Here is a 72,089-nt window from a genome sequence, read left to right as displayed (position 1 = left end):
TTTACACATTTTTTTTCTCATAAAGTTTGCTTACATTTAAAAATATTCTCCTCTGAAACTCTGGTGTCCAATGGTAATTAACTTAAAAGAATGTTCCTTTATTAATATTGTTTATGAATTGTATCCGAATTTTTTATCCATCAATAATCATGGCCTCTTTGGCAAAAATATAACATAGCGGTCACATAAAGTTTTTGGCTTATACATGTATCTCAGAAACTAAATAATTTAGAGCAAACCTGACTTGGGTTCATATATTCAGATAATCATTTCAGATCGATTGTTTAATCGGTAGTAAATAAAAACTAGAGGCTCATAAGAGCCTGTGTCTCTCACCTTGGTCTATGTGCATACAAAACAAAGGACACAGATGAATTAATGACAAAATTATGTTTTGGTGATTGGTGATGTGTTTGTAGATCTTACTTTACTGAACATTATTGCTTCTTACAATTATCTCAATTTATAAAGTACTTGACCCATTAGTTACAGAGGAAAATATTTTGTTACAATTTACAAAAAATCACAAAATTTATGAAAATTATTAAAAATGTACTGTAAAGGGCAATTACTTCTAAAGGGGTCAACTGACCATTTTGGTCTTTTTGACTTATTTGTGGATTTTACTTTGCTGAACACTATTGCTGTCTACAGTTTATCTATATCTATGATAATATTTAAAATGATGACCAAAAAACAGCAAAATTTCCTTAAATATTACCAATTCAGGAGCAGCAACCCAACAACTGGTTGTCTAATGCATTTAAAAATTTCAGGATAAATAGACTTGCAAATTAATTTAACCTCATGTCCTTTAATGCTTTGGTTTCAGAATTGTAAGCCAAAATCTACATTTTACCAATGTGTTCTATGTAAAGCAATGGCGGCTATTATGTTGGTTGGCTGGGTCACCGCAAACATTTTTTAAACTAGATACCTCAATAATGATTGTGGCCAAGTATAGTTAAATTTTGCCCTGTAGTTTAAGAGGAAAATTTTGTAAAAAGACTCTATAAGGGGTCAACTGACCATTTTAGTCATGTTGACTTATTAGAAGATCTTACTTTGCTGAACATTATTGCTTTTTACAGTTTATCTCTATATATAATAATATTTAAGATAATAGACAAAAAACGGTAAAATTTCCTTAAAATTGGCATTTCAGGGGCAAAAACCTTACAACTGGTTGTCCGATTCGTCTGAAAATTTCAGGGCAGATAAATCTTAACCTGATAAACAACTTTAGAACATGTCAGGTTTGCCCTAAATGCGTTGGTTTTAGAGTTATAAGCCAAAAACTACATGTTACCCCAATGTTCTATTTTTAGCCATAGCGGCATTCTTGGTTGATTGGCCGGGTCACTCCACACATTTTAAAACTGCAATGATGATTGTGGCCAAGGTTTAGTTAAATATGGCGCAGAAGTTGTTTTGTAAACGTTGACGACGATGACGACGGACGCCAAGTGATGAGAAAAGCTCACTTGGCCCATTGGGTCAGGTGAGCTTAAATATGTTCATGATAATATTCGATTCTTCATATTTATTTGTTTGTCCACAAGTTGGATGAGTTCAAAAAGTAAGCACACTATGTTAATTATTAAAGTATTTAATGAATCAAATAAATGCGTTAAATGATAAGCTGCTTATTTAAGAGATTGATATTAAAAATGAAGAGAATTCATGTTTAACTTACCCTAATTCAATACAATACTCATTAGTTATGTTTACACCAAATATTTCTATTTCGTTAAAATCACGCACGTAATGCTGAACCTTTGAATATGGCTCATACTAATTCTATTTACATCTAAATTTTATATGTATAGCAAAGTTACGCTTCAGCAGTTTAGAATCAATCTCTTTTTGTGTCATGACATATCGGGAAGATTTTAAACAAAACATTAAAAGAAGATGCATATCAAAATCTGTGTATGTACAAAAATGTATTATTGTTAGCATCTTAGATAACTCATTAAGATTGAAGAATTTTATAAACAAAACGTGACGAATGTGCTGAACGACTCAACATTTGTCTTATCCAGTTCAACCTGAACCTATTGCAATTCAAAGCAGATTCCATTTATTCATACTTATCAATAGAAAATAGCAAACGGCTTCTGTTTTGGTATTACACACCCGAATGTATATTTTAAAACAAATTATTGCAAGGGACTAAATAACAAATGACATGTAATTATTTATCAATAATTCAAATTAGTGTAATATTATAGCATTATCATATTTTTTTTTAAATGCAGTATATCATTTGTATTTTTGGATATGGTATTATTATTATCTTATGGAAAAGGTGTTTTGTGAATTAGATCATTTTTAACACAATTTTTATTTTGATACGGCAGATGTACTGGCATGACAACTGTTCAATCATTTATGACATCTATCGAGTACGTTTTAAACATTAGTCTTAAAACAGAACTGAAATGCACTTTGTTCTAATTCTAATGAATATACAATACTCACGTATTACATGGATTTGCAATAAAAAAAAAAAGAAATCCTAGTGATGGACACTATTGCCACGTATAAAGTCCTTGAAAATCTAAATTGAAGTAGAGCAAGTTTGTGTTTCTCAGAAGCTTGAACAAGCTCAGTCACGTAAATTTAACTTACTATTAACTTTAAACGGGTGTTTTCTCGTTTCAAGTTATCCTTATCGTGTGAAACCTTTTTTCTAAAGAAAGTTATGAAACCAACTCTTTCTTATAACAAAGAACCAGGAAGATCGGCATCCAATTCACGGATGTTTTTTTTGTAAATCTAGCATTCTTTTTAAATTAAAATGTGTTATCAGTGATCCATTACATTGTCCATATTATGAATTTGAAAGAGTATATTATTACTAAACAAATTATTCCGCTTTGTATTCACGCGAGATATTTCACGACTCAGGAACCTTTTGGAAATTTTATTACAAAGTAATTACGTTTTGTAATTCTGTTTGAATGGTATTCAAAATGTAAATTTAAATTTCTAAAAAAAAACTATTTTATAAAACTAATGCTTACTTGTTCGAATGTAAAAGGACGAACATTGTTATTTTTCATTCAACCTAAATATTAACCATTAGGCAAATGCATGCTCATGATAAATGTGTGGTTATTTTTAGTAAAGAAATAAGAACTTGTTTTATTAGGTTACTGCCGTTATTGAATAAATGATGGTACGCAATTTCCATAATAAGTTAGCAAAATAGATTGGTGTGCTTAAACTTCATCTCCTAGATTATATCTGACTTATCAAACCTAATATACCGACTGACTTTAAAAACGCAACCCTCATTTCGTAGATATTTTTTACCAAATCATGTTTGATCCTCATACAAGTACTATTTACGCTTATCTATCTTCTTTCTCTTTCAAAAAATCAACATCTGAATAACCTGTGGTTATTGAACACATCGCATGATAGAGATCACACGAATTTCTGAAAGCGAAATTTCGAACAAAAAAAACCAGACAATTCTACGTCAGAAACTCGTCTCACTATTCTTCCAAAAATGATACGAGTTGATGGGATTTGTTTAAATCCACCAATAACCAAATCAACATATTGTTACAATGCAACTTCAATAAAATTTGACTACGGAACGTCATTTTTAATACAGGTCTACGGTCGCAACGTCAACTTCAAATTAACTTGCTGAATGCCATTTTGCGCAAATGTATGCCATAAATTTTTCCTATTAACTGAACTGAAAAAAATGAATGCAGAAAAAAACAAACATTTAAAGCTTTAAATTTTCAAGCACATAATTGCCAAAACCCATTGAAATGGATGGAACATCGACAAAATCAGAAGGTGCAAAACATAACCCAAAACGTGCCGAACAGAATTTAAAGATCTTTCTGACAATCATTTCTGGTGTTTTTTTACAGGCAGTCATTGCTTTTGACGGCGACACGTTCATTTGTAAGGGGAAAACTATGTTTACAGTGCATATCACAATATTTAAATAATGAAAATTATGTGATCAATTGAACCTTCGAAGTTCGAATATCTTTTCAAATCAAAGAAATGAAAGAACTTTTTCTTCATAAGTTTGTTTTCAACAAATTGCATATTTGAAAATGGGAGTTTAGAAGAATAATCTAGTGTTGCGTTTCTAAAGTCGGTCAGTATATATTATATATAACAATATAAAACAAGGTTTACACCGTTCTCATGAAAATTTTAGAATATGAATGAACATACCTTTATCGGATCGACAAACATTATAACTTTGATTGATAATTAATTTTGGATTGTACAGCGATTATTTTAATCTGATAAATTTTCCGATACTAGTATTAGTATTGATTTTATGACGGATTTATCCTGATTTTTTTATGTGATAAAGTACATTATACGTGCAAGAGTAATATCATTCTGAAAATGCATGACGATGTGCATCCCCCTTTTTAGCTCACCTGGCCCAAAGGGCCACGTGAGCTTTTCTTATCACTTGGCGTCCGGCGTCGTCCGTCGTCGTCGTCGTCCGTCGTCGTCGTCGTCGTCGTCGTCCGTCGTCGTTAACTTTTACAAAAATCTTCTCCTCTGAAACTACTGGGCCAAATTAAACCAAACTTGGCCACAATCATCATTGGGGTATCTTGTTTAAAAGAGGTGTGGCGTGACCCGCCAAACCAACCAAGATGGCCGCCATGGCTAAAAATAGAACATAGGGGTAAAATGCAGTTTTTGGCTTATAACTCAAAAAGCAAAGCATTTAGAGCAAATCTGACATGGGGTAAAATTGTTTATCAGGTCAAGATCTATCTGCCCTGATATTTTCAGATGAATCGGCTAAACCGTTGTTGGGTTGCTGCCCCTGAATTGGTAATTTTAGGGAAATTTTGCTGTTTTTGGTTATTATCTTGAATATTATTATAGATAGAGATAATTGAAACAGCAATAATGTTCAGCAAAGTAAGATTTACAAATAAGTCAACATGACCAAAATGGTCAGTTGACCCCTTTAGGAGTTATTGCCCTTTAAAGTCAATTGTTAACCATTTTTCGTAAATTTTCTATATCTTTTACAAAAATCTTCTCCTTGGCCAAATTAAACCATACTTGGCCACAATCATCATTGGGGTATCTAGTTTAAAAAATGTGTGGGGTGACCCGGTCAACCAATCAAGATGGCCGCCATGGCTAAAAATAGAACATAGGGGGAAAACGCAGTTTTTGGCCTATAACTCAAAAACCAAAGCATTTAGAGCAAATCTGACATGGGGTAAATTTGTTTATCAGATCAAAATCTCTCTGCCCTGAAATTTTCAGATGAATCGGACAACCCGTTGTAGGGTTGCCGCCCCTGAATTGGTTATTTTAAGGAAATTTTGCTGTTTTTGGTTATTATCTTGAATATTATAACAGATAGAGAAAAACTGTAAACAGCAATAATGTTCAGCAAAGTAAGATCTACAGATGAATCAACATGACCGAAATGGTCAATTGACCGGACCCCTAAGAAGTTATTGTCCTTTTAAGTCAATTTTTAACAATTTTCATAAAATTTGTAAGTTTTTACTAACATTGTCCACTGAAACTACTGGGCCAAGTTCATTATAGATAGAGATAATTGTAAGCAGCAAGAATGTTAAGTAAAGGAAGATGTACAAACACATCACCATCACCAAAACACAATTTTGTCATGAATGCATCTGCTTCTTTTGTTTAATATTCACATAGACCAAGGTGAGCGACACAGGCTCTTTAGAGCCTCTAGTTTTATAAAACAACGCAAACAACAAAACAAAAAGAGTAGACTTTTGACTTTTACCGTTTCAAAGCGTATATATATCAAACAAACACGATTTACAGAAATTTTGATACAAATGAAGATATTTGTGTATATTTCAATAACATTTGACATTACTATGCACGTCCGATGATTTGAAGTAGTGGTTACGAAAAACTAACACAAACAAGTACATGGTTTACTTTTAAAATATTCGATAAATTCTCCAGTTGGTTTACAAGCCTACCAGGTGTCCACCTAGCATCATTTGTCTTGTTTGCAATGAAGAAATATGGCAGCATAGAAGACACGGATTGGAGGTATAAAGTCCAATCTCCATCACGTTCTGCTTTTGACATTCATAAGCATAACATTAACGGCTCGTAAAAACATTTCCCAAAATTTTAAAGTTGGAGGTGCTTTATAAGAAAACTCTCTGAACTCCGAAATCAACGCGGATAACTGTTCCCGGAAAAGAATTAAAAATTCAGAGAGATCTAATACCTTTGTATTAAGGTCACTAAATGCATTATGACAAGAAAGCATTGTTTGCCAGAACTTGTCGTCTATGTTAGCAATTTTTCGTTGGTTTGAACACCATTGAAAAAAATTCTTGAAACATAGTGCCATCACAGTTTTATATGCTAATGTGTAAGCTCTAACACCGCGATTAAACTGCTTGCCTCGGAGAATCTGATCTACAGTACATTTTGCATATGCACCCGAATCAACCAATAAATCCCGAAGCCCAGCTGATGCCCATATTTTGCCTATTGCTGAAATGTAACATGAAACCATGTGAAATCCACCTAATCTAACAACGTGTGGTGAAAAATCTGAGGCATATACCACTTTACTTGTTGAGCTATGGCATAAAGCTGTTGGTCGAAGGTTTGTACTGGTTATTCTGACCTGCGGCCTTTGACATTTCTAGACATTTCACCATTGTCGTATACACTGTCGCCATGTCAGCAGGTTTTGCGTCTATGTTTGGAGGATATGCAACGACGACATGCATGTTTTTTCGCGGAAATCATTTTGTGGAAACCTGTCCAAAAAGGTATTATTTGGTTTTTTTATCATTTTGGAACCAAGGTAGTTTAACAATGTCGCGTGTAAGTGATCGAAGCAATAACCAAGCCATATCAGACACGTCAGATTTATTGGTTGAACATGATTCGATTTGGCCGTATGGCTCGGTACATCTAGGTGGGCCGAATCTTTCTTTGGGCTTAAAGAAAGGCAAACATTACATAAGACTAGAAGTGTTTTCATCCAGAGCGAGGGATCTTTCTAGGCCACGTTTTATTTTGGCGTTAGCTAAGTCTGTCTAAAAAGTCGGATTATTCACAACCTGAAAAACTGCTGAAGCCATAGAATGGAATGTGTTTTTACCATCAATAGTTTCTTCATTGATATCAACGTTGTCAGACCCTTCTTGAATGAAGTCTCCACCTGAAATTTTTGGACATATGCCATTGGGGTGTATGTTTCATTTTGGGAACTTACAATTTCATGATGTGCTGAACTAGTCAGAAATTGTCTTACCTCAGTGTAAGACGCACAAAAGCCATGTGAATGTAAAGTTTCAATAAGATTTTTAGAACCACATTCATGATGCAACTGAAGAGCCAATGATAAACTAAAAGGGGGTGAACTGGTTTTTTTATGCAGAGATATCACACACTCGACTAAAGCAATACATTTCCGTACTGTATCACCTGAGAGTGAATTGAAATCATTCTCCGTATGAAAATAGTTATCATCTATTAATCTGGCAAGAAAGTTTATCAAAGAGGTAGGTATGAATTGTAAAGCTGTAGGGATAGAAACTTCCGAAGGCGATGGATATAATTCAGCTGAAATTTTGAAGGATTGTAAACTGTTTCTCAAAATTTTTGCCGCATCATGTAGGGTCTGGTCTTTGAAAAGACGCTTAGTTAAGGAGTTTAATGCACCCAAAGAACACACACCTGGATTTTTTTTGAAATGAAAGAATACATGTTAAACTTGTAATTTAAACATGCCGTAAGAAAATCGTATGGTCGAATATCCGTAAAAAAGTCTTTTTAGAGCGTTATGTAGTGTATTAAAAAAAATTCACTGATACACTAAAATGTAAATTATTATTACAAATCACAATATTACGGCTATTTTTTAATTTTATAATGTAATAATATATAACTGACGATAAAACTAGTCAATAATTGTTTTAAAATTATGTACAATCAACATTTTAAAAATCGTTTTACTTCAGTAGTTGTGGTTAACACGGTTTTTACCGGTTTCCGTTAATACCAGGATAATTATAAAACACTTCATTTGTGTTTATTTGGCATAAATATACACTTCGATATTTACTTTATACAAAACAACTTTCGTTTGGAACATTTCTTATTCGATTTACAAGAAATTTTTAATTTAAATATAACACATCAATATGTTACACAATTTATCTAATTCCGGAATTACCGTCCGGGACGTTTATTTTTGTTTAATCCTCACTCCATTCAGTTCTATCACTGTACAAGCCAAATGTCGATTACATTTCACATTGAAATTGTTTAATTAATATCAGTTTTAGGGTTTATATTTGTCTTTACACTAGTTTTATATTTGCTTTGTTGTTGATTTCATTGTTTTTTTGTTATTTTGAATACCCAGAGTGGTCATATATTGGGTTTTTTTGTTATCATTGTTTACATTGTTAAGTAATCGCTTAAAAGATATTCCGGATCTGTTGTGAAAATTTTCCGGATAATGTCACAGTTCGGTAGTCATTTAAAACTTACCCCAACAAGTGCCAAGAGAGGGAAGTCTTCCTTAGATTGGCTGGAATGCATTATTTGTCAGATTAAATGCCCGGAAAACTTATATATTTTCACTGACAAAGGCAAAGTTAGTTTCATTGAAGCTTCTAAACTACGGAAAGATAAGATCTATTTGAAGATTGTAGAAGAGTTGTTTCTATTGATCAATTTTTTTCGGAAAATGTTGATGTTAAATACCATAGATCTTGTTGTAAATCTTAAACCAGTAAGCAGAATCTATCTTCTAATAAACAAAAATTTATGGAAACGGAGGAGAATATAGGTGGTGCTAGCATTTGTTCACCTGCTGCAAGCACATCTAGAATCACAACTCGATCAGAGTGGTATTCCTGTATTTTTTGTAAGAACAAAACTTACAAAAAAGATGCTAAACTTGAAAAAAGTGGAATCAGAAGACAAAATTAAGAATATACTTGAGGCAGCTTAAAAATATTCGGATCATGAAATTGACTCATCGGTTTTACATGAAAATTTTACTGAAAATGCCCTTTATCATTCGGCCTGTATAACTAAATATCTACTAAAAAGCAAAAGCAGAATCTTCTGACCAAGATGCTGCATTTTTGAAGCTGGTATCAGAAATTTATTCAGACCTGATGGTAAAGCATAAGACTTTTATGATACCACTTTGCTTGAGAAATTTCGTGTCTTGCTACCACAGGACTATGCCGACAAATACACAATATATGCATTGCAAAATAGGTTAATGAATTATTAGGGCGATGCAATTGTTATACAACCACACCAAGGCCAGGGTAAATCAAATATTATGTTCAGCAGCTCTATATCTATCGGTGACGCAATCGAAGCTGCAAGTCAGCTAAAATCTGAACTCAAAATAGCACAGTTAGATTTGGAAATTGGAAGTTCCAAAAATACAACAAGTGAAGAACAGATTTTAAACACCGCTGCCAATTTTTTAAGGCGTGATATACATAGCATAAGCAATGATTATTACCCAACACCTTCCGAATGTTCTCTGCCGTTGTCAATTCAATCAATGCCCCCAACCTGACCAAATTTATTTGTTGGTTAACAGATGAAACGTTTTTTCTGGCCGTTACAAACAAAAATCATACTACCGTAGAAAAAATGCGAAAATGTATGTCGCTTACAGAAAGCATAGTTTCAATGAGTACTAATGTTATCACTCCATTTCAAATTGGTCTTGCATTACAATTGTATCACGAATTTGGATCAAAACAATTAGTGGAAACATTAAATGCTCATTGGTAATGTACAACTGTCGTCCAATGGTTGTCTTATCCAGGAAGGATCAGATAACATTGACATAAACACGGAAACAGTGGATGGCAAGGATACTTTCCATTCTATGGCTAGGGCTGTTTTCCAACTGCAGACTTAAATGACAGATTCGAGCGCTGTACATGCTGAACAGTTTAAAGTTAAACGAGGACAGGAAAAATCTTTACCAGTCGACGAGCAGACAATGCCACTTATAAAGTTTCTTGGTGAAATCACTTTGCAAGATATGAAAGAAAATAGTTGTCTAATGAATGGACAAAAACTACCTTGCTGGATCATTTCCCAATCCAGAAATAGTGAAATAATAAGTCCAAAAGGTATATCAGATTGCAGTGAATTGTCAAGTACACAAGAAGAGGCAGATACACGTATTATTCTGCATGCATTGAATGCTGACAAACTGTACAGGGAAAACGGTGTAAACGGTCGCATTATTGTAAAGTCTCCGGATACGGACGTGCTAGTACTTTTAGTACATTATTTCCCACAGATGACTCATATATCTGAATTGTGGTTTCCAACAGGATTGATCACTAGCATTAAGGATTATCGGCGTTATATTCCTGTTCACGAGCTGTGTGGGTCGTTAAATTCAGTTTGTGTAAAATCCTACCAGCTGCACATGCCATTACAGGATGTGATACTACATCGTCTTTATTTGGCATAGGCAAGAAATCCATGCTAAAGGCACTAAAAGAAGCGCATGTTGATTTCAATGACTTGTCCCAGATATCTTTATTAGATATAAAAGATTCAGTAGCCGTCAGTCGGAAACTCATAACTAGGCTTTATGATCCTAAAGGAAAGTCCAAACGCTGCCATAATAATCTGAACAGTTTCTGGGTGAAATTAGCCACATGTAAAGATTCTAGCTTGGTCCGGCTCCCTCCTTGTGGAGCATCTTTCAAACAGCACGTCCTTAGGTCTTCTTTCCAAACAAAAAATCTGAATGACTTCACATATCGCCAAGTCTGCTATTGGATCGCCTCTACAGTTTGATTGGAAAGTAGGAAAGTGTGGTATTAAACCTGTCTTGTTTGAAGGTCAAATGTCATCTGACTTCCTTCAAGATTTGGTGTGCACATGCAAAGGAAAATCAGTTTGCAGTAAAAGTTGTGTGTGTTTTGAACATAATTTGTCCTGTACTGAACTTTGTCAATGTCAAGCATCAGACCTTTGTAAAACCATCAATACACACGTGGAAGATATAGATGATGATGATGATGATGATGATGATGATGATGATGATGATGATGATGATGATGATGATGATGATGATGATGATGATGATGATGATGATGATGATGATGATGATGATGATGATGATGATGATGATGATGATGATGATGATGATGATGATGATGATGATGATGATGATGATGATGATTGATTGATTACCTGACCTATTTACGTCTTAATAATGCTAATTCATACATACACTTGTTTTGCTTTTAGTTTTGTCCACTATTTCTGTTGATTTAATATACGTTTAGTTAACTTTGACACTGAAGCTATTTCCGTTTATTATGGAAGGACGATCGGGCATTCCGAATGTTAAAAAACGTCAAAAAACGTTGATATGATGCTAACATATTTTATAAACCTTATTTGAATACATTTTGATTTTACAGCAAAATAATATATGGCAGCCTTTATTTGAAATTTTTTTTTACAAAATTTACAAAAATAACCATCATGACCATTGAAACTGAAATCAATGAAATTAACTTTTATCCCTCCTTTACCCGACTTTAACCTTTTGTATAGTAGCAAGTCATCTTCAGACTTCATTTTTATGGGAAAAAAAAAATTACCAAAGTTCAAAGTCATCCTTGTATGGAAACTAAATGAAGTCATAATTAAACAAAATGTATCGTATAACGAAAAACGTCAATTTTCACGTTAAAAATGACGTGTTTAGAAAAAAAATGGTATTCACAACAGGTTCCATATATGTTGAATGAAATATTGTCCCCTGATTGTTTAATATGTTTTATGTTCCTAAATTTATCCCAAAATAGACAGTAAAGACAAAATTTTGTAATATTCAATTGTTGACCTTTGACCTCAATTATGCAAAATTCCGACCACTTCCCATGCTTACGGCATCATTAATATTAAAGTTAACAATTTTATCTTTTCAATGATATATAGTTTAGCCGTGTGTTCGGTGGGTGCATTAAAAGAAATGTTTTTGGATTCTACCGCTGGTCTATATGGAATCATTAACAAAACTGGTTTCATCCAAGAATTTATTTTTCCGCTTTTAAACTACTGGCAGCGCGAATAGCCTCAGAAACACTGATAGAGCTACCGAAAATCATATTTGATTCACCCTGTCCTCTTTGGGACTGAACAACAACGCTATCACCGTAGTGATTTTCCAGTTTGTGTTGCAGTTTATAAGTTTCTTATTAACAAACAGATCATCGCATATAACTTCCGTCAGGTTCTTGAAAGCAATGTCATGCTCCGACTCATTTGAAACATCACCAGAAGGTTCCCTTTTCCAATTCAACATATAGTTAGCAATGCATGTTGAATGATACAGTGCCTTGTCCGTGAAGTTCTCCATAGAGAGTAAACTTACCATTTGATAGTCTTTTGCTGCATTTAATATATTATCAGCACGTTCAACAGACTCGACTCGCCGTAATGGCTTATCTCGCTTGTAGGACTTTTGTTTACAGAATAAACATTTAGACCAGTCTAATTGTAATACCGTTGAGCGCGTTTTAACATAAGTTGGTTCAAACACAGAATGGTTTGCACTCGATGTTGAGCATTCTTCTTTCCCTATTTGAAATGTTTCCAAGGTTGTTTTTTTTACTTGTATAGGCTTTATAACACGACCTATGATATTTTATTTGTTCTAATGGAATCACTTTCGTTGATTCAAATTCATCATCATAATGGCGGCGATAAACAATACCCTGTCTGACATCTATTGCGTCTAAAAGAGTAGTCTTCCCTTTTTAGCTCACCTGGACCGAAGGGCCAAGTGAGCTTTTCTCATCACTTGGCGTCCGTCGTCCGTCGTCGTCCGTCGTCCGTCGTCGTCCGTCGTCGTTAACTTTTACAAAAATCTTCTCCTCTGAAACTACTGGGCCAAATCAAACCAAACTTGGCCACAATTATCATTGGGGTATCTAGTTTAAAAAATGTGTGGCGTGACCCGGTCAACCAACCAAGATGGCCGCCACGGCTAAAAATAGAACATAGGGGTAAAATGCAGTTTTTGGCTTATAACTCAAAGACCAAAGCATTTAAAGCAAATCTGACATGGGGTAAAAATGTTTATAAGGTCAAGATCTATCTGCCCTGAAATTTTCAGATGAATCGGTCAATCGGTTGTTGGGTTGCTGCCCCTGAATTGGTAATTTTGAGGAAATTTTGCTGTTTTTGGTTATTATCTTGAATATAATTATAGATAGAGATAAACTGAAAACAGCAATAATGTTCAGCAAAGTAAGATCTACAAATAAGTCAACATGACCAAAATAGTCAGTTGACCCGTTTAGGAGTTATTGCCCTTTATAGTCAATTTTTAACCATTTTTCGTTAATTAAAGTAATCTTTTACAAAAATCTTCTCCTCTGAAACTACTTGGCCAAATTAATCCAAACTTGGCCACAATCATATTTGGGGTATCTAGTTTAAAAATGTGTGGCGTGACCTGGTCAACCAACCAAGATGGCCGCCACCGCTAAAAATAGAACATAGGGGTAAAATGCAGTTTTGGGCTTATAACTCAAAAACCAAAGCATTTTGAGGAAATCTGACATGGGATAAAAATGTTTATCAGGTCAAAAACTATCTGATCTGAAATTTTCAGATGAATCGGTCAATCAGTTGTTGGGTTGCTGCCCCTGAATTGGTAATTTTGAGGAAATTTTGCTGTTTTTGGTTATTATCTTGAATATTATTATAGATAGAGATAAATTGTAAACAGCAATAATGTTCAGCAAAGTAAGATCTACAAATAAGTCAACATGACCAAAATGGTCAGTTGAACCCTTTAGGAGTTATTGCCCTTTATAGTCAATCTTTAACCATTTTTCATAAATCTAAGTAATCTTTTACAAAATCTCCACTGAAACTACTAGGCCACAATCATCTTTGGGGTATCTAGTTTGAAAAATGTGTCCGATGACCTGGCCATTCAACCAAGATGGCCGCCACGGCTAAAAATAGAACATAGGGGTAAAATGCAGTTTTTTGCTTATAACTATGAAACCAAAGCATCTAGAGCAAATCTGACAAGAAGTTAAATTGTTAATCAAGTCAATATCTATCTGCCCTGAATTTTTCAGATGAATTGGACAACTGGTTGTTGGGTTGCTGCCCTCCAATTGGTAATTTTTAAAGAAATTTTGCCGTTTTTGGTTATCTTGAATACTATTATAGATAGCGATAAACTGTAAACAGCAATAATGTTCAGCAAAGTAAGATCTACAAATAAGTCAACATGACCTAAATGGTCAATTGACCCCTTAAGGAGTTATTGCCCTTTATAGTCAATTTTTAACAATTTTCATTAATTTGGTAAATTTATGTAAATTTTTACCAAAATAGTTCTCTGCTACTAATGGGCAAAGTTCATGATAGATATAATTGTAAGAAGCAAAATCGTTCAGTAAAGTAAGAACTTCAAACACATCACCATCACCAAAATACAATTTTGTCATGAATCCATTTGTGTCCTTTGTTTAATATGCACATAGACCAAGGTGAGCGACACAGGCTCTTTAGAGCCTCTAGTTCTGTTGCATTTGGCAAATATTTATTAGTAGATATTTGGCAAATAACGCATTATTCCCAATAACTCTTAAGCCTATTCCTTTTTGGAACTGAGTGAGTAAACTTAACAGGACTCGTGTCCATTATTTTCCGGGTTATTACGGGGGTGTACCAATGTGGTTTAAAATTAGTTTATTCAACAAAATCAACAAGAAATAAAACAACTAAAAAACACTAACACATACAATTTATATACTCAGTCAAAAACTAGACATTGACAATGATATAAATATGTCTTACTATAGATTAAAATAAAGAAAATACAGTTTTATTTTCTGGGGAAAAACAGCAAATCATAAGTAAATCAATATAATGTATATACAACTCGTCTAGCGGGACGGCTGCAGTGCAGGCGATTTGGTGCCACGATATCACAGTAGCATGGGTTCGAATCCCGGCGAGGGAAGAACCAAAAATTTGCGAAAGCAAAGTTACAGATCTAACATTGTTGGGTTGATGTTTAGACGAGTTGTATATACATTATGTACACAGCCATGTATCACCATCATTGATGGCGATCCGATGGATACATCTGTTGTAGGATTTCACTGACTCAGACGTACTTATGAATATAATTATTTTCTGTGACTGTATCTTACATTGCTTTGTAGGATCCTTTACTATAGATATTTTAGCTGATCTGTAACAATAACATCTTCAGGCCTTATATATCATGTACTGTAGTACGCCGCTAGATTAAAACTGACGTGGAAAGTTAACACATGCCCACCGGAAGCTCTTTTTTTGAGAGCCCAGGTGGTCGTGTGGTCTAGCGGGACGGCTGCAGTGCAGGCGATTTGGTGCCACGATATCACAGTAGCATGGGTTCGAATCCCGGCAAGGGAAGAACCAAAAATTTGCGAAAGCAAATTTACAGATCTAACATTGTTGGGTTGATGTTTAGACGAGTTGTATATACATTATGTACACAGCCATGTATCACCATCATTGATGGCGATCCGATGGATACATCTGTTGTAGGGTTGTCACTGACTCAGACGTACTTATGAATATAATTATTTTCTGTGACTGTATCTTACATTGCTTTGTAGGATCCTTTACTATAGATAATTTAGCTGATCTGTAACAATAACATCTTCATGCCTTATATATCATGTACTGTAGTACGCCGCTAGATTAAAACTGACGTGGAAAGGTAACACAAGCCCACCGGAAGCTCTATTTTTGAGAGCCCAGGTGGTCGAGTGGTCTAGCGGGACGGCTGCAGTGCAGGCGATTTGGTGCCACGATATCACAGTAGCATGAGTTCGAATCCCGGCGAGGAAAGAACCAAAAATTTGCGAAAGCAAATTTACAGATCTAACATTGTTGGGTTGATGTTTAGACGAGTTGTATATACATTATGTACACAGCCATGTATCACCATCATTGATGGCGATCCGATGAATACATCTGTTGTAGGGTTGTCACTGACTCAGACGTACATATATAATATATATATATACACCAATTATGAATTATTTTTATGACCCAACGATGTCGCCTAAAAGTGAAAGAGGGGCAAAAGATACCAAAGGAACATTCAAACGCATAAGTAAAAATAAACTGACAAAGCCATGCCTAAAAAGGAAACAAACAAAGAGAACACTCATCACAACATAGAAAACTAAACGAATCCCACCTAAAAGTGGGGATGATCTCGTGATAGGGCAAGGGCGGATCCAGCCATTTTAAAAAGAGGGTTCCTAACCCAGGACAAAGGAGTGGTTCCAACTACATGTCCCCTTTCAAATGCATTGATCGTCCTAAAAAATGAGGGGGTTCCAATCCCCGTCCCCCTGGAAACGGCACTGAAGGGAGTAGAGTCTCAATCGAAGTTCACACTTAAAATTTTCATAAAATCCTGTATCACACATAACACATTATTTTGCGTCTTTTTGACGGGACAGAGTGGAGCGGTTATAGACCTTTCCCCGTTGGTGACACAATTACAAAGATTTCTTAACCGTCTTGCTGTCACACGGACATATGTGTCCATCACCAATACATGTAGCTTGTCACACGAACACATATGTCCTTTTCAATGGCAAAATCACTGGTTTTAATTTTTATGATTACAAAGCTGTTTCCGAAATAAACCTCCTCGTAAATGATATAAAGTAAAATTTGAATATGTAATGTAGCAATTTCTTAATTTGTGTACTTTTAAAACAAGTCAAAATGTCTGAATTGTAATTTTAAAGACGTCACATTGTGCATTTTGAATTTTGAAAATGAAACAAAATACTGTGAACGTCATAAACTACATGTATTGTGTCGTACGTAACGTTGTATGAAATTTGAATCTTGCAAAAAGAGGGTTAAACACAGAAAAATGTGATGCTGATTATATGTTTATATTCTTTGTTTATTTATGATTCGGTTAAAACTAGCTACATTTTGTAGTTAAGACAGGTTTCACTGTAAAGTGCAGTAAACACAACATGTTTTGGGGCTCACAATATCTACTCAATGATATGTGAAGCATTGAAACACATTGTAAATCAGGTACAATGTATCTTGGGGAAAAAAATAATTTGTAAAATACATGTGATGCATCTAATTAGCTTTTATTGATTTCTATCATGTTTTGTATGTTTAAAAAAGTTGTTTCATGTACTGTACATAACGTGTACACTGCATGCAGTGATAAGTACAGGAACACTTTTTCTTTATTTTTGTAAAAAAAGCTTTTTGATTATTTCAGCTCAGAAGTAGTGTAACTGCCTTTGTAAACACCAAGGGAAAAAGTTCCAATATAGTCCTGCAGATATAGAGCAAAATTGCTCACTTTATGAGGAAAGCATGAAACTTTGCACAGTAATTATTGGTAGTATACCCTTTGATTTTAGCTACATGTATGGACCCACTCAGAAAAATCCAATATGGCTGCCATTTTCAAGATGGCGGGAAAACGTTAAAAATATCAAGATTGTCCGCAATTTATTTTAAATTATTTCGGAAATTGAAGTAATGATCCTTCAAAAATGGCCTTTATCTTTTTGAATTTGTTATGAATTAATTTTTAAACATAAAGAAAATAGTTTAGTTTTTCCTAGAACGCATACATTTGCAAATATGGCTGCATATACAAAACAAAAACAGTGAAAATCAAAATGTTAATCAATATTTAAGATGTTATTGTAATTGTTCTTTCATCGCTTTTAATTTTAATGGTTTGCATGAATAAGTTATAGCAAGTCGATTGAACATCGATTTAGGTCGGTTAAATGCGGTGGCATATTAGGTAACTTCTCTGAACTTTTAGGCAGTGCAGAGGGCACCTTGTCTAGTTTTTCGTTGATGCAATGTTGTACGTCACTTATCGGGTTTCATTTTTCGTGCTCATTGTATCGTCGAATTATTCTATGAAATCAATATAGCATGTATAGGTGTAGCTTTCTTCAGGCGGATGTGACGATTGCCATCATTTGAAATGGTTGTGGGACAACTATTTCCTTTTTCAACTAGTCAGGGGGCATGGTTATTGAAAGAACTCCTGGTCAGCACTTTTATTATTTGTATGGTAATAGTCAGAGTTTGGCGGAACTATGATTCTTTGTTTTAAGCAAAATTGTTGAGTTGAAATCTCACCTTCACTATTAACAAATGCCGCGTGTATTACTTTTTTGTTGATTGTAAGTGTGTGAGTACTCAGATTTATCACTGCGCTCAGTGTGTCCAAAATATCTAGCCCAATTATAAAATTGTCTGTTAAGGCACGGGTAGTAAGGTCGTCATATCGAGGAGCGTTTAGTACAGTGATTTTGTCATAGTTTGAATAAGTTTGACATGACGGTGTTAAGTCTTTTTGATGACAATCAATGCAAAAATGTAAACATTGGGATATTTTGTAAACGGAATTTCTGATCATTAATTCAAACTGGTAAGTACTTTTGTATAAAGTAAATATATTAGTACATCACAAGTTGTATCATATGGTTAATGATTTAACACAGAACAAAGCTTGCGTATGTCAAAATTTAAAACTTGCTAATTGGTTTATCGTGCATAAAAAAAGTTATTTTCTTACAGTCTGTTACATCACATATATCTTCGTGATATAACTCTGCGGTCAATTATTCTGAAAAATACCTACTTTTGCAATAAATTCAAAATTACTGAAATATCTGTGTCATGGTTTGGTTCATTCGTGTCATGGTTAAGTTCATGTTCGACATGGTTCAGTCATGTAATTCTTGTCGTGTATAATGAAGAGTAACTATCAAAATTAACAAAAATCGTTCCATTTGAAACACAAAAGGACATAAGAACGCACATACAATGTTGTAATATGTTATAAGTAGATGCAATATGATTGCCAGTGATATAACTATCCACCTGAGATCAAATGACGTAGATGTAAGCAGCTATTTGTCATCAAGAGGCCTTCAACATTCAACAATCAGTAAAACCATATTTCTTAGCAAGATATAAAAGGCTGCGACAAAATTCAATGTATAGGAATTCCAATTTGAAAACCATCAGTCTAATATCTGTCCAAAATAAATAGCAAAAAAGTATACATAGTTACAAACGATATTCCCAGCATTACAGACACTTAAGTGGAGATAGTATAAACAAAATAATGTGGAGTAAAACATGCTTACGGGCTCCCCAACCTCTTGTTCTCCTTAACCATGCCACACATGTAAAACTCACCAGATCGGGTTTAAATATGCAAAAAATTAAGTAACAGAAACACTAAAAACACAAATAAAGTACTGATATTTAGTGGGACCTAGTTTTAAACAAAATAACAAATGATAAAAAGTCATGATTCTAAGATAGCTTCTTTTAAATTTCAGGATGGAATTCTGCTGCCAATATTGTGAGCATCTTTGGATTATGTCTAGCAATAAATAACTTATATATATCTAACACTGTAGTTTCATGGAATAGCATTATATGAAAAATATTGACAGTCCTATTTTTCAATATTTGTTTCTTAATTTTTAAATCTTTTATTGCCGCAGTCATATTATAAACTTGAAGACAAGAACTAATTAAACAATACTACGTTTATTTATTTCAGCATCCATGCAGTGTTTGACCAACCCCGAAAATCTAATGCTAAACGTAAAAGTGCAACCCATATGATGAATTTGCACATGGTGCTCAACAAATTCGTCAGTACCATAAAAGAGCATGTTATGATATCTAAAAATGTCATTATCTTGAAAATGAGACATATATCATTTGAACTTTATGAATGCTAGAAATGAATCAGTATCACCAACAGCTTCAAATGACACGTCTAAAGGAGCAATAGTCCTAAGTCAGGAATCTGATGTGCAGTAGTTGTCGTTTGTTAATGTAATATATACGTGTTTCTCGTTTCTCGTTTTGTTTATATAGATTAGACCGTTGGTTTTTTCGTTTGAATGGTTTTACACTAGTAATTTTGGGGCCCTTTATAGCTTGTTGTTCGGTGTGAGCCAAGGCTCCGTGTTGAAGGCCGTACTTTAACCTATAATGGTTTAATTTTTAAATTGTTATTTGGATGGAGAGTCTCATTGGCACTCACACCACATCTTCCTATATCTATAATAGATGCAATTGCCTCCGAAAAATTGTATGAGTCCAATGCAATGCATTTGTGTAAAATTTGGAGCCTTAACGTGTAAATAAATAACGAAAAAAAAATAATTATGAATTTGACTGCGTTGTTTTTATGCTAAACATATTTAGTTACACAAATTGAAAAGAAGTTATAAATTACGAAATCCTGAAAATATAAGTTTTCATCACAGACACCAAACAGGAATTCATAAGTGCATACTATTGTGAAACGAAGGGTTTTACACATTTAATTTCAAAAACATATTTACCGAATTCCGAAGTTGCGACTCACCAAAAATGTTCAGAACCTAGTGACGTGACAAGTTGTCCTATGTCATACCTTACTGTTTTACGCTATACTGAGAATATTTTGATGGTTTCGGATCTCTGGTTGTCTCTGTCCAATTTATTTACCCGTTTTATAGAAACAGGCAGATACAGAGTTTGGCCTATTTGATTTATCCTATTGTTGAAGAATTCATATGTTTGTGTTGTTGGTTTGCTGTCACATTTATGTATTTCCGGCGTCATCTTACATTTGATATTACCTGGTAAATTGAAAATCAAATAATCAAAAATGATAAACGGCAAATATAAAGTATATATAAGTTTTTTTGCAGATAGTATAGAAACTATATTACATAAAAAGTAAAATATTTGAAATAATTGAAATACACGATATAAAAAAAGAAGATGTGGTATGATTGCCAATGAGAAAACTATCCACAAAAGACCAAAATGACACACACATTAACAACTATAGGTCACCGTACGGCTTTCAACAATGAGCAAAGCCCATACCACATAGTCAGCCATCAAAAGCCCGGATTAGACAATGTAAAACAATTCAAACGAGAAAACTTACGGCCTTATTTATGTAAAAAAAATGAATGATGCATTTATACAATATTAAATGAACACGATGCATTTATACAATATTGCAAAGATTTTTATTGATTCGTAATAATAATTGATAAACTTGAACATTATATCGGCTTATATCCAAAATTGGAGTTGTGATCTTTCATATTTTAAATTCGAACTTTGAAAGTACTTTTTATTGTAATTTCACCTATTATAGTTTTAAAACCAATAAAACTGTTGTCCATGTCACTCGTAACTATTCGGTTTCGTAAATGGTTGAAGACTTCTGGTGTCCTCTTAATATCTTTTGGTTAGTTTTGTAGTTGGGTTACTGTATCATGGACCTATAACCCCAAATCTTCTTTTATTCATCATAAACTGGTTCAAAATTAAAAATAAAGAAAAACCAACAAATGTATAGTTAACAAGAAAAGAAAATGAAAAACAAGAATTACTTTTTGACTGGCTGCCACTTTTGAGTAGAAGTCTTTAGTTATTTGAATAGCGATGCCGCCCATGATATCACCGGCAGAGTCAGTGAAACAGAAGCAACCCTTTGTCTATATTTTTTGTAAAATTATATCGAAAGCAAGTTTAAAAGAGCAGTGACTTTTTAATTTATATTGTAGAAAACTTACGAAAAGTAACATCACATGTTTTATTTACGCTTTGACGATTACACCCACTAAATTTGGTTCAATAGGCATTTTTTTCTTCTCAGGCAGTTAAGATATAGTGTAACTTCGTTCAATAACAGGCGCTATCAATCAAATTTTCAGTATAAAAGTGAAACACATATATATTTATTTCGTTCTAAACCATGACAATCTTGACCAAAACCATGACGAATTTCTAGACTCTTAACCGAACCATGTCAATCTCTTAACCAAACGATAGCAATTCCGATATCTTGCTTATTCTGCGTTAATTTCGTGGAAAAAAAAATCCAATATAGATCGTTTGACCTCCAATACAGATTCAAGCATCTTATTTGCTTTTTATCTGCTCGTGTGACTAGAACTGAGGCAATAGTTTTGGGAAGCAACATAAACTAACCATGTCAAAACTATGACAAAATCACTGTACTAAACGCTCCTCGATATGACGACCTTACTACCCGTGTTTTTTATCAGATCCAATCAATAACAGAGAGGCGAACGATACCAAACGGTCATTCAAACTCATAAGACTCATGACTCCTCTGTAAAAATTTTACAGACAAACAATACTTGTATTTTTGTCCATCTGATGAGTTAAGCCTTTTTCAACTGATTTTTATAGTTCGTTCTTATGTTGTACTATTATACCACTGTCCCAGGCTAGGGGAGGGTTGGGATCCCGATAACATGTTTAACCCCGTCACATTATCTATGTATGTGCCTGTCCCAAGTCAGGAGCCTGTAAATTTAGTGGTTGTCGTTTGTTTATGTGTTACATATTTGTTTTTCGTTGATTTTTTGTACATAAATAAAGCCGTTAGTTTTCTCGTTTGAATTGTTTTACATTGTCTTATCGGGGCCTGTTATAGCTGACTATGCGGTATGGGCTTTGCTTATTGTTGAAGGCCGTACGGTGACCTATAATTGTTAATTTCTGTGTCATTTTGGTCTTTTGTGGATAGTTGTCTCATTGGCAATCATACCACATCTTCTTTTTTTATATGTAGGATAAAAAAAACACAGCGTAGAAAACTAAAGACTGAGGTACCCACACCCCGCCAAAACTAGGAGTAATCTCTGGTGCTTCAGAAAGGTAAGCAGATTCTTCTCCACATGCGACACCTTTTGTGTTCCTCATGTTAGTACAAACCTGGTAATATGCATAAACCGGAAGGTCACATTTGGGGACAAGAAGACAGCATTGAAGTTACATATCCGCTAGCATCTGTGAAACGGATATTCAATAACGGTCAACCAACTCGTGATGGACTCCGTATTATAACTTATGAAGGAATGACTTCATCTTCAAATTTTTTGTTTTAATAGCGTCATTGTGAGCAGCCAGCTGCCCTGGCTCTATTAAGGACATCATGATATGAAATACAAGCCCTTCAATATCGTACCAACTGTAAGGTATATTTATTCCTCATGCAAGATTCATTTCAACCACACATATTGAGGTACGTAGGGAAAACGGTGGTATTACATTTTCTTAGCATTAGGTTGGCCTTTTTAGTACCCAAGACAGGGCGTAGGAAGTCAACTGAAGAGCGCTGTGATTGTAAGGGTACATTATATTTTTATTGATCTATTAATAACTGCAGTGTGTATATTTACAATAAAAAATTTAAAACCTATTGAAATATTTTCTAGAGAATTATTCGAAAAGGCTTCCAAAATTTAAACTTTGGTGTAAAATTACGGTTGGCATGGATAACATAAACCAGCTCCGTTGGAAATTGGTCATGATACTATTTGGCTTCAATTTTTAAAATAGAATAATAAAGTACTAACACCACACATAACTGTTTTATCCAGGTTTTTATTATAAAAAGTGGTAAATTTAGGAAAATGTTAGTATTGTCGCCTACGGCAGAATAAATAGTACCGTTTTCCCCGTACAGTAACACAAAGCAATTCTACCGGACTAAACAGCAACAACTACCTCTAATACTATGTAATACATACCAGACTGAGTGTAGACCACGTGACTTAAAAACAACGAGGAATATACAAATTCTAATATTTTTATCGTCATTTCCCTTCGGTATCTTTTCACATTTAACATACATAAAATGACGACAGATTAGTCGGAAAAGATAAGATATATGCACTAATTGTACACATATAAGTGTTTGTAGAAACATACCGTTTTCTTGTAAAAAAATATGTTTTCCTTGGTTTTGAAACCTTTTAAAGCAGAAAATATTTGTTTTAATACATTTTATCGGAATCAAGGATTGAAGACCCACACAAACATATAATGGAAAAGGATATTATTCATGTACAGTATGTTATTATCTTGCTAGTGATTGACCAGCTGTTACTGGAAATTGAATCAGAAAATCAAACAGCTTTCTAAACCATTTTTTATTTAACATTTGTACATTGAAAATTGAATGTTTATTTTCTAAAAATATAGAACCGAGTTCAGTTTAGAAATCATGGAGACGTTGCAGTCTTTCTATAACGTCCTGATATGATATTTTAATTCTTTATTGTCACAGAAGTAAAGTGATACTTGTGACATAAAAAAAAAATAATGGAAAAAAACTGAGTTGAACACACAAAAAAATATCTATACAAGAAATAATAACAAAAAGTCCCCTGTCCTCAGTTCTAAAGACTGTTTCATAAAAGAACCTTTTTTTTAACATTTATATTTTATATTTGAAGGATTTATCACTTATCAGGACTACTTGTTTTAAATTCAGTTGTCACACTATTCGAGTAAATATCGGTAGTTCGTCAAGTTTCACACTATAATTACGCAAATATTCAGGGCCATTAATAACCAGTCCATCTATTGATGCCCTCCATCTGCCAAGAGGTAAATATATGTCTCTTGAAATTGCTCCCTGTTCTAAAACAGGTGCTACAAGTGTGTTATTTCCAAGCAAAAATTCGGAGTCAATTATTTGACATTCTTTATCCAGCGGTGATATCCACCACAAAGGGCGAATAATAGGAGCCCCTGTCCGAACGGATTCTTCGGCCAGTTCAATTATAAGATCAGAATATTGTTCGTGCAACTGTACAAATTTTCGGGATATTTTGACAACTTCCTCGTCGTACTGCCAAGGTACAATAGAAAACTGCATTGCCGGAAGTAGTGCAGTAGCCTCTAACCATCTTATAAATAACTCACGATCTGGTTTGTTCCCTTCATATGCATTTCCTCCAATCATATCAGGCAATACGAATGGATATCCGAGTAAACCGAATGTCAATGCAGTGCTGATCAGTGTTTTTAATCCATTTTTATTTTCCCAGTTCGAATTTTTATCAAGCATGCGTACAAATACTGGCAAATGTTGTGTTCTGACACCAACTCGAACTTCTTGATGTCGAACTTCAGTATCAGAGGCATAAGCTAACTCCGCCCATTTAGTTGGATAGAAATTTGGACTGCCGTAAGCGGTTTCGAAAATATTTGGCAACCAGTTTGTTTCACCTGCATCAAATTTGAATGAGCTTATATTGTATGTTTTCTGTAAAATTTGTAATTTTGTAATAAACCACTGCACTGCATCCTTATTCGAAACATCTAAAATCCCCGCTGCATCCCCGTCCCACCATGAAACAAGAGCCGGTACTTGCGAATCATATTGTCTTACAAGAAAGAATTTATCTTTCGCTACTTGGAATGTTAATGAATCAATATTGAAGAATGGATGGACCCAAATAGTCACTCTAAATCCCATTGTATTGAGTTGTTTAACCATTTCAGTTGCATTAGGAAATTTATTGACATTAAAAACCATATCACCATATTTCGGTGTCCAATCATCGTCTATTTCTACTTGTGAATGTGAAAAATTATATTTTAAAATATTTGAAGCAAACTCTATCACAGTTGTTTGATTTATATCTTTATGGTATTGAGCCCATGTTGACCAAATCGGATACTTGAATAATTTTCTATCAGGAATATCCGAGGGTTTGGAAAATGACGCCGACATAAAATCGTGAATCTTCCGAACGTTATCAGCGACGCAAATTGTGTAAGACAAATGAGGAAAACCTCCTTTGATGTTCGTATATGGATACTTTTCATATTTAGCCATCAGACAGATTTGTTTATCGGACGTTTGGTTGATGCTAATATAAAGCGGAACATCGCTACTAATGTTTATCCCTACTCCTTGTGAATTGAGGAAATAACGTTCCTGTACACCTCCAATGCGTTTAGCGTATGAATCATTAGCAACAAAGGCAGAGAGCTTCATTGTCGTTTGCTCCAAAGGCCAGAACTGGTTCCAATCTTCGTAACCACCGTACCAGTGCGCATTATCTAAATCGAAACAATCTAACAAAATTTGATCAGAGCAAGCACGTGTCCTCCAATGTATATCATAGCACTCAGCAGATGCATATTTATTATAAGATATAAGTAAGTCTTTTGTACCAATCCAGTCTAGACATAGAACATTATCGGAACTCCCGCAGTCCTCAGCAACAACTTTTTTACTTCCGGTATTAGCTAATTGTCCGGATAGACGAACATCTGTATTTGATTTTTTTATTTTAAAATTCCAGGTATATTTTTCAAGTTGTAAATTCCCAACAACATACTCGTCTGCAATATGAGGTTCCTCGTTATCATTTCGTCCAACTTGCCAGGCAACTATTCCAACAATTGCGCTGAGCAATATCAATGAAAGCAAGGCGATACCAACTTTCATTCTTCCATTAATTTTTCTCCCGGACATCAAAACTCCTGAAATGTTTGAATTATATGTTACAGTGATATGCAGTGAAGTTTAGCATTTGATAGTTCATTGATAACAGTCTGGCGTATCATAAACAAACAACTTGTAACGTCTCATTTCATTGGCCGAAAGATTTAAATACAACAGCAATGTAGTCAGTCTAGTCAGTGTTCACGTGAATTGACACAGGTGACCGACAATGGAATTTACTATGTTACTACGAACGTAAAAACAATGATTTGTATAGTTTATAAACCTTTTAGGGCCAAAAGATTTAAATAAATGTTTTGCTAACTTCAAATAGTGGGGTCGAAAAAGTATACTGATATTCTAAGTTCTTTATGCATGCAGCAACTCAATTATCTTGTACCCGGCATGATGAGAAATATAAGGATAAAATAAAATACATGTGCCGCTTTTATACGGATGAATAAATGAACCACTTTTAATTTCTTTCATACCTACGATAGGTTATAATCCTTACAATGTCGTAGTCACTTATAAAGTATTTCATAATACTGATCCTGCTTTACAATAATTAATGATGGGTTGCACTGACATTCCTCCTTTATTATTTTCATGCTAAAACATACACACAGTAGCTACCATAAAAGGAGGAAGTTGTTCCCCAAAGATAGAAACAAAATAACTAATCGTATCATTTGTGCACCTGAATGAATTCAGTGAAGATTATTTCTTTCGCATAAAATAATAATACTTGTGAGAAATGTCGTAGTTTATAAGGAACAACTCCCGTTTGAATTGTTTTGACATTGTCATTTCGGGGCCTTTTATAGCTGACTATGCGGTATGGGCTTTGCTCATTATTGAAAGCCGTACGGTGACCTTTAGTTGTTAATTTCTGTGTCATTGTGGTCTCTTGTGGAGAGTTGTGGCATTGGCAATCATACCACATCTTCTTTATTACATATAAATGTACTGTGTTCGATTATGAATGGGTGAATATTTATTTTTTAAATTTATACTGTAACAATAAAGTTGCATAACATTGTTAAACAATCCGCTAAAGTATATGTAGTATGTATTCGTATTTGAAATAAAATACAAAACGAAACGTGTATATGATAAACTGATAAAAAAAATTATCAAGAAATTAAGGACGACTAAATGTATGTACAAGATGAAACTCACCTTTTTATAAATACATTTAAATGATTTAATGAATACATACATTGTTTGTTTCTATTTACATAGATATAGGAAGATGTGGTGTGAGTGTCAATAAGACAACTCTCCATCCAAATAACAATTTATAAAAGTAAACCACTATAGGTCAATGTAAGGCCTTCAATACGGAGCCTTGGCTCACACTGAACAACAAGCTATAAAGGGCCCCAAAATTACTAGTGTAAAACCATTCAAACGGGAAAATTTACAATATATAATTTACGTTCGTTTTTTCAACCGAGAATAGCATAACCTCATGAATTATATCGTTTGTATAAACTTCATTTAATTATCCGCTGTGCCATGATTGGCCATCTCCATTTTTTCTTAACAAAGCGTGTTACATGTTATGAATTTACTTACAATTTCGGAATTTATTTTTTTCCTTCAAGTTAATGGAATCAGAAAAAAAATCACTATTCTATGAAGAATATCTAAAACTTGGCAAACAATATGAAAAGTGTTTGTAGTAAAGTATACAGTTTCATTTTTCAAGTACAACGTTAATTCATCGAGTTTATTGAGTAAAAGAGAAGGCAGGATAAGCAACTTGGGTGTGTCAATGAAAAAAATATGTGAATTGAGTTTTTTTTTATCCTACATTAAACTTTTGATGTCGTCCCTTGATTTAGAGGAGATATTTAAATTGAATATTTTAACTGTTGAGATTTTTAAAAAGTTTAAACTTTACTACCAATTAATTGCAGAAAATTATAACACAAATGAATTTCACATGCACATTTATAAAGCTAGAATTGTATGCGAATACGACGACAGAAGCTTTAGACGACCTTGACCAGCTACGTGAATATTAATCAGCCCATTCAACGTTAAAGTACATGTGTTCTATTTTTGCAGGTGTGAGGTCGAAGGTTTGTATTGACCAATGAAAACGATCGTTCCTTAGAGAGTTAATCTAATAAAGTTTGTTTGTCTAATTATGTCGCACGACCTATCGCGAAGCTTGGCCGCAGTTGGGTATATTACCGCCAACAAAGTGACAAAACAAGCAGACAAAACATGTCTGTATTTCATCGAAAAGTAGTCGAAAATAAAAGACGAGCATTGAACCGACTTCGCATGTGTATAATTTAAGCTTAGAGTTTATCGAAATCATTTAAAAACCGCAATAGTTGAGTGGGTTAAATAATTTATCATTACTTTTTCTTTTCCAGACCGACTTTTAACCACTGCTACTTGAAGTGCCTGCTTGATTGTCTAGGATGTATAGATACCAAGCCACTCTGAATTGCAATGGGGACGGTATTTTCAGTGTTCATGCAAAATATCTGTCCCTAACAAACAAATCTTATTTTCTAATGGAAGTACTAACTCCCGTTCCTATTGCATATCTTGCTTGTATAATTCAATTGTTAATTCAGTCTCATTGCGAATATGCATGAAATATTTGCCACTACACATTAAGCATGCAACACTCAATCTGTTAATTATTTAAAACAACTGTAATGATGAGCACAAACAAAATCATTTCCATTAGTTTATTGATAGCAACCGCGTGAATTAAGGTAAAAATAATCCAGATCAATGTTTTGTTTTTTATATATAATTGATCACATTACAGGTATTGATTTTCAGAACATGTATATAAAAAAAGAGTTTTAGACTCTTTTGTATATCACATTTTGGACATTTTTATATCTATTCATTTTTGAAAATTTATGTTTAGAATATGTTCAGACTTCATTAACAACATTTTGAGTAGGTTCGAATTCTGTTTATTGTATACAAAATAGCATATTTTGTAGTCTACTTAGATATAGGAAGATGTGGTGTGAGTGCCAATGAGACAACTCTCCATCCAAATAACAATTTAAAAATTAAACCATTATAGGTTAAAGTACGGCCTTCAACACGGAGCCTTGGCTCACACCGAACAACAAGCTATAAAGGGCCCCAAAATTACTAGTGTAAAACCATTCAAACGGGAAAACCGACGGTCTAATCTATATAAACAAAACTAGAAACGAGAAACACGTATATATTACATAAACAAACGACAACTACTGTACATCAGATTTCATGCATGTTTGCTCCTTCAAAAGTGTTGCTGGTTGAATACTTATCAATCAGTTGATAAACATGTAACCAGGTTAAATAGTATGCTGGTAACCCGGTACAAATTGAAGTTTATTTATGCAGTGAGTTAACGAAAAGAGGGTGACACGCTCTTTGAAGTTTCCGAACTCTTATAACAACTCTTTGAGAGGTCCGTACGTGATCTGTTGCAAGGCTAAATTGTCTCTGTCCGATTTACCCTAATGTCTCGTGCCAATTTAAATTTCTCCGACCTTTATCCCGGACGCCTCTAGTACAGAACCTATTGTATTTTATGTTATTCGCCACTGGAAGTTATGCAACCAACAGTCAATCTATCGTTGAAATTGGTTGATCCAATTATTTGAATATCAAAGAGAAATCAACTTACCTTTTTTGACAATTTCGATAAAAGAATTCTCCGTACGGGATAACCAAGGTCGTTCGAATATTTAGTAATCGATTTTTGTTATCAAGAATAGGTAAAATTGATTGTACAAGTCTCAAAATGTTTTGAAACAGATTATAAATTATAACAAATACATTGTTTAACTGTGATAAAAAGTGCAAATAAGGTGAAGAAATACTATCAACAAGTGAACCTGTTACAAATGTAGATAAAATTGTTCCTTATATATGTACAAAGTGTATTTGAAGTGTTGTGTGCGTTTACAAAAAGGCACAGGTACGCAGAAATATTGGAGCTTTAAACGATTTTAAAGCATTACAACATGTTAGTTTTAAGAATAAATATATACTATAAAATCGTTGATCCTGGTAATCCATTTTTTTTTTATCTGAGTCACCGAAAACGTTATTTCTAAATGAACCCGTTTCACTTCGTATGTCCGTCCGTCAGACCGAAAGAAATCTTTCGACAATCGTTTGTATACCCCACCAACGATAGAAGATAGTAGATAGGCGATATGTTTTCTGGTCCGTCCTTTCGTCTGTCCCGCTTCAGGTTGAAGTTTTTGGTCGCGGTATTTTTTTATGAAGCTGAATTTCAATCAACTTGAAACTCAGTACACGTGTTTCCTATGATATGATCTGTCAAATTTTTACTCCAAATTAGAGTTTTGACCCCAAGTGCACGGTCTACAGAACATAGAAAATGAAAGTGCGAGTGTGACATTCGTGTACTGTGAAAACATTCGTGTTTGACTCATTAAACAAGGAAATTTTTGGCCAAACTTTTCTTGGCATCCATCCATCTTGGCAGTAGTGATATGGAATGACCAGTTTTTCTATGACCCGAATCATATGCATGCAGCGACGCATATCCAGACTCGTTATTAGTCTATTTTCAATAACAGTTAGTTTGTGTGGGATTTATATCTGGGTTTTTTTCCACTATGAATCATGGTTCTTCGTCACATTCTAGATTTGCATGGCCCAAATCAGGAGCATGTAGCTCAGTAATTGTAATTGGGTCATATCTGTCATATTTTTTGTTCTTATTGGGGAAGGATTAATTTACTAGACGTATACCCACTTCATTTGAACTGCGAATTTTTTTTGTCTAATAAGAATTCATACTATATCTCCTTATTTTTTTTATAAAGTTTACTAAACGAATGCACGCAGGTGTCAATAATTTAATTTTGGATGTAACGCGTCTACTGATTGGCTGAAGTTTTTTGTTGTCAGCCCATAGACATAATGTAGTCATGTGACCGTGTGATGTCATCAACGTTTTTCCGTAGTTTCTACGGTTTAAATGGAATTTAGAATTAAATTATAAGAAACGACTGTTATATGTGTTCTGTCTATTCGAAATAACATAACAAATGTGGTGCACACTGTAAAAATAACTCACGTTATTCAGTGTGCACCAAATTTTCTGTTATTTCTTCATAGACAGAAAAAAATATTACAGTCATTCCTTAATTATAAAATTGGACTTCCCATCAATGCAATAAGAAAACAAACAAAAAACCATCGAACATGTAATACAAACAGCTATACTATAGATTTCACATAATTATGCAGGATTCGTCTGAAAAGAGATAGAACAATTATCGTTTTCGGTCTTCTTCTAAACAGCATTTTGACTCGTGCTTTTTATTAAATTTTTGAAAAGAGCATAGTAAAATCTTCATTTTGGTAAATTATAAAAAAAATCTGATTCTGGTACAAAATGTTACACGCATTATTGCACGTTACATTTACAAACCTAACAACAAATGGAAGTTTTTAACGATCGACCTTCACTGGCTATACAACTGTTACCTTTGACCGGTCGGTCATTACAAAATTTGCAAAAACACATATTGAAACGAAAGCATTCTCTAAAGATAGTATATTTTAGATGAGACTCTATGGTAATATATACTTCATTTAGTCTGAGACTCTATGGTAATATATACTTCATTTAGTCTGAGACTCTATGGTAATATATACATCATTTAGTCTGAGACTCTATGGTAATATATGCATCATTTAGTCTGAGACTCTATGGTTATATATACTTCATTTAGTCTGAGACGCTATGGTAATATATACATCATTTAGTCTGAGACTCTAAGGTAATATATACATCATTTAGTCTGAGACTCCATGGTAATATATACTTCATTTAGTCTGAGACTCTATGGTAATATATACATCATTTAGTCTGAGACTCTATGGTTATATATACATCATTTAGTCTGAGACTCTATGGTAATATATGCTTCATTTAGTCTGAGACTCTATGGTAATATATGCTTCATTTAGTCTGAGACTCTATGGTAATATATGCATCATTTAGTCTGAGACTCTATGGTAATATATGCATCATTTAGTCTGAGACTCTATGGTTATATATACTTCATTTAGTCTGAGACGCTATGGTAATATATACATCATTTAGTCTGAGACTCTAAGGTAATATATACATCATTTAGTCTGAGACTCCATGGTAATATATACTTCATTTAGTCTGAGACTCTATGGTAATATATACATCATTTAGTCTGAGACTCTATGGTTATATATACTTCATTTAGTCTGAGACTCTATGGTTATATATACTTCATTTAGTCTGAGACTCTATGGTAATATATACTTCATTTAGTCTGAGACTCTATGGTAATATATACTTCATTTAGTCTGAGACTCTATGGTAATATATACATCATTTAGTCTGAGACGCTATGGTAATATATACTTCATTTAGTCTGAGACTCTATGGTAATATATACATCATTTAGTCTGAGACTCTATGGTAATATATGCATCATTTAGTCTGAGACTCTAAGGTAATATATACATCATTTAGTCTGAGACTCTATGGTTATATATACTTCATTTAGTCTGAGACGCTATGGTAATATATACATCATTTAGTCTGAGACTCTATGGTAATATATGCATCATTTAGTCTGAGACTCTATGGTAATATATACATCATTTAGTCTGAGACGCTATGGTAATATATACATCATTTAGTCTGAGACTCTATGGTAATATATGCATCATTTAGTCTGAGACTCTATGGTAATATATGCATCATTTAGTCTGAGACTCTATGGTTATATATACTTCATTTAGTCTGAGACGCTATGGTAATATATACATCATTTAGTCTGAGACTCTAAGGTAATATATACATCATTTAGTCTGAGACTCCATGGTAATATATACTTCATTTAGTCTGAGACTCTATGGTAATATATACATCATTTAGTCTGAGACTCTATGGTTATATATACTTCATTTAGTCTGAGACTCTATGGTTATATATACTTCATTTAGTCTGAGACTCTATGGTAATATATACTTCATTTAGTCTGAGACTCTATGGTAATATATACTTCATTTAGTCTGAGACTCTATGGTAATATATACATCATTTAGTCTGAGACGCTATGGTAATATATACTTCATTTAGTCTGAGACTCTATGGTAATATATACATCATTTAGTCTGAGACTCTATGGTAATATATGCATCATTTAGTCTGAGACTCTAAGGTAATATATACATCATTTAGTCTGAGACTCTATGGTTATATATACTTCATTTAGTCTGAGACGCTATGGTAATATATACATCATTTAGTCTGAGACTCTATGGTAATATATGCATCATTTAGTCTGAGACTCTATGGTAATATATACATCATTTAGTCTGAGACGCTATGGTAATATATACATCATTTAGTCTGAGACGCTATGGTAATATATACTTCATTTAGTCTGAGACTCTATGGTAATATATGCATCATTTAGTCTGAGACTCTATGGTTATATATACATCATTTAGTCTGAGACTCTATGGTTATATATACATCATTTAGTCTGAGACTCTATGGTAATATATACTTCATTTAGTCTGAGACTCTATGGTAATATATACTTCATTTAGTCTGAGACTCTATGGTAATATATACTTCACTTAGTCTGAGACTCTATGGTAATATATACATCATTTAGTTTGAGACTCTATGGTAATATATACATCATTTAGTTTGAGACTCTATGGTAATATATACTTCATTTAGTCTGAGACTCTATGGTAATATATACTTCATTTAGTCTGAGACTCTATGGTAATATATACATCATTTAGTCTGAGACTCTAAGGTAATATATACTTCATTTAGTCTGAGACTCTATGGTTATATATACTTATATTTAGTCTGAGACTCTATGGTAATATATACATCATTTAGTCTGAGACTCCATGGTAATATATACTTCATTTAGTCTGAGACTCTATGGTAATATATACATCATTTAGTCTGAGACTCTATGGTAATATATACTTCATTTAGTCTGAGACTCTATGGTAATATATACATCATTTAGTCTGAGACTCTATGGTAATATATACTTCATTTAGTCTGAGACTCTAAGGTAATATATACTTCATTTAGTCTGAGACTCTATGGTAATATATACTTCATTTAGTCTGAGACGCTATGGTAATATATACATCATTTAGTCTGAGACTCTATGGTAATATATACTTCATTTAGTCTGAGACTCTATGGTAACATATACTTCATTTAGTCTGAGACTCTATGGTAATATATACATCATTTAGTCTGAGACTCTATGGTAATATATACTTCATTTAGTCTGAGACTCTATGGTAACATATACTTCATTTAGTCTGAGACTCTATGGTAACATATACTTCTTTTAGTCTGAGACTCTATGGTAATATATACATCATTTAGTCTGAGACTCTATGGTAATATATACTTCATTTAGTCTGAGACTCTATGGTAATATATACTTCATTTAGTCTGAGACTCTATGGTAATATATACATAATTTAGTCTGAGACGCTATGGTAATATATACTTCATTTAGTCTGAGATTCTATGGTAATATATACATCATTTAGTCTGAGACTCTATGGTAATATATACTTCATTTAGTCTGAGACTCCATGGTAATATATACTTCATTAGTCTGAGACTCTATGGTAATATATACTTCATTTAGTGTGAGACGCTATGGTAATATATACATCATTTAGTCTGAGACTCTATGGTAATATATACATCATTTAGTCTGAGACGCTATGGTAATATATACATCATTTAGTCTGAGACGCTATGGTAATATATACTTCATTTAGTCTGAGACTCTATGGTAATATATGCATCATTTAGTCTGAGACTCTATGGTTATATATACATCATTTAGTCTGAGACTCTATGGTTATATATACATCATTTAGTCTGAGACTCTATGGTAATATATACTTCATTTAGTCTGAGACTCTATGGTAATATATACTTCATTTAGTATGAGACTCTATGGTAATATATACATCATTTAGTCTGAGACTCTAAGGTAATATATACTTCATTTAGTCTGAGACTCTATGGTTATATATACTTCATTTAGTCTGAGACTCTATGGTAATATATACATCATTTAGTCTGAGACTCTATGGTAATATATACATCATTTAGTCTGAGACTCTATGGTAATATATACTTCATTTAGTCTGAGACGCTATGGTAATATATACTTCATTTAGTCTGAGACTCTATGGTAATATATACTTCATTTAGTCTGAGACTCTATGGTAATATATACATCATTTAGTCTGAGACTCTATGGTAATATATACATCATTTAGTCTGAGACTCTATGGTAATATATACTTCATTTAGTCTGAGACTCTATGGTAATATATACATCATTTAGTCTGAGACTCTAAGGTAATATATACTTCATTTAGTCTGAGACTCTATGGTAATATATACTTCATTTAGTCTGAGACTCTATGGTAATATATACTTCATTTAGTATGAGACGCTATGGTAATATATACATCATTTAGTCTGAGACTCTAAGGTAATATATACTTCATTTAGTCTGAGACTCTATGGTTATATATACTTCATTTAGTCTGAGACTCTATGGTAATATATACATCATTTAGTCTGAGACTCTATGGTTATATATACTTCATTTAGTCTGAGACTCTATGGTAACATATACCTCATTTAGTCTGAGACTCTATGGTAATATATACTTCATTTAATCTGAGATGCAAGTTTTTTTTATTAGTTGCTGCTTTGACCTAGCTACCAGTTACTGAGAGTACTCTCAGATCTGAACTTAACATACACATAAGGAGTCTTTTTGTTGTTTAGATAACAAGTACCGTCAATGTCAACTTTTTGGTTTTGTTAATTGTAGTTCTATTTGTATCAATCTGATGAGTTATGCCTTTTGGAATTGATTTTTATAGTTAATGTTTTATAAATAGCAAAATTCTTCATTTGTGTAACAGTCAAACTTTCAGCTTCAACTGTATATCAGTACTTATAACAATGAAAATCATTATTAACGTTATTACTGTCAATTCAAAACCTAGTCGTAGGTATAACAATTTTTAATGATATCCTACTCACCAAATTACTGTAAACCAACTTGTTTTCGCGGATACTTTATTTCGCGTTTTCCTCTTTCTAGTCAACTTCACGGCTATTTAATTTCGCGATTTTCTAATTTACTTGATGTAGTTTGATAAGGATAGATCCAAAATTTATATAATCAAGACGATTAATTTTCGCGTTATTTTTCTACTCACGAAAGTAGCGAAAATAAATCGCTGTCGAAAATAGTTTGGTTTACAGTATATAACAAACTGGCTTCATACAAAGGTAAATCACAAACTGGTCGGTTTTATTATTTTCGGTTTCTCCTTGTCTTTGTTTTGATTTCAATATACAATTAGACACCTTATCATGCGTTGAGTGTTCTTTTTCCCATTCGATATTTCTGTGTTAGCTTTGGTGTCATACATTTCAATGAAGACTCAAATTATTTTCATACAAAGCCATATTCTTTGCAATACTTAAATTTTAATTATTTGGTGCTTATATTCTATTGGACACCTTCTTATCGCGCGTACTTTTCTCAGAATCGATACTTCTGTGTTAGCATTGACGTCACATATAAATGAGTACTCACATTTCATTTATACCATACCAACTTTTTTCCTTGTGTCTTTTTTCCGGTATTAATACTAAAGATCCGTTGACACATTGTTATGAGGGTATTGAAAGGAGGGGGTCTTTGGTGTCTATGATCTGACTTTTTCGCCCCTTTTTTTTTTATCTTAAATAATGGCACAGTAATTACTTGATAACTCTATTCTTGGCATTGCACTACTCTGTATTAATTTTTTTTAACCAGTTCTTTTTTTTTGCAGTTAATTTTATACTTTAGCACACCATTATTCTATATTCTTAATCCCCCCCCCCCCCATTTTTTCTTTATTTTTGTTCTCTCATTATTTTCTTCTATGTAAACCGCATTTACCTGCAGCACATATTTCAGTTTTGAGTCAGATCTCAATAAACACCAAACCGTCATATCTACATTTGTCTCTATACTTGTTACCTGTTCTCCGACGTCATTTCTTTGAGATTTATTTTTTTAATATGATAATTTGTAGCTCAAAAGCAGAACTATTGTTTTTTATAAATTAATTCATGATCTTTACAGACTCGGACGATATAGAACTTTACATACTGTATAATGCACTAGTGTTTTGTTAACGATTATTGTACCCTCTAGAGGTTATCTGGACTCGTTTTTATGCCCAACCTACGATAGAAGAGGGGCATTATAGTAGAGGAACATTATGTTAACGGGTCAGTGCGTCCGTGCGTCCGTTCGTCCGTTCGTCCCGCTTCAGGTTAAAGGTTTTTGGTCAAACTAAAGTTTTGACCCCAATTTTACGGTCCACTGCACAAAGAAAAAGATAGTGCGAAGCTCATGTTAATGTTTTTGTTAAAGTTTGTGGTCAAGGTAGTTTTTGATGAAGTTGAAGTCCTATCAGCCTGAAACTTTGCACACATGTTCCCCGTGATATGATCTTAATAATTTTAACAGGTTAATGTTTTTGTTAAAGTTTGTGGTCAAGGTAGTTTTTGATGAAGTTGAAGTCCAATCAACTTGAAATTTAGTACACATATTCTCTATGATAAAATGACAGTGAGAGTGAGGCATCCGTGTACTATGGACACATTCTTATTTTTGTTTAAATTACTATCTCGTTTCAAAAAAAGTAATTTAAATGCGCTTAATTTTTCAGCGTTTTTTTCGCAATTAATTTAGCACATCCATGAATGTTAATGTGTCTGTCGTACACTAGCCCAGTAGTCAATACTTTGGTGTCGACATGAATATCAATAATGTGCTCATTTTTATAAATTTCCTGTTTACAAAACTTTGAATTTTTCGAAAAACTAAGGATTTTTCTATTCCAGGCATAGATTACCTTACCCATATTTGGCACAACTTTTTGGAATTTGGATCCTCAATGCTCTCCATCTTTGTACTTGTTTGGCTTTATATATATTTCGATATGATTGTCACTGATGAGTCTTATGTAGACGAAACGCGCGTCTGGAGTACTAAATTATAATCCTTGTACCTTTCATAACTATCATAGAATCATGTTGATCTAGTACATTGGTTTTGATGTTATATTTGTTATTCTCGTGGGATTTTGTCTGATACTCTGTCCGTTTCTGTGTGTGTGTTACATTTAAGTGGTATGTCGTTGTTCTCCTCTTATACTTTATGCGTTTCCCTCGGTTTTAGTTTGGTACCCCGATTTTGTTTTTTGTCCATGGATTTATGAGTTTTGAACAGCGGTATACTTCTGTTGCTTTTATTTAAGAGTGGTATCAAACACTGATAAAATGAATTTGGCTCATTGAACTTTGACCTTTTTTACAAAAATAGTTTCAAGAAATTTGAACCTCACAATTTAGTACGAATGATTTCATTTGTTATATATAAATAAAATTTATCTTGAACACTAGTTGGGATCATTTAGAATTTTGATTTCTCTTTGCTAATAGTATGTGATTGAAACGTTCAGCAGGTTTTTAATGAGTTAACTCCCTTAGGTGTCCTGTATTCCTCTTCTTTATGGAATTTCTTTGTGTGGTTGTGTTTCCGATAACTGTATCATTAAGATATATTCTACTAGTATTGTCTTCATCTCTTAGCTGAACAAATGAATACTGACTTTTAAATTATTGACAAGGGGAACATTTTCCGGTTGTCTTTAGCTGGTTCAATCAGGTTGCAGTGGTTTCAAAACGAACATTCTTAGTGTGTTTAATATGTTGATGACTAGTTTGATTGGTTTTAGAACAAGCGTGTGAATATTAGAGTTCATCTTATAAAACTGTCGCTTGTATCAATATATAATATCGCTATCATACATTTTTAAAACAATGTCAAACTTGTTTTGTAATGCTTGGTTTTTTTTTTAAGTTCAATCATTGCATTGAATAATGACTTTTACAATATTGACAAGAAGAACACTTCTGGTTGTCATTAGCTGGTTTAAATAGATTACATTGATGTCAAAACGGAACTTGAGAAACTATGAAGATTTCGCAATTGAAAACGGGCAAAACAAGAAAAAAACCACAAGTAACAATAGATTCGAATAAGCTTAATTTCCAATCTACTTCAAAAACGTCGAAATATACAAGAGGGACAGTCAAACTCATAGATAGAAAATAAACTGACAATTCCATGGCTAACAAAGAAAAAGACAAGCAGACAAATATAGTACACAAGACACAACATTGAAAACTTAAGACTAAGCAAAAATCGATCTCCAATTGCTCCTGTTGTCGATAAGAATATCAGAAAACGGGAGTGATGCGAGATCGATTGTGAATAGGATTGCGTTAGTTTGACAATCCCATATAATTAACTACAAAACAACTTGGCAGTTCATTCTAGTAATACGTCTTGCTCCCAATCTAAGTATAATTTGCTTGTAAAATGATACATGATACGTCCAGGTGTCTGATAATCTTTGTAAAAGTGCATTATGCAATTTAGGAGGGGGAAAAATGACATTGAAACAAACGCTCATAGTACAACCAACTAGGTGCAACTTTAAAATATATACTTACACATCTCGCCATTGTGTTACTCTGCTTTTGTCAATTTTTGTATTCTTTTCTTTTTACTTATATGCTTTGACATATGACATATGATTTTTTACATATTTGTTTGTTATATAGTGATTAAGTTATAACAGTTTTACCTATCAATTCTGTTTGTTTTGCTCACACATTGTTGTCAATAACGTCGTACAAGATATAGGAGGTTTGGCTAGCTTTACAATCAGGTTCAATTCACAATTTTCAACTCAAGAAAATGCCTGTACCAAGTCAGGAATATGACAGTTATTTTCCATTCGTTTAATGTGTTTAAGAATTTAATTTTTGAATTTGATACAGGTCTATCCGTCTTGAATTTTCCTTGGAGTTCGGTATTTTTGCTATTGTACTTTATATATTATTAAATGGCACGATGCAAACTTTATGATAAAAAATGAAAATGTAAAACGGAAAGTCCCTAATCAAATGACAAAAATCTAAAGATTAAACGCATCAAACGAAAGGATAGCAAATGTCACTGTCCTGACTTGATAGAGGTATTTTCTTATGTAGAAAACGGCGGATAAAAACTGGTTTTTATGGCTAGCTAAACTTCTCATCTGTATGACAGTCGCATAAAATTACATTATATTGACAACGATGTGTGAACAAAACAAATATACAGATATCAAAATGTCAATAAAGCGATCTTTTGACTAAATATTAGTTAGCAAAAATTAATTGCATTTATCAACAAATGCATGAAGCCATAGTTAGCATACAGTTTTCTATGAATATATCAATTATGATTATCATATCATCGATTTAAACTGTTTCGATATAAAAGACGAAATGATGCTCAAAACTTAACTGCGTAATAGAAATATCATGGTAAAATGTCTAAATTGATTATGTATTGAAGTGCAAACACCCCCTGTCTTCACTTTGGGCAGTACAATTGTAATTTTTTTTTTATAATAAACAGCTTTATAATATAAGTATGCTAGATACACTTACTGGAAATGTGAGGATATGATTGAAGCTTTAAATTCTTTGCTAGATAACATTTATGTACGTTTCGGCGATAAAGTGTATCGTCAGGTAGTAGGTATTCCTATGGGCACCAACTGTGCCCCTTTAATAGCAGATTTATTTCTATATTGCTTTGAATCTCAGTTTATGACCAAACTCAGTAAAGACCCGTCATTGTTATATTTGGTTGATACATTCAAAATACCTACCGTTATCTGAATGATATTTTTTCGTTGAATAATACAGAGTTCTCTAAATATACTTCAGAAATTTACCCCAAAGAACTTACTTCAACTAAATCTAACATAATCAACAGCAGTTGTCCTTTTCTAGATTTAGACATTTCAATTTCAAACGGGAAACTTCATACTAAAATTTACGACAAAAGAGGCGATTTTTCATTTCCTATTGTTAATTTTCCTTTTTTTAGACGGCGATGTGCCTTTGGCTCCATCATACGGTGTGTATATATCCCAAATCCTTCGGTTTGCTAGTGTGTGTTCTGATGTCATAGATTTTAACGAACGTAATCAATGCATCACTGGGAAATTGTTGTGTCAGGGATTTCGATACCATAAATTACTTAAAACTTTTACTAAATTCTCTCATAGATACAAAGATTTGATTAGTACATTTGGCTATACCTGTAGAAAACTTATTAAAAATGGTATTTCACATCCTAAATTTTATAGTAATATTGTACATAAAGCAAGGAAATCACTATGTGATCCATGTAAACTCTTCGAACCTTTAAACAAACTTATAAGTAAGGGTTATCATACCAATATTGTAATTAGATCTCTGAATATAGTTTACATTGGCACTAATATCGATTTTGTCATTAGCAAATTAAAACATAACTAAATTGTATCTTCTTTGAGGCGGGATGTATAGAGACACAGACACGTTTATTGTTACCTCTATAGAAGTCGCTCCTCATTATCCTACTACCTGTCGATACATTTATTTTTGGCATTGCACAATTCATGTCTTCTCTGACTGTTCATGACATTAAAATACTAAATCCCTGGGATGTGTTTTAGTTGATTTTGGTCTCTGATGCATGATTTTTTATTATTAATTGTTTTTGGCTTTTAACAAGGTGTCAGTAACTGCGAGTACTCTCAAATCGTATTTTCTTGTTAATTCGACCTGTTGATACTGTTTATAATGCTTTTTTGTTATTTTATATTTATATGGATCTTGTCTATATACCAGCTTTGATAATTTTGAATATTCTAATTTTCACTCACTTCGTCTTCCTACATTTGTATAAACTTCAAGATTTACCTGTATTTTTTAAAACCGGTTTTTTTCTTAAAGTGAATATTTTCGAAGGGTTAAATATTTCGCAGTGGTGTCTTGCCATGGCTTTGTTTGGACTTGTTTGTTTGCTTTTCGGCCTTGAATGTTTGTCCCTAATATTTTATTAATTGTGCATTTGCATTCAGATATCGCAGATTAAATTTATTCGTTCATAGTTTATTAATTTACGTTTTCTGATTGAGTTAAGCCTGTCAATTGATATTTTACCGTGCGTTTTTCTATGTTGTGATGTTATGCTATTGCTTCAGAAAAAGGGAGAAGGTTTGGATCCATTAAAACGTTTATTCCCGCTGCAAATGTTTGCACCTGTCCTAAGTCAGGAATCTGATGTACAGTAGTTGTCGTTTGTTTATGTAATTTATACGTGTTTCTTGTTTCTCGTTTTTTTTATATAGATTAGACCGTTGGTTTTCCCGTTTGAATGGTTTTACACTTAGTCTAGTAATTTTGGGGCCCCTTATAGCTTGTTGTTCGGTGTGAGCCAAGGCTACGTGTTGTAGGCCGTTCATTGACCTATAATGGTTTACTTTTTTTTAAATTGTTATTTGGATAGAGAGTTGTCTCATTGGCACTCACACCACATCTTCCTATATCTATATATGCAATGAAATGTTATGTGAAATTATGTCTTTAGTCCGAACAGAATAAAACTTTACTCATGCCAAGTATTTCTTTATTCAAAACAAAGTTAAATCCTAAACAATATTTTAAAAAGTGCAAATTTAAATAGATTTTGGATCCTCAATGCTCTTCAACTTTGTACTTGTTTGGCTTTATAAGTATTTTGTTCTGAGCGTCACTGATGAGTCTTGTGTAGACGAAACGCGCGTCTGGCGTATTAAAATATAATTCTGGTACCTTTGATAATTATTATAAGGGAAATCAATCGTGGTATTACACCTTTAGTGGATACACAGCATTGCTATGTATTCGACGCACTAAAAGTATAAAGTGATATGTTAATTCCCTTATACAGGGTGGATACCATACTGATTGACTGGGTTATCCCTGATGGTATGATACGCTCAGGAGTCATTGGTTTATAACAAATATTTCTTAAATTTTCCGTGAAATAGTAAAAAATTATTAGAAATTAAGGTTTCGACTATCTCAGACCAATTTTACCTAATTTTGTTTGACCTTTGTTTGTATCCTCAAACTTCTATATGTGAACAGCTTTCAAATTTTCGTTGTTGGGTATTCCTGATGAAAGAAAATAACCTTATTTATTGAGTGTTTTTCTCAATTAATTATGCATTTCCATGTTTGTTAATATGTCTGTCTCAAATCAAGAATGCCGTGACTTGTGGCTTTAACCGAAGAAGTCCAAATAAACTTCACATCATCCATACATTAGGATCGATCTAGTAGTTAGTATATTATTATTTTGTGGTAGATTTTTAAAGCCATTCACAGATAAAGAGATTCTGACTAAAATAAATATAGTTCGTTGAATTTTTATAGAATTTTTACAAACTATTAACTTTGACCTGTTTACGATAATATAAAAATTTCAAGAAATTTGAACCTTTCAGGAATACTTTCATTGGATATATAATAGTTTGAAAAACACTTATTCTAGTCATTTAGAAGCTTGATTAGTATGTGAATAAAACGTTCAACTGATTTTTCATAAGTGAACTCCCTAAGGTGTTCTGTACCCCTAATTGTCATTTCTTTGTGTGATTGTGTTTTTGATAGCTGTATCAATAACGTATATACAACAAGTATTTTCTTTCTTTCATTTACCTCATCTATTAGCCGAACAAATGAATAATGACTTCTACATTATTGACCAGGAGAACACTTTCTAGTTGTCATTAGCCGGTTAATCTGGTTGGATTTTTTTCTCTGTCAAAACGAACATTTGTAGAGGAAACTTTAAAGTTTTTGACAAGGTAAAACACAAACAAAAGAAGATCGGAAATAAAATTGAGAATGGAAATGTGGAATGTGTCAAAGAGACAACAACCCGATCATAGAAGAACAGACAACAGCAGAAGGTCACCAACAGGTCTTCAATGCAGCGAAAAATTCCCACACCCGCAGGCGTCCTTCAGCTGGCCCCTAAACAATATATATACTAGTTCAGTGATAATGAACGCCATACTAAACTCCAAATTGTACACAAGAAACTAAATTCAAAAATAATACAAGACTAACAAAGGTCAGAGGCTCCTGTCTTGGGACAGTCGTAAAAATGCGACGGGGTTAAACATGTTTATGAGATCTCATCCCTTCCCTATACCTCTAGCCAATGTAAAAAAGTAAACGCATAACAATACGCACATTAAAATTCAGTTCAAGAGAAGTCTGAGTCTGATGTCAGAAAGTGTAACCATGAAAATAAACAAAATGACAATAATACATAAATAACAACAGACTACTAGCAGTTAACTGACATGCCAGCTCCAGACTTCCATAAAACTGATTGAAAGATTATGTCTTCATCATATGACTATCAGGTACAATCCTTCCTGTTAGGGGTTTAGTATCATTCCATCATAACATATATGAGAAGAACATAACCCGTGTCATGCCAACAACTGGTTTTTTAATGTATGTGTTTAGTTCCGATGCAAAGACTCTATAAGTGAATCAATATTAACGCCAAAATATGCAATCTTTAATGACCTGCAACAGTATCGTAACTATATCCCTGCTTAATAAGTCTATTTAAAGGTTTTTTTAGCTTCTGAGGTGAATACTGACATTTTTGTGCTTTTTAAAGAATATTTCCATAAAAAAATTGGATGTGAAATACCTGAACGTATAAGAAGTCTGCATGTTGAGCTATATTAACGAATGATGGTCTAATACCGATGATGAAATTTAGTAAATGTTTTGACTAGTTTGTGATATCGAGAACCCTGGTGTAATAATTTTTCAGTAATAAATAAATTTCTCTCGTTAAAATCTAAAATATTGTTACATACACGAGCGAATCGTACAAGTTGAGATATATAAACACCGTAAGAAGGTGACAAGGAACGTCACCATCTAAGAATGGATAATTAACGATAGGAAATGAAAAATCATCTCTTTTATCATAAATTTTAGGATTAAGCTTTCCGTTAATGATATAGATATCAAGATCGAGGAAAGGGCAGTGGTAATTGTTAGAATAAGCTTTAATTAAAGTAAGTTCAACAGGATAAATTTCTTTAGTATACATACTGAAGTCGTCATTATTGAGAGCAAAAATATTATCGAAATATCTAAAAGTATTATTAAATTTTGTCTATCAGATGTTGTTTCGATGGGTCTTTGCTGATTGTTGTCATAAATTGTAACTCGTAGCAATACAAAAACAGGTCCGCAATAAGTGGTGCACAGTTAGTCCCCATTGGAATTCCGATAACCTGACGATATACGGAATCTCCAAAGCGAACAAAAATGTTATCTAGTAAAAAATCAAGGGCATAAATAGTATCAAAGCATGTCCAATTGACACAGTTTTTTTTTATTGCTACTTAAAAATGACCTAAAAGAGTTTGAACATATATATTCACATTCTGACTTTTTAAATGCCCATTTAATTAGGTGTTTGAATTTTTTCTTAATGTGAATGTGAGGCAATGTTGTATAAAGGGTAGAGAAATCAAAACTTTGAACATATTCAAAATCACCAAGATATAATGCAATTTTTCAAGTACTTCCAACGAGTTCTTGACACTCCAAAAGTAATTAATTCCACTATTTTCGAAGGCCTTATTTGAACAATTTATTATCAGGTTTTTGATTGTACCAAGTTAACTGGTAAGAAGAATAGACACTTTAGTAGTGGAACAATGGCTTGAAGACGAAATAAATCTATATTTGTATGGTGTTTTGTGTAGCTTCTGAAGCCAATATATAGTTGGGACTCTTATTGTATTTGGTTCTGCTTGTAAAGCGGTAGCTAAAAGTTTATGTTTGCTACAGATGTCGTTTTCTGAAAATGGAGTGAGTTGGAATGTTGGTGAATTAATGATTTCTTTTTGCAGAACCTCAATGTAAAGTTTACGTCAAACAATAATAATATTATTAGCAGCTTTATCGGCCGGAACAAAAACAAATTCCTTGGCTAGTTCTTTTAGTTTATGTTTGATACGAGAAATAGGTTTATTGTGGTTATTGTTAAGAGTAAAATGTTCTTAAAAATGTTGAATACGTATATCAATAAAATTGAAAAAGGAAATATGGAATTTGTCAAAGAGACAACAACCCGACCATAGAAAAAACAACAGCAGAATGTCACCAACAGGTCTTCAATGTAGCGAGAAATTCCCGCACCCGGAGGCGTTCTTCATCAACTATGTTCATTATAGAATTAAAAAAAAAGTCCAAAGATTTTTTGTCAGCTTTTTCCAACTTTATCCAGTTCAAACAGTCAGTACGGAGTGAGTTGTGGATGATATTACGACACTCATTCCAATTAATAATTGACGGGGGACGATATTTAGGTCCTTTAATGAGGAACGATTTTAACTCTCAGTCTTGAACGATGTTAATATCTCCTGTTATGACATGGGAAATGGGTCCATAAATATATTTGGAATTACTGCAATTACATGAAATATGTATATTCTCACTATTATTAACATCTTTACACAATTGACTATAATTAAACACAAATTTCCGGGTGGATTTCTTGTAAATATATCAAATAAGAGGGAGCTGAGTATTATCAAAGTATCAAGGAATTTGTTCTTTAACAGAATGGTCGTTAAAAATACCGGCAATATTTACAAAATCAAAACCTTTATTGACATACTTTATTTTAATAAAATCAATTTTGGTAAACAGTTTAGAATAATAATATGCCATTATAATTTTTGAACGATTTCATACTTAGGACTGCTGTATTAAATTGTGTTGCAATCCTCTTAAATTTTATTTTATCTATTAACCGGTAATGAAGAGAGCTTTGTTAACAGATAATGTCTGCCGTTGTTTTTTGAAATAGAAATTAGGTCCGAAATATTGGTATGATTGGTTCGAAAATTTCTTTGATTGCGATTTTTTCTACGACCATGAGAACGGTTTTTACGAACAGTTTTAGAAACTATATCCAATATGTTAACAGGATCGGTTCTTGATATATTTCCAATTCCCATGATATTATCATTAAGACCGAGAGGGTAGACTGTCTGTTTTAATCCAATTTAATACAATTATTTTCCGTGATCGAACAAACTTTGAATGAGATTCACCAGGCTGATTATTTACTACTTCTAAAGGTTGAACTGCTAAATATAAATATTTAAGAGGATGATTGTGCTTCTTAAGGTGTTGATAAATGATACTTTTTAATTTGTTGGGTCTTTTAAAACGATACAGATGTTCTTGAGTGCGTTTAGATAAATATCGTCCAGTTTCACCTACGTACTGGATACCGCATCCAGTTTGTTTCATGTAAGTAAATAAATAATACTGTTTGTTTTTCAAGTTATATCAGTTTCAAAATTTAAAGAAAATGTGCGACCATTAACCGTTGACCTCACCGTAATGTTGGTGGAAAGACGGGGACATGTAAGTCATTTTTTGGCATGACACTTATCGATAGAAGGGTAACCACTATTTTTATTGTTAAAAATGTTAGCGATGGTAGTATTTTTAGATAAGCGATTTTGAAGATTGAGACGTGCAGATTGTTACCAATCTAAATAAAAATCTACCTTGCATTTCTCCCGATGCGAGATCGATTTTTAACAAGATTGCATTATTTTTAAATTCCAGATAATTAACAACCTGACAGGTTAGACGTTCATTCTAGTTATACGTATTGCTACCAACTAAAGTATGATATACTTGTAAAAATTACACATGACACGTCCAGGTATCTGATTATCTTTGTAAAAGTGCATTATGCAATTTAGGCGAAAAAAGCAATTGACATTGAACCAAACGTTCATGTCCAGTCAACTTGGTGCAACTTTAAAATATATGCTTACATATCCAGCCATTGTATTTTTCTGCTTTTGTCATTTTTTTTGTATTCTTGTATTCTTGTCTTTTGTTATGTGGTTTTCAACTCATACCTCATACCTCAAAAGTGCAATCACAAAAAAAAAACGAACGCAGAGGAAAATGTAAAACGGAAAGTCCCTTATTAAATAAAAAATGATTAAAGATCAAACGCATCAAACGAAAGGATAACAACTGTCCTGACTTGGTACATGTATTTTCTTATGTAGAAAAAGGCGGATTAAACCTGGTTTTCTGGCTAGCTAAATCTCTCACCTTTATGACAGTCACATTATAATGACAACGATGTGTGAACAAAACAAACAGATAGATGTCAAAATGTCAATACAGCGATCTTTTAACTAAATATTAGTTAGCAAAAATTAATTGCATTTATCAATAAATGCATGAAGCCTTATTTGTCAAATAGTTGTTTATGAATATATACCAATTATGATTAGCATATCATCGATTTAAATTGTTTCGATATATAAAAAAAACTCTAATGCTAAAAGTTAAACTGCGTAATAGAAATATCATTGCAAAATATCTATGTATTGAAGTGCAAACACCCCCTGTCAATCTGGGCTGAAAAATTGTAAATATCTTATAATAAACAACTTTATGTAATTGCATGCGAAGAATTTATCTTCGTTCCATGTTAAATGTGCATAACGGTGCAGTTTATTTCGTTTTTTATTTATATCCTATTACCTTTGATAACTTTATATGTTAATCTCTAAAATAATTTTTTTTCAACAAAACTATGAATATCAGATATTCATATAATAATGAAATTTTGTTACATCTGGGTGAATACGAAAAAGGGGCGATAAAATATTAACTTGAATTTGACAGTTGTAGGAAAATAATCTTACATTAAATGGCAGTAAACAATTTCATAACCATGTATCTTGGGTGTTTCAAAGCACCATAGTTTCTATTTTTTTTAGGTGTTTCTATAGAATAATTTGAAAACTTGATGTTACATGATTACTTATGCTTGTACACAGGATAAAAAGACGTGAACATTTGATTGGTTAACTTCGATTGATGGTTATGTTCTTATATATGTTATATGCAATGAAATGTTATGTGAAATTATGTCTATAGTACTGAACTACTGAAAAGAATAAAACTTTACTCATGCCAAGTATTTCTTAATTTAAAACAAAGTTAAATCCTACAATTTTTTTTTAAGTGCAAATGTAACAAAGAATAATAGAAGGAAACCAATAGTGGTATTACACATTTAGTGGATACACAGCATTGATATTTGACGCACAAAAAGTATAAAGTGATATTTTGATTATATAGTACTGGGTGGATACCCTGCTGATGGACTGGTTTATCCCTGATGGTATGATAAGCTCAGGCCTTGCGGTCATAAAACTTTCGAGCACGATTTTTGTATTCAGACTCAAGAATCAACCAATCAAAATACTGGATTTTGTGTATCGAGCATGATTTTTGTGCTCCGAGCACAAAGTTTTATGACTTCGACTCCAGGAGACATTGATTTATAAGAAATATTTCTTAAATTTCCGTGAAATTGGAAGAAATTATTAGAAAGTAAGGTTTCGACTATCTCAGATAAATTTTTCCCTTATTTGGTCTAGCCTATTTTGTTTGACCTTTGTTTGTATCCTCAAACTATATGTGTTAACAGGTTTCGAATTTTTGGAGTTGGACATTCCTGATGAAAGAAAATAACCTTATTAATTGATTGTTTTTTTTCTCAATTAATCATGCATTTCCATATTTATTAATATGTCGGTCTCAAATCAAGAATGCCGTGACTGGTGGCTTTAACCGAATTAGTCCAAATAAACATGCTTTGCGCCTGTCCCAAGTCAGGAGCCTCTGGCCTTTGTTAGTCTTGTAGTATTTTAATTTTCGTTTCTTGTGTACAATTTGGAAATTACTATGGCGTTCATTATCACTGAACTAGTATATATTTGTTTAGGGGCCAGCTGAAGGACGCCTCCGGGTGCGGGAATTTCTCGCTACATTGAAGACCTGTTGGTGACTTTCTGCTGTTGTTTTTTTATTTGGTCGGGTTGTTGTCTCTTTGACACATTCCCCATTTCCTTTCTCAATTTTATCACATCGTTCATACTTTAGGATTGATATATTAGTTAATATAATAATATATTGTGGTATATTGTTAAAGACATTCGCCGATAAAGAGATTCTGACTATAATAAATATAGCTCGTTTTATTTTTTTAGAATTTTTACAAACTATTAACTTCGACCTGTTTACGATAATATGAAAGTTTCAAGATATGTGCACCAAATAATTTTCAGTTTGACAAACACTTATTCTGATCATTGAGAAGCCTGATCAAATATGTGAATAAAAAGTTCAACTGTTTTTCGTGAGTGAACTCACTTAGGTGTTCTGTACCCCTAATTGCCATTTCTTTGTGTGATTGTGTTTTCGATAGCTGTATAATTAAAAAGTAAAAACACAAAAATACTGAACTCCGAGGAAAATTCAAAAAGGAAAATCCAAAATCAAAAGGCAAAATCAAAAGTCCAAACACATCAAACGAATGGATAACAACTGTCATATTCCTGACTTGGTACAGTCATTTTCTAATGTAGAAAATGGTGGATTGAACCTGGTTTTATAGCTAGCTAAACCTCTCACTTGTATGACAGTAGCATCAAATTCCATTACATTGTCAACGATGTATGAACAAAACAAACATACTCAAAGAGTAAAACGTATATACTACAATTATTTTCTTTCTTTCATTTATTTCATCTAATAGCCGAACAAATGAATAATGACTTGTACATTATTGATAAGGAGACGCTTTCTAGATTTCATTAGCTGGTTAAATCTTGTTAAATTTTTTCTCTGTCAAAACGAACATTAATAGAGGAAACTTTAAAGTTTTTTAAAAGGAAAAACACATACAAAAGAAGATTGGAAAGACCATTGTGACCAATCAAATTTAAAAATATATCTTGCATTTCTCCCTATGCGAGATCGATTTTGAACAAGATTGCGTTATTTTTACATTCCATATAATTAAAAATATGACAGGTTGACCGTTCATTCTAGTAATACGTATGAAAAGATTGTAAAAATTACACATGGCACGTCCAAGTATCTGATTATTGTTAATAGACTTTAATCATGATTTTTTAGTTTTTAAAAGTAGATTTTAACGTCCATTAAGCGAAAAAAAACTTGCCTTTGAACCAAACTTCAATATTAAAAAGATGTAAATAGTTATAAGAAGATATGGTATGAGTTCCAATGAGACAACTCTCCATCCAAGTAACAATTTATAAAAGTAAACCATAATAGGTCAAAGTATGGTTTTTCAACACGGAGCCTATGCTCACACCAATAAGCAAGCTAATAAGGGCCTCCAAAATACTAGAGTAAAACCATTCAAACAGGAAAACAACCGATCAAATAAATATAAAAACGATAAACGAGAAACACTTATGAACCACATCAACAAACGACAACTACTTAACATCAGATTTATGACATGGTTACCTCCACCATGCTAGTCTGGTCCCAAATATTCATTGATTCGGATGGTGTTCTAAATAGACGCACAATTGGTAATTTTAACAAAAACGCATCTTTCACGTTGATTTGCTTTTCCATAGCCTGAAAGAACAAGTTCAGCGATATAAATCATTAAAATTCATAAAATAAAAAGGTACAATGCAAACTTAACAAGAATGTGTCCCAAGTACACGGATGCCCCACTCGCACTATCATTTTTTATGTTCAGTGGACCGTGAAATTGAGGGTAAAAACTCTAATTTGGCATTAAAATTAGAAAGGTCATATCATAGGGAACATGTCTACTAAGTTTCAAGTTGATTGGAGTTTAACTTCATCAAAAACTAACTTGACCAAAAACTTTTACCTGAAGTGGGTCGAACAAACGTAAGGACGAACGGACGGACGAACGAACGGACCCACAGACCAGAAAACATAATGCCCCTCCATTATCGTAGGTGGGGTGTAATAACAATGATATGTTGATGTCAAACTCATACCTAAGCTATCTTTGACTGAACGTCGAACTAGCACAAATCAGATTCATTTATTAAAAAAATATATTAAATGATTGTTGTCTATCGGTTTCTATGAATATTTATCAATTATGATTATAAAAGCTTCTAAAATTTTAATTGTCTTTATATTAAAGAGTAGATGATTCTCAAAATTCAACTGCGTAATTGAAAAATTATTGTGAAATGTTTACATAAATTATATTTCGAAATGCAAACCCCCCTGTGTGGTAATATCTCATAAAAAGCAGATTATCAAATTTTTATAGGGGAAGTTCTCTGTTATCATGTTAATTTGATTATTTAAAGTTATTTATCGTAATGTGTCTCGGTTAAATTTAAGAGTAAACAGTGTATTTTATTTAATCTTTAATATGTCATTTACTATACAATTTTTTTCTTCTAACAACTATGAATATTAAAATTCATGTAATAAAACTGTTAGCCGCATGCACATTGGATACAGCTATTGTATACTTAAATACACTGTAAAACTTGTTGTTTATGCTTGAAATATGCATAAAGTTGCACGGGCTTAAACAAAGTCGAATTGAGTCATAAGATATCAAATTTGTACCTGCTATGACATGATATTAAATAAAAAAATGAAAATTTGTAAATTTCTCAATAATTTAAGGTGATACCCAACACTTTCACTAAAATAAATTTGGCTCGTTTAATTTTCATAAAAATTTTGTCAAAGTATTTACTTTGACACACCAACAAAAATATAAAAATTTAAAAAAATTTGAACCAACAATTTTGTCAGAAAAATTACACTGGTTATATACCAATTTGACAAACACCAATTTTGATCATTGAGAAGCTTAATATTCCTTTTACAACACAACGTTTTTAAAATGTTAAGCTGACTTTACAGAGTTATCTCACTGTAGTGTTAGGTACCACCTTAAGTTCATGCGTTGTTGCAATGTAGTCTTCATTGTACACCCATTCAAACGGAAGGTCCATTATGGTTTACCTCTGTCCGTCCTTCCGTTCGTTACACATTTTTGTTATTTCTATCTGAGGAAACTAGAGTTTAATAACGATTGCATCCATGTTTTTCATTTGTAAGCTTATGACAAATTTGATATCAATTTGCAATTGTTTGCAACTGTCCTAAGTCAGGAATCTAATGTTCAGTAGTTGTCGTCTGTTTATGTGGTGCATAAGTGTTTCTCTTTTCTATGTTATATTTGTTATTCTCATCGGATTTTGTCTAATGCTTAGTCCGTTTCTGTGTGTGTTACATTTTAATGTTGTGTCGTTGTTCTCCTCTTATATTTAATGCGTTTCCCTCAGTTTTTGTTTGTTACCCCATTTTTGTTTTTTGTCCATAGATTTTCGAGTTTTGAACAGCGGTATACTACTGTTGCCTTTATTTCTCGGTTTCTATATAAATTCGACCGTTAATTTTCCCGCTTTATTGGTTTAACACTTATATTTTTGGGGCCCTTTATAGCTTGCTGGTCGGTGTGAGCGTAAGCTCCGTTTTGAATGCTGTACCGTGACCTATAATGGTTTACCTTTCCTTCTTACACCTGCCACTTATGATATTCCTGCTGGATGCTTATATGTTATCGATGGGTTTTCCAATGGTTTTTTTCTCATTTTCAATCTCATCGAAGGGAGACAGAACTAACATGGGATGTGGCCGTGTATCACCCTTGAAAGGCCATTGATAATCTGTTTTTATCGCTTTTTTTTTAACCTGTGACATCGGGATGTTAATATTGACAACAACACGTTCAACATTAGTTTCTAGCGATAATTTTCAATCTCAAGCGTGAAATGGAAAATTGTCACAAAATAAGATCAAAGGAAAAATCCACAAAATAGCAATTAATAATATTCTTTACATTGATGCGCAAGTAAAAATTGTTCTTCACATTGTCTCTATCGCTACATCAGATGTTCTTGGTATTTGTTTTTATCAATACAAACAATTCGTACACACATTGTTTTCTATCAACGAATACAAACAAATAGGATAAAAAACCCTTAAGTCGTATTTGAGCTGCTGATATATGAAAATCAATTGTTTCAGGAGAGCTACTTTCATATAAAGTTATTGGATTCCACTTCTCTTTTTTTAACCCAATTATGGGGCACACGTTACATTCATTTCTCCTTTTGCAATACCTAAAAGCAGATTAAATGCAGATTGTTGCATTTGATAAATACAAAACAAATCTATCTAAGATGTCGATGACAAACTAATGCATGTCTGTTAGTCTAAGCTACAAGTTAGAAATTAAACAAAAAGGATCATTTTAGCTAATAATTATGAGAAGCAATCTTATACTCCAATCTCGAGGTGTTTTATGAATGAGCTACAACGTTTGACAGGGGGTTAATCAGCGCAAACGACGAAACAGCAATCGGTTATTCCAGGGACCTAATAGTATAAGCATTGTGACAAAGGAATTTTACGAAATACTTCTCTAAATCGTCGTATTTTCGTTACTGTACTGCTAAATATTTCAATGGCAAAATCAGCGTTTTGTGAATTTTCAATTTAACACAAAGGGGATTTCTACCATAACAGATAAAGCATACCATAACATAAGCAACCATAACACAAGCAACACGACGGGTGCCACAAGTTGAGCAGGATCTGCTGACCCTTCCGGATCACCTGAGATCACCCCTAGTTTTTGGTGGAGTTCATGTTGCGTAGTCTTTAGTTTTCTTTGTTGTGTCATGTGTTTTATTGTTTGTCTGTTTGTCTTTTTCATTTTTAGCCAGGCGTAGTCAGTTTATTTTCGATTTATGAATTTGACTGTCCCTCTTGTATCTTTCATCCCTTTTAGTTAACAAATATTTGAACTCGATATCGCTTATTATCATTTATCGTCCTTTAATCGACATAAACATATCAAACGCGCTAAAATACAAAATGATACATGTATATTTAAAATCTAGAAAATTTGGGTAAAAGATGCTAAAGGGATGTCGAAAACTCATAAGTTGAAAAAAAACTGACAACGCCATGACAAACTCTCATATGGCCCTAAGCGCCACACGAGTTATTTCCTTCATTTTAGATCAGATGTTTTTTGTTAAGCTCTATTGAAATGTTTGTATATAAATAGCTATTAAGAATTAGATTTGATTTTTGTTGTTATAACGCCACTTTTAAGCACCGCTTTTAGGCTATTTGGTGGCGGCGGGTTTTGTTTTTGGTGGAGGAAGCCGGAGTTCCCGGAGAAAACCACCAACCTTCGATAGAAAGTTATAGTTGATCCTAGATTGGGAAAGTTTCACACTGGGGAAAGGTTTCGTTTTTCTAATCACTCCATTGAGTCATCTTCCTTAAAGCCAGGTAACTATAACTTGATAATAAGATATTAGATAATCATGTAACTATTTATAGATGTTATATCTTGTTGCATTACCTTTGACCTAACTACGATCTTTGGTCTTAAAACTAGTTGCATTAGAATGCATTTTTTTATGCGTTTTTATAATGTGCATTCAAATAGATTTACGCGTTTTGAACAGTGGTAAACCACTTTCGCGTCTTAATTTGATAACCGTGGTTCAGAATTATGGGATGATATTTTGTATCCGGTTATAGAATTATTAATTGTAGGACATATATCACGTATGATATTGTTAACGGACAGAGAACATTCTCAAATTTCATTGCGTGACAATAATGTTTTTTTCATTAAATTTGTTTTAAGTTTTAATTTATTTAGAGGGGATTCACGGATGTAAATGGTACTTTCGAGAAAAATTATCGCTGAAAAAAAACTAACTGGGTCGAACACTGCGGTTGGATCGTGAAAGATCCGGTATAGGATAGTCGATTGCAATTGTGTGTAATTCTACTTCAAACTCTGTGAAATTTCTGTCATATTTCAAAAAGTGGAAAGCCAAAAAAGAAATATCACTTTTATTTTACTTCCATAATAATACTGTGCACTACGTCCAAAAACAGAAGCAGGACTTTTTAAGAAAATAGAAATGGCGACATCTTTACCAAAAAGGTACATCTCTATTCCGATAGAACAAATCTACTGAAATAGAAACAAATGTGAATAAGTCATGCAAATTCAATATCTTGTCATAACAGTTACAAATTTAATTTATCCTGTGATATGATAATTTTCGTGGATTTTTTTGCAATAACAAATAAGCTGCAACGGATCTTCCCCCCCCCCTTTCTCTACACACAAAGTACGATACCCTATCTTTCACGACGAGAAATTAATATTTTATTTACAAATATTCCAAGTTGAGAAGTTTCAGTTTAAACTCAAACTAAATTTCTTTAACTAATTAAGACAGTAATATTGAACGATATAGTTCCTGGAAACGCATCTTATTGATAATAAATTTGAAAATCATCTTTGTTTATATTTTTCTTTCGATAAGGTCTCCTTCACGATCCTAAACTAGATCTTTAACTATCCAATCGCTAAAGTGGCCCACTATTACTTAATCGTTCACGATACTTTTTCCCAACAGCCATAGATTCTGTACTTATTTGAATAAATATCGATGGCTGAATTTATTTGTACATTATTGTCCAAACCGTTTAGACAATAAGTAGCGAAAAAAGGTAAACGGTTGTGCCTAAATTTACGACAAAGTCCAATTTAAATAAATATGGGCCGCATGTCTTTCTAAGCAAAATTTTGTAAACGTGGTGTAGCGTTTGTTGTTGTTTTCTAAACTCTACAAAAGTAGACACAAGTACATCGTTTAATAAGTCTTTACTGACCCTGTTTGAACTTTCAATAATGCATGCACATATTGTTGGTAAACAGACTTTTTACAAACGTAGAAACAAATACTTCGTTTAATCAGGTTGAAGTTAGAAACAAATGTAGCTTTTGTACTAACAAACGAAAAACGACAAACTGCAGACGCATTTGTAGCGTGTGCATAGTTTGTCAAAGTTTTGCAAACGTATGTTAGAAACAAATAATCAAAACATGTGCGCGCTTAGTCGTTTGCATCGTTTGTGTAAGAAAGAAATGCACCCATGATAAATATAATAAGCCTGATAGTGGAGTTTTCCTCTCTGAGGGCATCACCAGCCGTATTAATAGCATTCCGTATTGACATTGATCTCGTCATAATAATGAATAAAATGTTTACAAAAGTTTTTAATTTTTGGAATACTTGTACTAATAACTTTCTGCCCAAGGAATATATCACCGTATAATTGTATTTGTCATAACCTTTCGGAACTTTGGAGATTCAATGATCGCAAACACCTGTGTTTTGCTTTTCATGTTTCTATTTTTATTACAGCGTTATTGATGACTCTTTTGTAGACAAAACTAGCGTATTGCAAACAAAAAAGTCCCGGTGTCTTTGAGGTGTTTGTTGTTGATATAATGATAAACTGTCACCCCTCAAATGGATAACGGTAACAGTAGCATACCGCTGTTATAAAGTCATAAATCGGCTTGAAAATAGTTACAAAGTAATGAAAGTATTTAAAATTTTGCATCTGATTTAGTAACTGTGTCATATCCGAACAAAAATGCTACTTAATTAAGTATTTTAGTTCAGTTACAGATAAATTTGTCGATAAATGTTTTGTTTTCATGTTACATGATCCATAAAAACCCATTTTCAAGTTTCGTTGATGATTTATCTTTACCTTGTACAAGCATGCTCCTATTTGTTTTGTAATGTTGTTTCGTTTGTGACTGTTGAACAGACCTTCTTTTGTAAAACTTCATAAAACAGTAAATATCAAAATCTTTGTACAAACGTGAATTTTCAAGACTATACGTAACTATTGCAGTAAAGATAAACTTATTCTTAAAGAGTTTTCCCGATATAATTATATAAACTCGAATATGAATTCAAAGTTAGTTTTTTTTCTTCTGTGCAATAAACCAATAGACCGAAAAAGGTTATATAATCATAATATTGTATCTGTAACCATTGACAACCGGCTGAAATAAAATTAAGCACGAGTTCCAACAATTAACAGGTATACTGTACCAGGACATTGTATGGTAATGTCAAATATTCAATAACAGGTAAGGATGCTTTTTCATATTTTGCACATTTATAGTTTTATCAGAACATATATTTGACACATTAATAGTTTTATCAGACCGATTTTACATTTTTGTCATGTTCCATTTGCATTATATAGTTTTTCAAAGAAAAGAAGAAAAAAAAGTGCGCAGTAAAATTAGAACTGCAAAAAACGTTTTCCATTAATTTTTATTTTTATACCATTTTTCACATTTCTTTTTGTAAATAAATATATAAAAAAAACTTTGCTTTGAAAAATGATTTTCAATCTTTATCAATACTAAGGAAGTCAAAATATATTTTTAATCTGTATCTCAAATCAAACGTTAATCATCTTCACGCGGAAGTACTCTGAATTAAAGTTATTTGGAATTTAATTTAGATTCTGATAAATTATAAATTAACACCGCAGAACAAACACTAAAAAATGTGGCTTTAATTTTGGTGGATATCATTTCTGCATATTACATTTTTTGTTGAGCACCCGTGTTTTGACCAATCAGTACTTTCAGCAGGTTCGAGTGTAAAAGTTAAAAATCAGTGTATAAAAGTTAAAATAAGTTACAGTATATGTCTACTGTACAAAGTAGGAAAATTCACCAATATTTTATAATAGATAAATTTCTTTTGTCGTAATAAATTAACTCAAAACTTCTTTGCATGTCAGTATACAGTCAATATTTGATTTTTCGGTTCAATATCAGACAATCTTCCTGCTAGTAACTAAATTAATACATAAATGACTTCAGTAATCTTTACATCCGCCTCTGGGGATTGCCCTATAGTCGACATTACATAAAATTACAGTTTTAACGTGTTCGACTCGAATTGATGGTCGGTAGGTGGCATATTGCATGGCGCTATATCTATATCCCATACTATACTTTCGAGTGGCATTGAAGTTATATAACATGGCTCAACTGTGTATTTATTGTCAGTTTCATATTATCGTCCTTCAGTCGGCCCCTAAAAAAATGTTTATACTGTTTCAGTGATATAGCCTTTTTGTGCAAATGCGGCGTAAAGCAAACAAGAATCAATAAAATCTCATTTTGCTCTATTTTTCGTACCTAATGCATTTCAATTATGCAGTCAAATAACAAATAACGAGACAAAAACTGATGAAATGCACTAACTTCAACACGTTCAATCAGATTAAAGGCAATCGAGCCAATCAAATAAGCCATTTGACGAGTAAAAGTAAAGGAATACGGGATGGTTTTATTTTTTCTGTACAAACAATAAAATTGGTACACGATGATGACTGCTGTACCTATATTTTGACTATTTTATTCAATGTGTTTTTTTTTTAAAGGAGTAGGTCCGGTAAGAGCCGATTTTGGCCCCAAATTTCAGGTTCATCTAACGAAAGTTTGTGGACATTTTTTAAGCACTCGAGTGTCTATTTCAATTGATTCGATTAGTTTATGTGAAAGATTTTAACTGATTTAGTCATTAAAAATGATCCGATTCAAGCTTAAATATGAAAAATCTATCAAATATGCAAAAAAACGTTACTTTTCAGATGGTTTTTGTCAAAAATGGATGTGGCCGCATCCGTGTTCATCCTCAACCTTTATATATGTTTTGTTTTATCATCAAACACAACTTATATTTCAATATTATGGATGAACATGAATGCGGTCACTTTCATTTTAGACGGAAACCGTATGAAAATTGACCAAAATGCTAAAATTTTGAAGATTTCAATAATTTAGCATGACTGAATGATACAAGAACACGATATTTGTGCATTGTATCGTCAGGAACAGCTCATATTTATGTAGCAAATGCATTTTACTTTTCGAAAATTATCTTAAAGATTACACTTTCTTGATTTTCTAAAACTGCTTTATTTTGGGGCCAAAAAGGGGTCTTAGTGAATCTACTCCTTTTGCCATTTGATTATGGACTTTCAAAATTGATTTTCCTTTAAGTTCAGTATTTTTGTAATATTACTTTTTCATACTGAATATACTTGAAAATTTTGAGTTTTTTTATTGCTGTTTTTTCTTCTTCAGATATTACAATGAATCCAAGAGAAGAAAAAGATTTTGAACAAACAATTATGCAGCGGAACAATACTATTGTAGAATTGACAGAAGCAATCGATCATATAAGAACAGTCGCTAAAGTCACTAATATTGCCAAAATTATCGGGACCTCGAGCTCTTTGATTGGAACATGTGGAATTCTTGTAGGATTGTTTTTTGCTCCTTTTACTGCAGGGATGTCATTATTAATTTTTTACATACCTGGAAACACTTTATCTTTTTTTGGGTCAGTTACTGCTGCGGGTGCATCAATAGCTAATACGTTGAAAGAGAGTGAATTTCTTGAACTTGCGAAATGCGCCTTACAGACAGACAAGCGCACAATGACAAAACATGAAGAAATAATTAAAGGCTTTATGACAGAGAATGGATCTGCAAAGCAAGTAACACAATGGTTTTCCAATTTGAAAAACGTTCCAAGTAATGCATCTGTAGTGGCACAATGTTACAAACATTTTTTTGGATCTGGCACATTGACTTTTGTGAACACCAGAGATGTTACTGATGTAGATTGTATCGCAGGAGTTTCTAATGCAGAAGACATGTTCACAGATAATTCAACGGATTTAATCAGCACAAAAAAGGGTATCGAAATGGGAATACAAGCCGTGACCGTAAAAACAAGCCTCAGAGCATTAGTTGGTACTGACAAGGTTTTAGCTATGAGCAAATCAATTTTAAAGAAAACTTTACCCTTTGCAATTGCATCAATGACTGTAGACATTTATACGCTATTTCAAACATCAATTGACATGAAAACTGGAAATACTAGCCTCGCCTGCGGAAAACTGAAACAGATGTGTAAAATATTGGAATCTGAACTTCATACCATGGAAAAACATAAACAATTTTAATATTCAACAAAGCAATCAAATTCCAATTTACCCTTGTCTGTCTGTACGTCCGTTTGTACGTCCCGAAATGGGTTTCCATTCTATAACTTTACTTTATCTAAACAAACTCAACCATATGTTATGAAACTTAACCATAATACCTGTTATCATAAAACCAGATCAACTTTGAGAGTTGGGGGTATCACCTTTTATAAATCTATATTTATAATCCTTAATAAATGGGAAGGTTGATGAATTTTCTGGAATATATCTATTGGACTAACTTGACAGGCAAACACACAAATAAACACAAAGATTGGATGATTCTCACTCATAAAGTGCAGGTTACATAACTTTAAGAAACAACGTAGCTTTTTGGTGACATACAAAATCACATAAGAAATTAAACTTTTATGTTTTTAATAAATTATATATAAATATAAAAAAATAAAAAAGAAGATGTGTCATGAGTGCCAATAAGAACACTCCACAAAAGACTAAATGGCACAGAAATTAACAGCTATAAGTCACACTACGGCCTTTAACAATGAGCAAAGTCCGTACCGCATAGTCAGCTATACAAATCACCGAAATGACAATGTAAACCAATTCAAACGAGAAAAGAAACGGACAAATTATGTACAAAAAATAAACAAAAATAAATATATAACACATAAATAAACGACAATTCATGAATTATAGTCTCCTGACTTGGGACAGGTACATACAAACAGATTGCGGCGGATTAAACATGCTAGCAGAATCCCCACCCTTCACCTTATGAGCGCCAAAGAAGAGACCATGTTTCACAGAAATTAACAACTATATGTCACCATACGGCCTTCAACAATGAGCAAATATGTATCGAAGATGTTGTATGAGTGCCAATAAGACAAATCTCTATCCAAATAACAATTTATAAAAGTAAACCATTATAGGTCAATGTACGGCCTTCAACACGCAGCCTTGGCTCTTACCGATTACTTGTGTGAAACAATTCAATCGAGAAAACCAACGGTATAATCTAAATAAAAAACGAGAAACGAGAAAAAAGTATAAATTACGCAAACAAACGATAACAGATTCCTGACTTAGGACAGGTGCAAACATTTAAGCCGGATGAAACAATATTATAACATCACAACATAGAAAAAACACGATAAAACGAAATTCAAACGAGGAAAGAAATGGACAAATGTATATAAAAAAGAAGATGTGGTATGATTGACAATGAGACCGCTATCCACAAAAGACCAAAATGACACAAACATTAACAATTATAGGTCATCGTACGGCCTCCAACAATGAGCAAAGCCCATACCACATATAGTCAGCTATAAAAAGCCCCGATAAGACAATGTAAAACAATTCAAGCGAGAAAACTAACGGCCTTATTTATGCTAAAAAAATTAACGAAAAACAAATATGTAACACATAAACAAACCACAACCACTGAATTGCAGGCTCCTGACTTGGGACAGGCACATATATAAATAATGTGGCGGGGTTAAACATGTTAGCCACTGACTTGCGACAGGCACATGCATACTGAATAAGGCGGAGTTGAACATGTTAGCGGGGTCTCCACCATCTCCCCTAACCTGGGACAATGGTTATTTCCACATACAAAAAAATGAATTTGGATTCTACTTCTATTAGAATTAACCTCCATTTGTTATACGCCCAAAATTTTGACGGGACGTATTATGGTATACAAATGTCCGGTGTCCGTCCGTCCGTCCGTTCGTCCGTCTGTCTGTCCGTCCGTCTGTCTGTCCGTCCGTCTGTCTGTCCGTCTGTCTGTCCGGCGTAAACATGTCGCACCGTTACTTGAGAAAGACTTATCCAAATTTCATGAAACTTAAATTAGTTGTTTCTTATGATGGTCAAATGGTCTGTATACTTTTTGGTGAAAATAAGATTAAAACTTTTTGAGTTACGGCACTTTGTTACTAAAACAGGGGGTGTTTTTTTCACATGTCGCACCGTATCTCAAAAACGATTCTTGATTATGGCTTAAAACTTTGAACACTTCTTAGTTACATTAATGTTAACATCTGTATACTTTTTGGTGATGATTCAAAAATTTATTTTTGAGTTATAGAGTATTTTGTAAAAAAGGGGGAGGGATTTTTTTACATGTCGCACCATATCTCAAAAACGATTTATTATTATTGCTTAAAACTTTACACGTGCCTTTGTTATATTAATCTTAAGATCTGTATACTTTTTGGTGATGATTCAAAATTTCATTTTTGAGTTATTGAGTATTTTGTAAAAAAGGGGGAGGTTTTTTTTACATGTTGTGCCGTATCTCAAAAACAATTTATGATTATTGCTTAAAACTTGACACACTTCTTTGTTATTTTAATCTAAAGATCTGAATACTTTTTGGTGATGATTCAAAACTTTATTTTGGAGTTATTGAGTATTTTGTTAAACAGGGGAGGTTTTTTTTACATGTCGCGCAGTATCTCAAAAATCATTTATGATTATTGCTTAAAACTATACACACTTCTTTGTTATATTAATCTAAAGATCTGTATACATTTTGGTTTTGATTCAAAATTTTATTTTAGTGATATTTAGTTTGTTGTAAAAAAAAAGGTTGGGGTTTTCACATGTCCCGCCGTGTCTCAAAAACAATATATGGTTATTGCTTAAAACTTTCTCAGAAACTATTTATGATTATTGCATAAAACTTCCACACAAGACGTCGGGTGTATCATGCGCTCATGGCGCAGCTGTTTAATTTTTTTTAGGATTGCGGTGCAGTTTGATAACAGACAGTGACCAGCATAAAAAAGTGTTTCACTAGATTGGGCTCTTTGTCTAAGTGTACTTTAAAGGTTCTTCGCACTGAGTTCACTTTATTGATATGCGTATACCTTCATGTGATTTTTAAGATGCTTAAAAAGACTATCCATATCAACATGTCCATGACATGAAATCCAAGGTAAAGTGATTGAACCATTTTGAATTATCTAGCTATCACAACAGGCAGCACATGGTGCTACTAGAGCAGTAAATATTCTTTCTAATTTTTCACGGCAATTAAAAGATTTAGTTTTCATTGATTCAAACATTCTTCATATCAAAAATTGAGAATGGAAATGTGATATGTGTTTAAGAGACAGTAAAATGACAAAAAATCAAAAGGTCACCAATGGGTTTTTAACAAAGTGAGAAAATCCCTCGCCCGGCGGCGGACTTCAGATGTCCCCTTAACAAAATGTGTACTAGTTCAAACTCCAATACATAAACCGATCTTACAATCAAAAACACACAAATATATCTATATATTTAATACAGATATAAGAAAATGGGATATGAGTGCAATCAGACGATTCTCCATATTCTTCAAACAAAATATACAAGTTGTACAATGAGGGCAAATGTCAAGATCATATAAAGTTTCTCGTGCCACAAGACTCGCCATCTTATGACAATACATCTTCATGCTACATGTTCAGAAGCAAGGTCAATTTAGAATTATACTTCTTGGTCAGGGTAATATACAAAGGAACACACTGTATCATGATGACACACCCAAAGTGCATACATGTAGGTCAAGAGTCAAAAAGTCATAGTCTGGTCAGGAGTTCCATGCCCCAAAAAAAACACATAGCAGTCCTGCACGAAAGGTAATCACTGTACAAGTAACAATTCTCATAGCATGAGGCACTACACATCCCGAATACAGAAAACATGAGTCAGGGACAGAAACAGAAGACATGTATCTAAACTCAATGGAAAAGTACTTGTATTTCAGGTCACTACATGTATATACAAATGTCTTCAATATAGAACATAAACTCTCGCAACGATTCAAAGTTAAAACCGTCTTACCACTGTTAATTGAAAATCTGATCGTGCAGTTATGTCAATAAATCAAAACGGTAAGATAAGACATTAAAACACTTAAAACTAGGGTTTACCATTGATTTCTAACCTTACCATGTGATAGAACTAAGGTAAACTGATAGAAACACTTGGTGCAGTCATGCAATTAAATAGTTGCAATATTACGAAGAGAACAATACAAGACAGAGTAAGAATATAAGACAGAGTAAGAAACAAATGAAAGTAATTATACATACGAACTTTAAAAATCTAATCACAATGCAACCGTAGTTTTCATTCATTTTATTCATTTAAAATGTACGCTCGCGTTAAACTATGGGAATTAACGCTGTATATTTATATAAACGATCATTCTTGTATACTAAATAAATAAATGATTTTGAAAATACGTTGAAGGTATAAAAAGTCTTGAGAATTCCGAATGTAATAAGGTTCTATCCGGGTACTCTGGTTCTAAACCCTGGTTCCATCTGGGTTGTTTGGTTCTGAACCTTGGTTCTTTGGTTCGAAACCATGGTAACTGGTTCAACATCCGGGTTGTTTGGTTATAGCAACCCGAATTCCTGGTTCCATCTGGGTTCTTTTCTAGATTATTCTAATGTTCCCGTTGAACTTGAAGAAGATAACCACAAGTATCCGAATACAAAGGTAAAGTAGGTCAAAGACGCTAAAAATTGTTTTATAACATTAAACATTTCAGGATCGACGGTAAAAGAAGCTGTAAGGTATTTATTTTCTCATTCTAATGATTATTAATTTAGGAAACTAGATAAAAATAAAGCATCGCTTAGATTTTAAAAATAAATCGAAATGGTACATTATATCGAACATTATTTTATTTAATTCAGCCGTTCTGTTTTATTTATTTCCGTTAATATTTATACATTTTAAAACAACAAAATTTGGAGACCTGTCGTTCAATTGGCCAACGATATATGCATCTAGCCACTTCACCAGTTGACGACTTGCATATATATTTAAATGCACATTTAAAGTTCGAATGCATTGTATTTAATAGCTGCTTTGTAATAATGTCAGATTTGGCGGAATCTTAAAAGTCATATAAAAAGAAAGTAATGATCAATTTAAGTTTAATTGAAAAAAAAGTTATAAAATATAACACAAATGTATATGTACAATAAAGGAAAAGGTATAAACAAGGCCGTTTTTGCCCCCCCCCCCTTTTTTCCAGAATTTTTAAACTTTTAAAGTTGAAACCCATCACGCTTGTGTAATGAACTTCAGTATCTGTTCGTCCCTGTCAAATTTGATACTACTTGTGAAATTAAGGCATGCATAATAATCATTATAGGCTAAAAAGAATCAAATCAAAATGGAGATGAATATTTTTATAATAAAATTGTGTGTATGTGTGTTAATGACAGTGCTGGTGGAATGCGTAGCACCAGCACACTAGTCAGAACTTCTGTGTTGGTACCACAGAAAAGGGGCATAAACTGCGGAGTTACTCTAGTCCGTTCGTCCCGAACGTCAAAAAAAAAGGGTTCCGTTGTTGTAACTTTAGTTGCCAAATACTACAAAACCAAATACTACAAGACTTATACACAAAATAATAAGAAGATGTGTCATGAGTGCCAATAAGAACACTCCACAAAAGACTAAATGACACAGAAATTAACAGCTATAAGTCACCCTACGGTCTTCGACAATGAGCAAAGTCCGTACCGCATAGTCAGTTATAAAAAGCACCGAGAAAAGAAACGGACAAATTATGTTAAAAAAATGAACAAAAACAAATATGTCATACATAAATAAACCACAATTCATGAATTAGAGTCTCCTGATTTGTGACAGGTACATACAAACAGAATGCGGCGGGTTAACATGTTAGCAGTATACCCGCCCTTCATCTCATGTGGCATGAGCACCAATGAAGAACTCTCAACAAGAGACCAGGTAACACAGAAATTAAAACCTAAATGTCACCATACGGTCTTCAACAATGAGCAAATAGGTATAGAAGATGAGTGCCAATGAGACAAATCTCTATCCAAATAACAATTTATAAAAGTAAACCATTATAGGTCAATGTACGGCCTTCATACGGAGCCTTGGCTTTCATCGAACCACAAGCTATAAAGGACCCCAAAATTACTAGTGTAAAACAATTTAATCGAGAAATCCAACGGTCTAATCTAAATAAAAAAACGAGAAACGAGAAAAACGTATAAATTACACAAACAAACGACAACAACTCATCAGATTCCTGAATTAGGACAGGTGCAAACATTTGCAGCCGGATGAAACAATATTATAACATCACAACATGGAAAAAAACACGATAAAACGAAATTCAAACGAGGAAAGAAATGGACAAATGTATAAGCCACTGACTTGCGACAGGCACATGCATACTAAATAGGGCGAGGTTGAACATGTTAGCGTGGTCTTCACCATCTCCCTAACCTGGGACAATGGTTATTTCCACATACAAAAAAAATGAATTTAAAATTTGGTAGCGTCACTTTTACCGTTCAAGAGTTCCTTTAAAAACATAGAAAATGCTGAATTTGCGATTTCGTTTTTTAGCTCACCTGGCCCACAGGGCCAAGTGAGCTTTTCCTATCACTTGGCGTCCGGCGTCCGGCGTCGTCGTCCGTCGTCTGTCGTCCGTCGTCGTTAGCTTTTACAAATATCTTCTCCTCTGAAACTACTGGGCCAAATTTAACCAAACTTGGCCACAATTATTATTGGGGAATCTAGTTTAAAAAATGTGTGGCGTGACCCTGTCAACCAACCAAGATGGCCACCACGGCTAAAAATAGAACATAGGGGTAAAATGCAGTTTTTGGCTTATAACTCAAAAACCAAAGCATTTAGATCAAATCTGACATGGGGTATAATTGTTGTTCAGGTCAAGATCTATCTGCCCTGAAATTTTCAGATGAATTGGACAACCCTGTATTGGGTTGCTGCCCCTGAATTGGTAATTTTAAGGAAATTTTGCTGTTTTTTGTTATTATCTTGAATATTATTATAGATAGAGATAAACTGTAAGCAGCAATTATATTCAGCAAAGTAAGATTAACAAATCAGTCAACATGACCGGAATGGTCAGTTGACCCCTTTAGGAGTTATTGCCCTTTATGGTCAATTTTCAACAATTTTTCGTAAATCTTAGTTATCTTTTACAAAAATCTTCTCCTCTGAAACTTTCGGGCAAAATTAATCCAAACTTGGCAACAATTATCGTTGTGGTATCTAGTTGCTGTTTTTGGTTATTATCTTGATTTGTATTATAGATAGAGATAAACTGTAAACAGCAATAATGTTTAGCAAAGTGGGATTGACAAATAAGTCAACATGACCAAAATGGTGAATTGACCCCCTTAGGAGTTATTGTCCTTTATAGTCAATTTTTAACACTTTTCATAAAATTTGTAAATTTTATTAAAATTTTCCACTGAAACTACTGGGCAAAGTTCATTATAGATAGAGATAATTGTAATCAGCAAGACTGTTTATTACAGTAAGATTTACAAACACATCACCATCACCAAAACACAATTTTGTCATGAATCCATCTGCTTCCTTTGTTTAATATTCACATAAACCAAGGTGAGCGACACAGGCTCTTTAGAGCCTCTAGTTTTTAAAATAAGTTTGACTCATTCAAATTTTTAAACCTTATACGTAATGCTTATTACCCCATAACACAGTTCTATCAAGTTCGATATTGGGTGGTGTTTCTGTTCAAGAGTTATTAGGTATAAGAAGTTGGTACTAGTACTATTGATACAAATATCAACACGTAGACTAAAGATAGGAAAGATGCTTAATCTGTTGTTTCTGTTCTTTAACTTTAGTTTGCCTCAACCAAAGGTTTTGAAACTTATACACAATGCTTATATAAATGGTCGCTTAAGGGCATACGATACAGTTACATGGAAGGTAATGACGTTACTAACGTAAAATGTTATTTTCGCGACGTCAAACTGTGACATATCGGGAAAAGATGCATTTTTCGACTGATTTTGATCATTCAAACTGATTTAATTTGAAAACGAGTTCATGGACCCCTAATTTTCAAAACAGCAATTTGTTTCATTTTGCAGGGAGATTATGTGACCCAAATTTAAAAAAACTGTAAATAGAGGATTTTTTTTTAATTTTGATAAACATGCAGCAAAAAATGACGTATTTTCCTCAATTCATGAACATTTGATAAATATGAGTTATTTCTGAATAAAAAATGCATAAGTTTTTAGGATACTTATAAAATACAGAAAATACCGATTATTTAACAAAAAACAATTTGTGTTTAACTATTAAAACAAAAAAGTTATGTCTTTCTTTCGAAAAAGAAATTACGGCCACAAATCTGAATTTTGAGCAAATATACAAAATTTCGACCTCATTTTACTCAAAAAGTAGCACATGAAGGTATATTTTTTATTACATATTTGATTTAATCAGGTAAAATATAGCCTATATGCAAATTTTCACGAACTTGTAAATACAGGATCAAAACTGTATCGTATGCACAAAATTACGTGAATCCTGTTTCTATATGTGGAGTTTACTTGTGTTTTCTTTTCACAAGCAGGGGTATCTGTGGCCCATAGACATATTGTACATTTATTTCGGTAAACGGATTATTTACTTCCTTTGGATTCTACTTCTATTAGAATTAACTTGCATATATTTTAGGATTGCGGTGCAGTTTGATAACAGACAGTGACCAGCATAAAACAGTGTTTCACTAGATTGAGCTCTTTTTCTAAGTGTACTTTAAAGGTTCTTCGCACTGAGTTCAGTTTATTGATATGCGTATACATTCATGTGATTTTTAAGATGCTTAAACAGACTATCCATATCAACATGTCCATCATATGAAATCCAAGGTAAAATGATTGAACCATTTTGAATTATCAATCTAACACAACTTGCAGTACATTGTGCTACTAGAGCAGTAACTATTCTTTCTAATTTTCACGGAATTTAAAAGATTTAGTTTTCATTTGATCAAAACATTCTTCATATCAAAAATTGAGAATGGAAAAGTGAAATGTGTTTCAGAGACAGTAACATGACAAAAAAAGCAAAAAGCAGTCAAAGATCACCAATGGGTTTTTAACAAAGTGAGAAAATCCCTCGCCCGGCGGCGGACTTCAGATGGCCCCTTAACAAAATGTGTACTAGTTCAAACTCCAATACATAAAATCGATCTTACAATTAAAAATATACAAATATATCTAAATATTTAATATAGATATAAAAATATGGGATATGAGTGCAATCAGACGATTCTCCATATACTTCAAACAAAATATACAAGTTGTACAATTACGGCAAATGTCAAGATCATATAAAGTTTCTCGTGCCACAAGACTCGCCATTTTATGACAATACATCTTCATGCTACATATTCAGAAGCAAGGTCAATTTAGAATTATACTTTAGGTCAGGGTAATATACAAAGGAACACACTGTATCATGATGACACACCCACAGTGCATAGGTCAAGAGTCAAAAAGTCAAAGTCTGGTCAGAAGTTCCATGCCAAAAAAAAAAGCAGTCCTGCACGAAAGTTCATTACGTACCAATGTCTCATGGCATGATGCACTACTCATGCCGAATACAGAAAACATGGGTAAGGGACAGAAACAGAAGACATGTATCTAAACTCAATGGAACAGTACTTGTATTTCTGGTCACTATATGCACGTTTCTTCAACATAGAACATAAACTCTCGCAACAATTCAAAGTTAAAACCGTCTTTTACAAAAGTTTACGCAGGATTTTTTGCAACGATTACTTTGCCACTGTTAATTGAAAATCGGATCATGCAGTTATGTCAATAAACTAAAACGGTAAATAAGACATTAAAACACTTAAGGTGGTATGGGAGTCTAAAATAAAAATGATAGAATTTGTTCGTACTTTGCCAAAACGTGGTATCTATTAATATATCTTGAAAAAAAACATAAAAATGATAGGTCACCGCACATTTTCTCAAGCTACAAGACGCGACAAAATGAGACATTTTGTCAGGATTATACAGGAAAAAACACCATTTTGTGGTTTACAACTAAACAAAATGATAGAATTGTTAAATACTTAAGGAAAAGATAGCTTTCAGACAATGCGTTGATAATCTCAAAAGAAAAGATGGGGTCACCGTGAGTCTTTTCCAGTTAAAATACAAAATAGGAAAATTCCATGTAGAAACCTTTAGAAAATGCACTATTTTAGAGTTACCTCCCCTTAAATAGAAATTTAAAAACAATAAAAAACAAACAAAAATAATCAATTTTTGCAAAAATATTAGTATTTATAAGTAAAATTCTTATGAATTGGTTCTTTTAAATGAAAATTCCAATTAAATATCTGCATTCCTGCATCAAATTTTGCTAACTTGATTAATTTCTAACCTTACCATGTGATATCACTATGGTTAACTGATGGAAACACTTGATGCAATCATGAAATCGAATATTTGCAATAGTACGACGAGAACAATACAAGAAAGAGTAAGAAACAAATGAAAGTAATTATACATACGAACTTTTTATCACAATGCACAAACTATGAACCGTAGTTTTCATTCATTTTATTCATTTAAGATGTACGCTCCCGTTAAACATGGAAATTAACGCTGTATATTTATATAAACGATCAATCTTGTAAATAAATAAATAAATTATTTCTCTTTAAAACCAGTTCAAAACATTTGTTGTCACTATGAATATGAACACATAATTTCTTATACACTGTCTTTTGTCTTAAAATTGCACCAAGTACCATCCAGATAGCTGAATGATATTAAAAAAATACACATAAAAAGTTAAATTTGAAAATAAATAAATAAATTATTATTCCAACACTTATTTGTCACTATGAATGAAAGCACATCATTTCAGAATAAGTTCTTATACAGT

At 33.0% G+C, this 72,089-nt stretch overlaps 1 protein-coding gene and 1 long non-coding RNA gene across 2 annotated transcripts in view; both read right to left on the bottom strand.

Moving 5' to 3' along the window:
• Positions 1–24,343: 24,343 nt before the first annotated feature.
• Positions 24,344–26,413, bottom strand: LOC134692416 (myogenesis-regulating glycosidase-like). Its single transcript, XM_063552867.1, has one exon. It carries the CDS (start codon positions 26,411–26,413, stop codon positions 24,446–24,448), a length of 1,968 nt encoding a protein of 655 aa, XP_063408937.1. The 3' UTR covers positions 24,344–24,445.
• Positions 26,414–71,833: 45,420 nt separating this feature from the next.
• LOC134692721 (uncharacterized) overlaps positions 71,834–72,089 on the bottom strand; it is a 2,072-nt gene continuing 1,816 nt past the window's right edge. Inside the window, exon 3 of the long non-coding RNA XR_010102259.1 lies at positions 71,834–72,089. This exon is cut by the window's right edge and continues 97 nt beyond it. This is a non-coding gene — a long non-coding RNA (uncharacterized LOC134692721).

The sequence above is a fragment of the Mytilus trossulus genome, chromosome 12 (assembly GCF_036588685.1).
Source record: "Mytilus trossulus isolate FHL-02 chromosome 12, PNRI_Mtr1.1.1.hap1, whole genome shotgun sequence".
Classification (NCBI taxonomy): Eukaryota; Metazoa; Mollusca; class Bivalvia; order Mytilida; family Mytilidae; genus Mytilus; species Mytilus trossulus.
Note: the sequence above shows the minus strand (reverse complement) of the source record. Positions and strands in the feature narration are given on the sequence as shown.

Excerpts from the sequence above, each read along its gene's own strand:
- LOC134692416 (XM_063552867.1), bottom strand. The coding sequence starts at position 26,413 with ATGAAAGTTGGTATCGCCTTGCTTTCATTGATATTGCTCAGCGCAATT.